Source organism: Lissotriton vulgaris, chromosome 6 (assembly GCF_964263255.1).
Source record: "Lissotriton vulgaris chromosome 6, aLisVul1.2, whole genome shotgun sequence".
NCBI classification, from domain to species: Eukaryota; Metazoa; Chordata; class Amphibia; order Caudata; family Salamandridae; genus Lissotriton; species Lissotriton vulgaris.
Window position 1 is genome coordinate 1,789,369,946 of NC_141694.1, and position 72,089 is coordinate 1,789,442,034.

Below are 72,089 nucleotides of genomic sequence, written 5' to 3' on the forward strand. Positions count from 1 at the left end.
TTTTCAGCTTTCGGGGTCACTCCTCCCACCCCTATTTCGTGGCCCAGGTATGTCACCGATTCCATTCCTATGCAGCACTTGGACCATTCCGCCGTGAGGCCTTTCCCTTCCAAGATCCGTAACACTTTCTCCAGTTTTGTGTCGTGGTCCAGCTTATCTCGGCCCATCACCAGGATGTCGTCCTGGAAGTATTGGACTCCGGTGGTTTTCTGGAAGAGCTGGTGCATTAACTTCTGGAACACCTCTGCCGCTGAGGCCAACCCAAATGGCATGCGGCGGAATTGATAGCATCCAAATGGGGTGATAAACGATGTGAGATGGCGGCTCTCCGGATGCAGGGCAATCTGGTGGTAGGCGGAAGTCAAATCGATGGTGGAGTACCATTTGATGCCCCGGGTGCTGGCCAGCATCTCCTCAATTCTCGGTAAGGGGAACTTTTCCACCACGATGTTCTTATTGAGCTCTCTAAGGTCAACGCATAGCCTGACCTTGCCACTGGGTTTCTTACCTACCACCAAGGGCGCCAGCCATTCCGCGCACGTGATGGGCTCGATGATCCCTTTCCTTTCCAGGTCCTGGAGTTCTTCCCGGACCGCCTCCCGTACCGCAATGGGGATATTCCTGGCCTTTTGTGCCACTGGTACTGCCTTGTCTTTCAGGATTATTTTGTGCGAGAATTTTTCCAGCCTCCCCACCGTGCCGCCAAACACCTTGGGGAATGCGTTTCTCCATTTGTTCAGGTCAGGCCATGTTCCTTGTTCCGTCAACAAGATCTGTTCCTTGCCTCCAGGGTCCAGCTTGATGCCTAGGTCGCCCTGGTCCAGCCAACCCAGCACCGAGGGACCTTTCTCCGACACATAGAGTTTGCAGTAGGCGGATCGGCCCCGGAACTCGAATCTCAACGGTCGAAACCCCGCCATTGGAATGCGGTCCCCCTTGTATGTGACCAGGCGGATGTCCAGTCTTTCCAGTTCCGGGCCTAAACTCGGTGCGAACTTCTCCTCCCATACTGCCCTCTGGACGATGGTGTACGGTGAGCCGGTATCGGCCACCACGCTGATCGTGATTCCTCCTATGGCCATCTCCAAGACGGGTTTCATCGTTCTTTTGCCGTCGATGCTCATGATTTGTCCATCCACTCCCAGTACCTGGTCATAGATGCACAATACCGTGACGACATCTTCCTCCGTTGCCTCCTCCTGGGCGTCGCTGTCGTGGCCAACTAATCTCACAGTGCCTTTGTAGGCCTTTTTCCTGCACACCTTCTCATAGTGTCCGATTATTCCACAGTACATGCATTTGGCGCGAAACGCCGGACATTTTCTATCGTGCGCTTCGTGTGCCCAGTTTCCGCACCTGTAACATGGCTTTCAGTTGGTTCCCGCTTGTTTTCCTTGTGGCCCTCCATTGCTATCCCACCTGGTGTTTCCTCTGTCCATTGTCTTCTTGTTCTGGTGGTCCTTGCGAGGCTCCTCATCGTCCACTTTGTTTATAATGGCGCTGGACGCTGTCTCTTTCTTTGTTGCATCATTTACGCAGCACGCGCAGCCTTACGCGGGCGTGCTTTACAAAAAGAGAAAGAACCACACTTCACAATATTTCAAAAGTTCTTATTCTAATTGAAATGATAAACAAAACCTAATATGTTTATCCCGGCAATTAATTGCGCCTTTTATTCATTTTTTTAGAAAAAGAAGTACTATTTTTAGCAAGAGAAGAAAATTGTTCTTCACATATATGGCCAACCAATCTTGTTGTCTTTGTTATAAAACAACATAAATCAAACATACATATAATGTAAAAACATACAATTAATCCAAACAATTATTACAAATTATTACATTCAAAAAGAAGAAAAGGTGAAAGATGTCCAACCATTTCAAATAACATCCTAAAAATATTCAAAGATCAGTACATTTTGTTCCTGAATGCTAGAATGTCACTAATACATATGAATACTTAAATTGGGAATAAATATCAACAAGCGTTTTCAAACAATAGGACTTAATCCCCTTTATCAAAAAAGCGTTTTCAAAGAATAGGATTTAATCCTCTTTGCCGACGCGTTTCGAGTGTGGATTCCGTGTTGCTACACTCTCATCAGGGCCAAATAAATCCTTTTCCCAACCTTTATCCTAATGGTAGAAAACAAAACAAAGTGTACAAGCTTATTAAAATCACTTCCCTCAACTTTCTCAGACTCGTTGTTTTCCAAACTCAGCATAAAAGTGCCACCTGGACCTGCTTCCGGACGGTCGCTCCACCAAGCTCCTCCTGTGCCTCAGCTGCTATCGTTTTCTGTGCCTCCCTGGTATCGTTCTGCCGCTGCCTATTATTCTAGCGCCTCACTCGCATAGCGCTTTAATTAATCACCTGCCTCTCGCAGCGCGACCTCGCTCAGGCTATTGGGTTCACTGTTGGCTTGTCTGTGCATGTATTATCCTGACTACTGCTCAATTTATCATCAGTGTTTGGGTTTGTTTCACCAGCGCTTGTGCTCTGATTGCGCTTGCTGTTAACTCGCTGCATTTTCATTGTCTGTGTTGCCCCTGCCTGCCTTCCCTCGGACCCTCCATTTTGTTGTTGTTGTTCTCCCCTGACCCGCCCCTCAGCCACACTACCGCCTCCCTGCTGCCCCTCCCACGCTCCACCCCCTCCACACTTCATTTATGCCTGATGCCCCCACGCGCAGCGTCCACGCGCTTCGGCCACGCCGAAGGTGCGCCAAAGGTAAGCCCGTCTACGCCTGGACCGCGCCCAGCGCCAGACCCCCTGCCCCTCGCGCTGCCCAGCCCTCCCGCATTACCTACAATGCCGCCTCCCTCCTAGCCCTTAACCCCGGTCGCGCCCCCAACTGCGTCCAAGCCGCCCCTGGACAAACCCACGGACCTTTCTCCTGCTACTCCTGCAAATTCAGCGGTACCGACAACATCTCCGCTACGACCACACCACTGACTCCCGACCCCAACCACCTACAATGCATCCTTCTCAACACCCGTTCAGTCCACAGGCACGCCATTGACCTATGGAATCTACTAGACACCACCTCCCCGGACGTCGCCTTCCTAACGGAAACATGGATGAACGCCTCCTCCGCCCCAGACATCACCATTGCCATCCCTGAAGACTATAAGATCACTCGCAAAGACCGTACCAGCCACACAGGAGGAGGAATCGCTATCGTCCATAAGAAATCAATCCGCATCTCAACCAGCTCTGACGCCAACCTCGCCAACTCCGAACACCTTCACTTCCAGATCCACATCGACCCCAAAACCACACTCAGAGGCACCCTCCTCTACAGACCACCAGGACCCCGCGCAAAATTCAGTGAAGACATCACGGACTTCATCACTCCACACGCGCTCCCCTCCAAAGAATACATCCTCCTGGGAGACCTCAACTTTCACCTTGAAAAGATCAACGACCGCAACACCACCACCCTCCTGGACAACCTCGCCAACCTCGGACTTAAACAACTGGTCACTTCCCCCACCCACATCGCAGGTCACACACTCGACCCCATCTTCACCTCCAGCAATCATGTCTCCGTCAGCCACACTACGGATCTCCTCTGGACTGACCACAGCTGCGTTCACTTCACCTATAACAAGCCCAAACCCACCAACCACCTCCAACCGACTCTGCAAAGAAACTGGAACAAAATCACCACCGACCAGATCTCCTCATCGCTCCTTCTAAACACCCCAGCCCACTCCTCGGACCCAAACCTAGCCGCCGCCAACTTCACCCTATGGTTATCCAACACCGCCGACACCTTAGCACCACTGAAAAAACGTCAAAGCAAACCTGGCAACAAGAAGGCCTCATGGTTCAACGATGATCTTAACAAGTCCAAGAAACTCTGCCGCACCCTTGAAAAAGCGTGGAAAAAAGACCCATCCACCAGCACCAAGGACGCCTTCAAAAACGCCACCCACACTCACCACCAACTAATCCGAAAGGCCAAGAAAACAGCATTCAAGGATCGACTTGACAACAACGCCCACAACAGCAAGGAACTTTTCAACATCGTCAAGGAGTTTTCCAATCCCTCGGCCAACTCCAACGACATCACCCCCTCTCAAGCCCTCTGCGACTCCCTAGCCTCATTCTTCCACAACAAGATTGCAGACATCCACAACAGCTTCGACAACCAACCACATGCTGAACACTCTCCCCCCGCGAACACCCTTAACGACTGGAACCCAATCTCCACTGAGGACACCATCCGCCTAATGAACTCCATCCACTCAGGATCCCCCACAGACCCATGCCCTCACCACATCTTCAACAAAGCAGACTCCGTCATAGCACCGCACCTCCGAGACGTCATCAACTGCTCCTTCAACTCCGCCACCTTTCCGGAAAACTGGAAACACGCTGAACTCACCGCCCTTCTGAAAAAACCCACAGCGGACCCCACCGAACTCAAAAATTACCGCCCCATCTCGCTCCTTCCATTCCCGGCCAAAGTAATCGAGAAAGCTGTCAACAACCAGCTCGCCGCTTTCCTCGAAGCCAACAAATCCCTCGACTCCTCACAATCTGGCTTCCGAGCAAAACACAGCACTGAGACCGCCCTCATCGCAGCAACAGACGACATTCGAACTCTACTGGACAATGGAGACACAGTCGCCCTCATCCTCCTCGACCTCTCTGCAGCATTCGACACAGTCTGCCACAGCACCCTTTTACAACGCCTCACCAACATCGGAATACATGGAAAAGCACTTGAATGGATAACTTCGTTCCTCACCGGAAGAACCCAGAGAGTCCGCCTTCCACCATTCAAGTCCGAGGCCACCGAAGTCATCTGTGGCGTACCACAAGGATCCTCTCTCAGCCCCACCCTCTTCAACGTATACATGAGCCCCCTCGCGACCATCGCCCGCCAACACAACCTCAACATCATCTCTTACGCGGATGACACTCAACTGATCCTTTCTCTCACCAAGGACCCCAGCACCGCCAAAACTAACCTACACGAAGGAATGAAAGAAGTTGCTGAATGGATGAAACACAGCCGTTTGAAACTGAACTCAGATAAAACAGAAGTCCTCATCCTAGGTACATCCCCCTCTGCATGGGACGACTCTTGGTGGCCGGAAGCCCTTGGAAAATGTAATGATTGAAAGCAGCGCAAGAATACGCACGCGCCACTAACCTGAATCCGAGGCCCAGCAGGGACGACTGGAAGACTGTCCTCGCAACCTCCCACTGCACTTCTCCCAACAATGGGAACAACCACCACTCTTAGAACGAGTACAGCGGAGGCTGTAAGGGATAAATCGGGTGGAGGGATGTGAGGGTCTTCTATACTTTGCAGGATGAGTTCGGGGGTCACTGGCTGTACTGGGAAGACCTCCCTGAAAGTGGGCGAGAAGACATACAGAGGATAATGTACTTCCGAACTGCCGCGAAAATCCCCACCTTCCCAGTGTTCTGGAACTTACCACAATAGTGAAAGGATACTCCGTGGAAGAAGTCGGGGTTCCAAGGTTACAGGTAAGTCTGTTTTCATCAGTGTTGAAAGGTTACTTCACCTTCCAACCAAGCTCTTGCAAGGTAAGACTGAGGATAGGTATTCTCCTCGTGAATGAGTCAGCAAGGTAATGCTCATAGAAAAACCCAAAATACTCCTTTTGGGGTGAAATAGGTTTGCAGATTCTCCACAGGTGCAAACACGCCAGTATAGCAGGATTCAAAGGGATAAACAACAAAAGAAACGTGCGATCCGCACTCGTATCAATTCCAGGTTTGGAAGCAAGAAAATCAAGATAGGAGAAGAGAGCGAGCCCGCTCTCCTCAATGTATTCCCACAAACAAACGCGGCTCTGTTGTACTCACAGGACACGCTGGGAAACAGGTAAACTGACCTCGCAGGCACTTCGTCGTCGCGGCGGGTGTCTGCTCAACTGACCTCGCAGGCACTTCGTCGACGCGGCGGGTGTCTGCTCAACTGACCTCGCAGGCACTTCGTCGACGCGGCGGGTGTCGGCTCAACAGGACGAACAGGCTAGTCACAAGGATCCAAGGCAAGTCTTCAGATGCTCCAACGATGAGAAACTGACCAGGAACAGGATTGACAAGCCCCGTTTTGTTCCAGGGGAGGAGCTTAAGTAAGTTCTGCCCATTGTGCATTCTTTCTATACCGCTTGGCATTCTGGGACTTGTAGTTTTTCCAATTACGGCTGAAAACGTGCTGTCTGCGGCAACTTGCCGCTCTGCCTAGGGCGATCGCTACAGAACCCCCCCTCGAGGACTGCCGTCCCGGCGGTCGTCCTGGCTTGCCGGGGTAGCGTTCATGGAAAAGGGCAACCAAATCAGGGCAGTGCAGGTTGTCCACAGGTTCCCAAGAGCGGTCTTCGGGACCGTAGCCTTTCCACTCGACCAAATATTGGACCCGACCTCGCACCATACGGGAATCCAGGACAGACTCCACCTCGTACTCCTCCTCCCCTTCCACCTCCACAGGACCAGGGCGTTCAGGCACCCGGACGCCAGGGAGGCAAGGCCGTAGAAGCGAGACGTGAAAAACTGGATGTATGGACCAGGACACAGGCAAAGATAGTTTCATGGCCACGGTATTGATCACCTCACAGATCCCATACGGACCTATGTATTTGGGTTTCAGTTTGCTCACACCTTTCAAGTGTAAGTTACAGGTAGAAAGCCAGACTTTATCGCCCACTTTGTACTCGGGTTCCTGAGTACGTCGTTTATCAGCAAACGTCTTCTGGGCGTCCTGAGCCTTTTTCAGATTGTTTCGAGCCTCAATCAGTACTGCTCGGAGATGCGCATGGTGTTCCTGGATGGTAGGTACTAGGGAAGTAACAGGCCACTCAAAGGGAAGCATGTTCGGGTGGAATCCGTTCAGACAATAAAAAGGGGAACATCCCAGAGTAGAATGTGTTGCATTATTGTATGCAAATTCCGCCAACCACAACAGGGTGGTCCAGTTGGTAGAGTTTTGCAAAGTGAAACAGCGTAGGTATTGTTCCAGGGTTTGGTTCAACCGTTCGGTCTTACCATCCGTTTGGGGATGGTAACTGGATGATAGACGGGCGTCAATCTGCAGGATGGTACACAGCGCTTTCCAGAAATGTGAGGTGAACTGCGTACCCCTATCTGTTATTACCACACTCGGTAGTCCGTGCAGACGGACGATGTTTTGCAAGAACACTTTTGCTAATTCTCCGGAGGTAGGCAAACCCGGTAGGGAGATAAAGTGTCCCATCTTGGTGAGATGATCTACCACCACCAAGATGACTGTTTGTTTCTCACAGGGAGGCATTTCTACTATAAAATCCATGGACAAGGTATGCCAGGGTTTGGACGGAATAGGTAGAGGGTGCAACAATCCTGTGGGTTTAGTATGGGAGGATTTCCCTTGCGCACAAATTGCACAGTTCTTGACGTATTCCTTCACATCAGTCCGGACGCTGGGCCACCAGAAATATCTTTCCACGGTAGAGAGTGTCTTGTATACACCCATGTGTCCTCCCAATACTGAGTCATGAGCCCATTGCATTACTTTGGTTTGCAGTTCACTGATGGGAACGTATAAAGCATGGTGATGATAAGCTAGGTGATCCTTCTCACAGCGGTGATCTGGCTCTGCTAGGACCCATGCGGGTATGTCGATGTCAGTGAGGGCAATTTTGACATCTTCAAGAAAGTCATCTGAGGAGATCAAGGCGATGGAGGCCTCGATGTTCTCGATGCCCTGCAGTATAGAAGGAGTTTCCACAGATCTCCAGGTGTCATCCTCACCCAATCGAGAAAGAGCATCCGCCTTCCCGTTCCGAGTTCCAGGTCTATATCGGATAACGAAGTCAAAGTCGGAAAAGAAAAGGGTCCATCTCAATTGATGGGGCGTCAAAGCTTTTGCTGTTTTCAAAAACAGGAGATTGCGATGATCCGTAATGATCTCCACGGTATGAACAGCCCCAAGGAGGTAATGCCTCCACTCCTCACATGCTCTTTTAATAGCCAGGAGCTCCTTGTCTGTGATGGTGTAGTTTATCTCACAAGGAGTGAGCTTCTTTGAAAAATACGCCACTGGATGTAGCTGTCCAGTGGTGGGGTGTCGTTGCGATAGTATCCCGCCAAGAGCATATTGGGAGGCATCCGTTTCGAGAATGAAAGGTATCTGGGGTCTGGATGTCGAAGGACAGGTGCTTGCGTAAACCTCTCCTTGAGGGTTTGAAAGGCCTTTTCTGCTTCTGCTCCCCACTTGAACAAAGCATTTTTTCGCAAGAGGGACGTGATGGGATGAATGATTTTGGAAAAGTCTTGCACAAAGCGCCTATAATAATTGGCAAAACCAAGAAAACTCTGAACGGATTTGATAGTCTGCGGTGTTTTCCAAGTGAGTATGGCCTCAACCTTTCTCATGTCCATTCTAAATCCTTGGGCATCGATCACATACCCCAAGAACGCCACTTCTTGGACGTGGAAAAGGCATTTTTCAAGCTTTGCGTACAAAGAGTTTCGTTGTAGCCTCTCCAACACTTCCTTGACATGTGTGATGTGCTCCGGGAGAGAGGCAGAGTACACCAGAATGTCGTCGATGTAGACGATACAAAAAGACTCCAAACACCCCCGCAACACCTCATCCATAAAAAACTGGAAGGCGGCAGGGGCGTTGCATAGACCAAACGGCATTACTCGATATTCATAGAGACCGAATTTGGTCCTGAATGCCGTTTTCCACTCATCCCCGGTTTTTACCCTCACGAGATGGTAGGCCCCTCGAAGGTCGAGTTTGGTAAAGTACCTTGGCCCTTTGAGTTGGTCCATTAAAACGGGAATCAAGGGCAATGGGTACCGGTTTTTGATTGTCACCCGGTTGATGGCTCGGTAGTCGATACATGGACGCAACTCCTCACAATCCTTCTTAGGAATAAAAAACATAGGCGAAGAGACAGGGGAAGTGGAGTGTCTGATGAACCCGGTGGCCAAATTGTCTTCGATATAGGTTTTCAGATATTGTGTCTCTTTTTCGGTTAAAGCATACACTCTGCTACAGGGAAGATCCGCACCTGGAACAAGGTCCACACGGCAATCGTATGCCCTATGTGGAGGCAGGTGAGTGGCCTTTTTCTTATCGAACAAGGAGGCGTATTCATGGTACTCTGCTGGTAAAACCGTGGCACAGCAGAACCTGTCTACTGAGCAGGCCCCAGCTAAGCAAGAGGCAGGCGAGGGTTCTGGGACGTTGTGGAGAAGGTCCCTGTTCCGGCAATGTTCATGGCAGTATTTGGATGTCATCCGTACTGTGCGAGTGGACCAGCAAACAGAGGGGTCATGCAAGGTAAGCCAGGGCATGCCTAGAATGAGCCGGAATTGTGGGGCGTCGATTAGGTCGAATTGGATATATTCATAATGATTGGCTCCGTATTCCATCAACAAGGCCAGGGTATGTTGAGTCACCGGCCCTGACGACAAGTCGGTGCCATCTACTGCCTTGACCATCTCGGGCGTTGTTTTCTTGTCACAGGGGATACCCATTTTCTTTGCATAAGCTTGATCAATATAATTCCCTGTGGCCCCCGAATCCAACAGGGCGTCAACAGGGAAGGGTTGTTGATTTCCCACCTGTAGAGATACATGTATATTCATATGTGCAACTGCGGGGTGAAGGGTGTTTGCTACGTAAGGGGAGACCGGAGGGGAATGGAGTCTTGAATCAGTGGTCTCCTTCTGATCCAAGACCGTTAGTTTTCCGACGGCTCCTCCATTCTCAAGGTGGCCTGTGATCTGGGAAAGGCGCTCCTTCCGGACGTAGAAGTCCGAGCTCTACACTCGTTAACAAAATGCCCGCTTTTTCCGCAGTACATGCAGAGTTTGAGCCTTCTTCTCCTGTCCCTTTCTTCTTTGGTAAGGGGGCCCCGGATACCTCCGATTTGCATGGGTTCTGGCCCCTCTTGGGGCTTGGCTTTTTCCTCGCCCGTTTGTCGGGATCTGACCATGGGATAGGAGAACCTGGAGTCTCCTCGGCTCCGATCGCCTCTCCGCTCCAACAATCGATGATCCAGTTGGACTGTTAAGTCGATAAGTTCTTCGCATGTGGAGGGCAATTGCACCACCTGTGCCAAGACGTCCTTCAATTCCCCCCGAAGACCCTGATAGAAAAGTGAGATCCTTTTCTGAGCCGGCCAGTCTGTCTCTACAATGAGACGGTTGAAAGTCGTAATATAAGATAATAGATCCTGTGATCCTTGGCGTAAGGTCATCAGCTCCCGATCTAACGACAACATGTGTGATTTTCTGTCGAACAGTTTACGTAGTTCAAGACAGAAATCGGCGAAATTATGTAGTATGGGATCATTCCGTTCCAATAAAGGAATAGTCCAACCTGATGCGTTCCCTCCCATGTATGACATGACGAATGCTGTTTTAGATGATTCATCCTGAAAGACTTGAGGCTTGCAGAGGAAATGAAGGCGACATTGATTTAGAAAGGTCTCAAACTTTTTGGGATCTCCGTAAAACCGTTCGGGAGGAGCTAGAGGTATGCCATGGGTCTGTAGTATATGAACCGTGGGGGCGGCATCTGTGGACGTAGAAGGAGCTGCAAACGCTCCTCCTGGTTGGAACGATGGAGGAGGGGGCAAGGTAGCAGGCCGTATCAAAGGTTTGACACTCGGCTCCTTCTGGGCAAGATCAGACATTTCTCTGCGCAAGTCCGACACTTCTTTGTATAAAGCTTGGTTCTCAGCGCGAGAGGTTTGGACCTCACTTTGTAATTCCGAGAAGCTTTCCAACAAGGAGGTTAGTATGGTGTTTGTATCCATCGTCCAGGCTGGTTAGCGTTCTTGGGCTTGTCAATCTGTAATGATTGAAAGCAGCGCAAGAATACGCACGCGCCACTAACCTGAATCCGAGGCCCAGCAGGGACGACTGGAAGACTGTCCTCGCAACCTCCCACTGCACTTCTCCCAACAATGGGAACAACCACCACTCTTAGAACGAGTACAGCGGAGGCTGTAAGGGATAAATCGGGTGGAGGGATGTGAGGGTCTTCTATGCTTTGCAGGATGAGTTCGGGGGTCACTGGCTGTACTGGGAAGACCTCCCTGAAGGTGGGCGAGAAGACATACAGAGGATAATGTACTTCCGAACTGCCGCGAAAATCCCCACCTTCCCAGTGTTCTGGAACTTACCACAATAGTGAAAGGATACTCCGTGGAAGAAGTCGGGGTTCCAAGGTTACAGGTAAGTCTGTTTTCATCAGTGTTGAAAGGTTACTTCACCTTCCAACCAAGCTCTTGCAAGGTAAGACTGAGGATAGGTATTCTCCTCGTGAATGAGTCAGCAAGGTAATGCTCATAGAAAAACCCAAAATACTCCTTTTGGGGTGAAATAGGTTTGCAGATTCTCCACAGGTGCAAACACGCCAGTATAGCAGGATTCAAAGGGATAAACAACAAAAGAAACGTGCGATGCGCACTCGTATCAATTCCAGGTTTGGAAGCAAGAAAATCAAGATAGGAGAAGAGAGCGAGCCCGCTCTCCTCAATGTATTCCCACAAACAAACGCGGCTCTGTTGTACTCACAGGACACGCTGGGAAACAGGTAAACTGACCTCGCAGGCACTTCGTCGTCGCGGCGGGTGTCTGCTCAACTGACCTCGCAGGCACTTCGTCGACGCGGCGGGTGTCTGCTCAACTGACCTCGCAGGCACTTCGTCGACGCGGCGGGTGTCGGCTCAACAGGACGAACAGGCTAGTCACAAGGATCCAAGGCAAGTCTTCAGATGCTCCAACGATGAGAAACTGACCAGGAACAGGATTGACAAGCCCCGTTTTGTTCCAGGGGAGGAGCTTAAGTAAGTTCTGCCCATTGTGCATTCTTTCTATACCGCTTGGCATTCTGGGACTTGTAGTTTTTCCAATTACGGCTGAAAACGTGCTGTCTGCGGCAACTTGCCGCTCTGCCGAGGGCGATCGCTACAGAAAAGCACCCATCCCGACAGACCACGCACGGAACCTAGGCGTTATCCTGGATTCTTCACTTTCAATGAACAGACAAGTCAGCGCCGTATCCTCATCTTGCTTCAACATTCTTCGCATGCTCAAAAAAACATTTCGATGGATCCCAACCGAAACCAGGAAAACAGTCACCCATGCTCTAGTCACGAGCCGACTGGACTACGGAAACACCCTCTACGCAGGCACTATCGCAAAACTCCAAAAGAAACTCCAACGAATCCAAAACGCCTCAGCCAGAATCATATTAGACATCCCACGCAACGAACACATCTCTGGTCACCTGAAAGACCTCCACTGGCTACCCGTCAATAAGAGAATCACTTTCCGACTGCTAACCCACGCACACAAATCACTCTACGACATTGGACCAGAATGCCTCAACTCAAGACTGTCCTTCTACACCCCCTCCCGCCAACTACGTTCCTCCAGCCAAGCCCTCGCCACTGTACCTCGCATCAACAAGACCACCATGGGAGGCAGATCCTTCTCTTACCTGGCTGCTAAAACATGGAACTCACTCCCCACTCACCTTCGCCTTACCCAGAACCACCTAGCTTTTAGAAAACAACTTAAAACGTGGATATTTGACAAGTAATCCTCCCCCCCCTCCTTAGCGCCTTGAGACCCTCTGGGTATGTAGTGCGCTATATAAATTCTCTGACTTGACTACCTCAAAAACTTGTTGAGGTGAAGGTCACTCTCCCAACTTGTAAATGAAGCCGTGTGTACGCTTCTGAAACAAGAAGTATTTTACGATTGTTAAGTACCGGAATGTTTAAACCAGATATATTTGAATATCGGTGAATAACAAGATCTTCTATACCTACAGCTGAGTCTCACAAAATTCGGGTGCGTAGGCTGTTTCTCGCATTTATTTGAAAACGGGAGCACTCGTGTTTTCAAGTCTCCTTCATTCTGCGAAAAGAGTAACCAAGCTACCTTGTTAAAGCTGTTTACCCATGTGTCCTGGACAAACAACATGTTGGTTTCAAAGGTAAACAGCCGCACTACTTACTTTGAACTTCTTTACGTTAGTTACGGTGTCTCGCACCAGTCGGGGCTCTCGCTGTTTGATGACTTTCACTATGGATCTGAAATGTGAAATAACCCAGTTAGGGCCACTCTGCTCGTAGCAAGGATTCCAGGCATTCGAGTCCAAAACAAGGGATAGACGCTTACCTCTGTCTCTTTACGGAAGTTCATCTCAACGCACTCCTTGGCTCAACAGTCTTGGTCACACAGGCAGCCGCCTGCTGGTTGCTTCAGGTTTTCATGACCAATCAGAATAGACTGTTTTACTAAAATCGGGTAGTGCATGCTGGGATTTGTAGTGAAATGACCTTAAATTTTATTCAATTCACTCATAGAGTTAAGTCCTTTATTGATGCTGTCGAATCTCATTATAAGATACGCTTCCTTGCGTAGCAGAGCTTGTTCAACATTAGGTGATCTGTGCTTAGGGTCTATACTCGCCAGCGCAGTCCATGTAAAGTCAGTTTCATTATGATTGGAAGCCACAAAGTGGTCAACCATTGTTGCATTGGGTACTCTTTTCTTTAATCTCGACCGATGTTGTGAAATTCGCATGTTTACCTGCTGGCATGTTTTGCCGATGTATATTTTATTGCATGCACACAGTACTGCATAAATGACATTCTTGCTTTTGCAATTGGTATGCATCTCGTGTCTCCATTTAATGCCATTGTGGCTGAATTCATTTCCCTCTACAGCACTGTCGCAGGCTACACACATACCACATTTGTGGTGTCCAGTGATGGGTTTGAGTTTCCACTTCGCTATGAGGTCACTCTTGGGTTTTTGAACATAACTGTCTGCACGAATGATTTGCTGACCAATACTAGGATTTTTCTTCATTGCGAAAATTGGTCTTTGAAGAGGGTGTTCGAGTCCCTCTAACAAATGCCAATTTCGCAAGATGATCTGCCTGAACTTGTTCGTGTGAGCCCCATAGGTGGTCACACAGACAAGTTTGTTAAGTTCTTTTTTAGATTTGATTTTTAGCAATTCCTCTCTCGGAGTGAATCTTGCTCTTTTCTTTGAGTGCTGCAAAAGCTTTTTGGGATACCCCCTCATACCCATTTCCTCACAAAATGAGTCTGCATGTGTGTCAAAATCCTGTATTTCTGAGCAGTTTCTTCTTATTCTCAGTAGCTGACCATAAGGGAGATTTTGTTTCAAACACTGGGGGTGCGCACTTTTATAATGTAGTATGGTATTTTTATCAGTATCCTTTTTGAATAAGGATGTTGTGAACCTTTCTCCTTCGATGCCAACTGCCACATCCAAGAAAGTCATTCTGTTTTTGCTTGAATCAATTGAAAATTTAATGTCTGGATGTCTTGTGTTTACCCAACCAAAAAAATCAGTGAGTTCCAACGGGCTCCCCTGCCACTTGAGCCAGATGTCATCTATGTATCGTAGCCATTGTTTGATATTCTCACTGTAGGGGTTATTTCTGTAAATGAATTTTTCCTCGTACTGGGCCATATACAGTACCGCCATCTCCGGCGCATACGGACAGCCCATGGCCGTACCTTTGATTTGGATGTAAAAATCGTTTTCAAATTTGAAATAATTGCATCTCAAAGAGATTTCTGCCAATGAGATGATGAAAGACGTGGGGACCCTGTGGGGTCTCTCCCGTTGCTCAAGGTATATTTCCATGACTTGCAAGGCTTCATCCTGAGGGATCTGCGTATATAACGAGTTGACATCCAACGTGGCCATCAGTTGAGTTTCCACGTCAAATGTCATCTCCTGCACCTTGTTAATAAAATCAATTGTGTCTCGCAAATATGACTTCACTTGCAACAGAAAAGGTTTCAAGAAGAAATCAATATATTTGGAAACTGGTTCCAACGCAGAGTCACATCCAGAGACGATAGGTCTTCCAGGTGGTGTTTTATCGTTTTTGTGAATTTTTGGCAAAAAGTACAGGACTGGCGTTCTTGGTAATTTTTTGTTCAGAAACTCAAACTCTTTAGGACCTAGAAATCCTTCCTCTAGTCCTTCTTTGGTAATTTTGGCGATCTTATCTTGAATTTCAAAAACTGGGTCCTCTTTAACTGGTCTGTACCAATCTCTGTTATTCACATGTACCCTCCCTTCTGATATGTACATGGGTCGTGGCCAAATTACCACAGCACCCCCTTTATCCGCCTGTTTAATTATGATTGAGGTGTCTGCTTTGAGATCCCGGATGGCCGTCAATTGACCTTTACTGATGTTATGATGAATGAAGCTTTTATTCTTTTCTAGTTTTGTCAATGACGATAGCACCGCCTGTTCAAAGGCAAAAATCTGTTTAGGTATATTCATTGTGGGCAAAAATTTAGATTTAACTCTTAATCCAGTGGTTTCACTACTTAGAGTAGGTTCGGCACTGGCGAAGAAGGTTTTTAATCTAATTTTACAGCAAAACTCAAGTGCTTCCAGCTTGAGTTTAGTGAAGTCAGTTTTTCTATTCGGGACAAATTTTAATCCCAAACTTAAAATCATTTCTTCATCTGTAGTTAATTTTTTATTTGAAAGATTTACAATTGTAGAAGTGTCTAATTTTTGTAATATCTGTTTCTCGTGCGCATCTCCCATGGCTGTTTGAAACGGACCGTTTGCTGACCGCCCTTCCCTAAAAAAGGCTGGTTGGAACCCTTTTTATTTTGGCCACCCTGTCTAGACTCTGGTGAAGACCCCGAAGACGAGGTAGATGAAAAGGTAGTGAACCTTGTTCTTGAACTACCCTGGTAAGAATTTAAGGCCCTTCTGGAGTCAGCCGTTGTGTAGTAGTCCTCTTTCAAGAACGGATACACTTGGTCTAATTTAAATGACTTCGAATCTTTTTCAAACTGGGAAGTTTTTGTGTTAATGGTGATGTCCTTAAAGGTTTGTATTTCTTTTTCGATTTTCTCTAGTAGGGTTTTGGCCTCTATTTCTGTCTTATTGTCCGCTATTCCCTTTATTAAATCTGCAATCTCTTGTTCTTCCTGGCTGCATATGCGTTGGGCTGTCTCTATGGTATGAACCATAAGGTCCCTACAGCATATAGCTGTAGCCTTTTTTATATTCAGGGTCCTCAACAAAAATTACAGGGATATTCTTAACCTGTAAACCCCATGGTATGGTGCCTGCCTGAAGGTGCTGTATAAGGAAATATCTGTGTAATTCGGTTCTTATATGTTTCTTTTGGAGGCGAGTTAATTTCTCTGCCTCATTTTGGTGTTTTGCTGAGGTGCTAAGTGAAAGACCTCAGAAGGGATTGGAAGCAATCAAGTTCTGTATGTGGCTTTCTGTGAAGGACAACGTTTCTTTCTCTGACATGCTTTGACAGGAGGAGCCTCTCCGGAGCCTGAAACAATCTTCTTAATCAAAAACAACAAGACCGACAGGTCTCAGTCCAAACTCACTCGGGTAACAACCCGCTCTAAACTTTCTCAAAAACAGAGGAGTATGGCCCTGTGGACAGAAGTGGGGGTAGGGCCCGGAAATGCTTTACAAAAGGAGAAAGACCCACACTTCACAATATTTCAAAAGTTCTTATTCTAATTGAAATGATAAACAAAACCTAATATGTTTATCCCGGCAATTAATTGCGCCTTTTATTCATTTTTTTCGAAAAAGAAGTACTATTTTTAGCAAGAGAAGAAAATTGTTCTTCACATATATGGCCAAACAATCTTGTTGCCTTTGTTATAAAACAACATAAATCAAACATACATACAATGTGACCCTCTCACACCCTCACCAAGACCCCTCCGACCTTCACAGCTGTCTCACCGAAATCCACAGCTGGATGAACACCTCAGCGCTGAAACTGAATGGGTCCAAGACCGATATCCTGCTGCTCGGACATAAAGGGCCCTCCTTGCCGCCTAACATCTGGCCTGACTGTTTAGGTGACCCCCCTGCCCCCAAGGAGGAGTTTAAGAGCCTGGGCGTATGGCTCGAAAAGGATCTGAGCTTCAGAACTCAGGCCAAAAAGACGCAGGAATATGCTTTGGACTCCTCAGGGCATGCAGGAAGGTCTTCCCCCTGCTCCCTGCCACTTCCCGGAAACTGTTGATCCAGGGCCTCATCTTGGCGAGGCTAGATTACAGCAATGCAATCTACCTGGGTGCCCCGGAAGCAACATTCAATACTCTGCAGAGAATCCAAAACGCCGCGGCCCGACTACTCACTCACACCCCAGCCAGATCTTCAGCAAAGCCAGCTCTGAAGCTTCTTCACTGGCTCCCAGTCAGAGAAAGGGTTGCTTTCAAAGCCCTCTGTCTGGCCCACAAACTTCTCCATAACAAAGGCCCACCCATCCTCAATGAATTTATCGTTCCCTACAAAGCGACAAGAGCTCTTCGATCAAGCGGAGAGAACCTCATCACTGTCCCCAGAGTAAAAAAAGCTTGGTCTGGAGAACGCCGCTTCTCGGTACACAAGGCCAAACATTGGAACAGTCTCCCCCGGAGACTAAGAACCGAACCAAACCTCCTTCAGTTCAGGAAGGCACTGAAAACTCTTCTTTTCCCCTGATTCCTCGTCCCTTCCGCTGCTGTTCCCTCCTGAATTCAGGTTCAAGCGCTGGGATGCTCAAGGGTTACTACGCGCTCTACAAAAACCTTAAATAATAAATAAATAAATGTGAAAACATACAATTAATCCAAACAATTATTACAAATTATTACATTCAAAAAGAAGAAAAGGTGAAAGATGTCCAACCATTTCAAATAACATCCTAAAAATATTCAAAGATCAGTACATTTTGTTCCTGAATGCTAGAATGTCACTAATACATATGAATACTTAAATTGGGAATAAATATCAACAAGCGTTTTCAAACAATAGGACTTAATCCCCTTTATCAAAAAAGCGTTTTCAAAGAATAGGATTTAATCCTCTTTGCCGACGCGTTTCGAGTGTGGATTCCGTGTTGCTACACTCTCATCAGGGCCAAATAAATCCTTTTCCCAACCTTTATCCTAATGGTAGAAAACAAAACAAAGTGTACAAGCTTATTAAAATCACTTCCCTCAACTTTCTCAGACTCGTTGTTTTCCAAACTCAGCATAAAAGTGCCCTACCTCAAAAACTTGTTGAGGTGAAGGTCACTCTCCCAACTTGTAAATGAAGCCGTGTGTACGCTTCTGAAACAAGAAGTATTTTACGATTGTTAACTACCGGAATGTCAAAACCAGATATATTTGAATATCGGTGAATAACAAGATCTTCTATACCTACAGCTGAGTCTCACAAAATTCGGGTGCATAGGCTGTTTCTCGCATCTATTTGAAAATGGGAGCACTCGTGTTTTCAGGTCTCCTTCATTCTGCGAAAAGAGTAACCAAGCTACCTTGTTAAAGCTGTTTACCCATGTGTCCTGGACAACAAACATGTTTGTTTCAAAGGTAAACAGTCGTACTACTTACTTTGAACTTCTTTACGTTAGTTACGGTGTCTCGCACCAGTCGGGGCTCTCGCTGTTTGATGACTTTCACTATGGATCTGAAATGTGAAATAACCCAGTTAGGGCCACTCTGCTCGTAGCAAGGATTCCAGGCGTTCGAGTCCAAAACAAGGGATCGACGCTTACCTCTGTCTCTTTACGGAAGTTAATCTCAGCGCACAGGCGTGGCACGTCACGTGGCTTACGTGACGTGCATACACTAGAGCGCGCTACTACAGGATGGCGCTTATCCGCCTGCCGGACTGTGATCTTTACACCGCTCACACTTAGAAGGGAAACCCCCCTTTGAAATGCAGCGCATCTTCAAACAGGCTGAGCGCACCTTGAATCAACGCTTCGGGAAAGGGTGGGCTGGAAATCACCAACTGGAGGAGCAACTAGCGTTAGAAAGAAACGTAAAGTTTGAGGAGGTGCCGTATGAATAAAGTAAAATCTGTGTGCGGTGTAAACAGTCCGATTGAAAAATGGTGCTGTGATGAAAATTGAAAAGTAGCAGGACTTTTTACACTTAACGTCTGAAATGTTTAAGTGTATTTAGTGTAATTTTTTGGAGCATAGCTCCCTCCACCCCCCGTTATTGGATGCATCATCGTAGCGCGATAGCAAGCACTGTAAATACCAAGTATGTAAATATTTAAAATGTATTTCACTATCTGTTGAAGATCGCACTCTCGCTCTGGCCAAGGGTTTGACTATTTCCCTATATGTTTAAGTATATTTACTTGCGACTCCCAACACGATGGCAAGAAGCGGCGGTAGGCTCTAAAGTGAACAAGCACAGCAAATGTAGTAGCCTTGCACTCGTTCACCCAAGAGTGCTTTGGGGCCCCGTCACTGATAGTACAATAGAATTCAGTCTGCATTCTGTTAGACACTGCCTTGTTGGACGTTGTCAAGTCTACACTTAACAGTACCCTGCTTCCATTGCCATCTACCTGAAGTTGGATGTCTGAAGAAAACACACCCTTAACTCTAGCTGCATTTTATTTTAAAACTAAGCATCTTACAGTGGAAAAGATACAATTCAAACAGCTATAGATAAGGCAAATCGAGAAAAATTTGAAGACGACATTTGAAACGAAAAGCATAGAAGGATATTATTGTGCGTTTTTCTTTACAGAATTTAATGTTGGCACTAAAAATGTCAGACCTTTGCTGGAGAAATGCGCTAAAAGGTAGGAAAGCAGGTGAAATAGTGTCGGAGGCAAAGTGGAAAGTGATGAGGGGGTATCGCTGGAAGCTTAACAAAGTAAACAAAACAGGGTGAGAGAAGAGGAGGAGCAGAGAGAAGAGGAGGAGCAGAGAGAAGAAAAGGAGCACTTGAGCGCAAACTGAAAGCTCAGCTGGAAAAGGTGTCAAAAGAAAACTTCAATGCAAGAAGTAAATTCAACGGTTATACAGTGTTACTCTACACAGAAACAAAAAAGCCTAGCTTCCTTCCCCAAAAATAAGAAGTTACACTGTAAAATTCACTGTTAATACATCTATAGTGTGGCATTTGGAAGTTGTTGCTCTTTGAATTTTCTAGCAGATTCATGTACAGGATTTTTATGACTTCCACTCAACAAAAAAAAATCAAATTTCTGTGGAAAGCTGGTGGGGACAGCATAAACGGAATTTACTGTTGTGCTAATCCCAAGTAACTATGATACACTTCAACCAACCAACAGAAACCATGAATAAGAGGGCACAAGAGCTATGGGTGTGGCGGGGGCTGCAGCACCCTCGATTTGGAGGTAGATCGGAAAGTAACAGAAAAAAAACGCAGCCTTTACTTCATTTTCCTTTTGATGCAGCATCAGCCGCGTGTTCAAATGCAGGGAAAGAATAGTGGTGTTTAAATGTAGCCAAAGGACAGCGTTTAACAAACCACCACACATGCGTTTGTCGGGTATGTTTAAGTTTACATTAAGAGCCTTCAAAGAGATGGCCTTTGCTAACAAACATGTGTCACTCTCCTGGTCGGGTTCTGTGAAGGATGAAAGAACGAACCACATGAAACAAACCAGTGTGAAACTAGCTTATTTATAACATTTGCAAATATAAAAACGAGAGGCCCGTTTGGGCCTTTAATTTTGGAAGGTATTGGGAGGCAAGCTTCAAAGTAGGGCGAGAAAACAAGCATTTATTTTACTCTTGTGTGCATGTGCATGGCTAAAAACACCAAGATATGATATTAGTTTAATGTACATAACTCCTTTGTTGAGTAACAAATGGCATAATGCACCCGTATTTTTAAGAATGCATCACAATCCACGTTCGAGACACATTTTCACAAAGGCCACACCTCACCTAATGCTCTTCCCTCCCACAAACGCAGGTACTTCATTGTATTTTGGGGGGTATTGTGCTGCACTCGCTGGTTAGGTAACACTAGGATTTGTTTAAAAACCCCTATAATTTTAAAGCGCTAATGTCTCTGCGAGCACTCCCCTCGTCAAAAACGTGTTCCGGCACCAATGTCATAAATTGGTGTTATTGTGCATTCCTTTCAGAGTCACACCCGACAGTCTTTCAGAAAAGGGCAACCTTTTCGACCCAGTGCAGTGATCCGCACACGAGACACTACAACGATCACATCTACAGCAAACTGCTTTTACTTCAACAAAACAAACTATTATTACACTAGCCCCCTAAAAAAAAATCTCACAAATCACAAGCAAACCAACTTGCACAACCGATCGGGGTGACCTGAGGAGCCATACGAACGTTCACGTAGATCAAAAGGCGGCACTAATTTGCATTTATTATTTTATTTGGGGTTTTTTGTATAGCGCTACTGACCGCAACGCTGTAGTGTCTGAGGGCTGTGGGCGGGGTGTTTTTTTTTAAAGGGGAGAATGTATCCCAATCTTGGCTTCGTTCAGGGATGGGAAAGAAGAAAGAGCCAGTCTGGGTACTTGTCTTGTCCGATCGCCGCGCTGGGGTGAGAAAGCCGTACCCCGGTTCAGCCGACTCCATCTGGCCTGAAGACAAATCACAAGCAAACCAACTTGCACAACCGATCGGGGTGACCTGAGGAGCCATACGAACGTTCACGTAGATCAAAAGGCAACACTAATTTGCTTTTATTATTTTATTTTGGGTTTTTTGTATAGCGCTACTGACCACAACACTGTAGTGTCTGAGGGCTGTGGGCGGGGTGTTTTTTTTTTTTTAAAGGGGAGAATGTATCCCAATCTTGGCTTCGTTCAGGGATGGGAAAAAAGAAAGAGCCAGTCTGGGTACTTGTCTTGTCCGATCACCGCGCTGGGGTGAGAAAGCCGTACCCCGGTTCAGCCGACTCCATCTGGCCTGAAGACAGTAGCAACGACCGGCGCTAGTCGCCTGTCAGAAAGCGCTATATGAATACAGTGAGTATAGCATGGCAAGAAAAGCCGTACCACGAGGAGGGAAGCCGGATGGGGGCGGGAGAGCCTGGGGCGGGAATGCGAGCGAGTATAGCATAGCAAGACAAGCCGTACCACGAGGAGGGAAGCCGGATGGGGGCGGGAGAGCCTGGGGTGGGAATGCGAGCGAGTATAGCATAGCAAGACAAGCCGTACCACGAGGAGGGAAGCCGGATGGGGGCGGGAGAGCCTGGGGCGGGAATGCGAGCGAGGGGAGGCAGGCGGATTAGGAGGGAAGCCTGATGGGGGCGGGAGAGCCTGGTGGGGGGGGGGCGTGAATGCGAACGAGGGGAGGCAGGCGGATAAGGAGGGAAGCCTGATGGGGGCGGGAGAGCCTGGTGGGGGGGGGGGGCATGAATGCGAGCGAGGGGAGGCAGGCGGATTAGGGAGATGCGCGTGCTTGTGAGGTCACGTGACCCGCTTTTGTGGTCACGTGACCTCACATGCACTGTGAAGAAACCGCAGTGGTTTCACTAGTCAATCAAGCCCTTGAATTTTCGCCTATTACATTCGCAAGCGAATGGTAATAGGCGAAACCTAAAAACTAAAATAAGTGATGCAACTAATCTGGAGTTATTACCATTTAGTTGGCTATGTGTGGCAGTCTACATGTTTCAGCCCATGAAAGTTATTTAAAAGGGCTTTCTTCAGGACCAGGTGAGTGCAAAGTGAGGGGCAAAGGTGAAGGATGCCACGTGAAACCTGTGTTGTACCTACACACACGCTAAGGTGTGTGGTAAACAGTCAGGGTACTCACTGACACTTGAAAAACAAAAATATTCTATGATGTCAGAATGTACATCTTTGAATTTTTTCGTTTTTCAAGTGTCAGTGAGTAGGCTGACATTTTTTACCACACACCTTAGCGCGTGTGTAGGTACAACACAGGTTTCACGTGGCACCCTTCACTTTTGCCACTCACTTTGCACTCACCTGGTCCTGAAGAAAGCCCTTTAATATCTTTCGCTGGTTGCAATATTTATTTTAGTTTTTAATATATCCTGAGTCGCCAACATTAAAATTAAAGAAAAGGATTCTCAGAGATATTTTTAACTGTAAAATATCACCACGCATCACACTTACGCACCACACCGGCTCCACTGTAATCAGGTGTCGTAGCACAACCAGGGGGCACTCGGTCGCCCGGTTTGGACCCCAATGATGAAGCATGACACAAACCAGGTTGGTGTGTGAGGGGTCTTTTAAAAGCACCTAATGGGCCCACGTATTACTACATACAGTGATTAATTTACAAGACACATAGTGGGTCCGTCCACATTGTTTAAGTCTAATATCTATTTGGGGAACAGGACGCACTCCTTACTCTATCCCTCGCTCTCCCCTTGATTTCTTCCCCCCCAAAAAAATTACACCCGATTTTAAATTTACATTGTCAATCAATAGAAGTCAATTACTGTGTGACTGTGAATGATATTTTAATTGCAATGATTTTTATTAATCAAGTAATAAAGATATTATTAAAATAGAAGTCAATGGGGAAAATACATTCCCTCAATTTTTCCCCAAATCTTTCTTTTTTTAAAATGTTATGCATAACTCACCCCTTGGCGCGCATGTATAATGTACAATTGCATTGCTCTTAAAAAATGTTAAATTTCCTGTTTCCTACCATTTCCTCGTTCGTGCATATCCCAATCTATACGAGTCAACACAAGGAAACTCTTGCAGAGATCCAAAACATCAGGAGAATACATTTAAGTGTAAGAAAGAAAAGAAATGGTTACTTTTGTAGAAAAAATTGCAATTTCAAAACTAAATCTAAGCGCTGGTTTTAAATATTATTTTCTGTTACTCTAAATGTTATGCAGCTGCATTGTGTCCACGCACTTTTATCTCCGCTGCAACTGCTGGGGAGTGGGTGTAGCCTTGGGGTTTAGAGCTACCGACTTTGGAGCTGAGGAACCGGATTCGAGCCCCGGTGTCAGCTCAGCGTCATGTATAAATAACGAATGTGTCCTTGTATAACGTAAATGCTGTTCATGTGAAACACTCCAATATCTTCGTGCAGATTTCGGTATATAAATCTGCAAAAAAATAAATACAGCTGAACAAGTGGCCTCAAAGACTCTTGCGTTTCAATCCCGTTTTTAAAGCTTCGGGGCGGACATCCGGTAGCGCCGGAAGCGACGTCACCCAGGAAGTAACGTCACCTGCCTGTGCCGACATTTTTAGGAACACCCAAGGATCGAAAAGGTACACGAAATAGGAGAATGGATGCTCTTCTTTGCCCGTTTCAAATGCATTATTCAGCAACTCTCAACGTAAAGATCTCGCATTCAGACCCTGTTTCCGAATTGCTTTGAGGTAAAATCGTGGTCAGCGAAATCAGATTGTTTTCAGAAATGGCGGGCACCCGGTAACTAATTGAGGGAATATTGGGTATTTTTCACTCTGCCATTACATCGCGTGTATACTGTTATTTCAGTCTGCAGCAGTCTCCTTCATCGTTTAATTGTGGCCTGACTCTGAGTATGCATTTGGAGAAAAGCACAATTACGTTGTATGTTACCTAACTAGTCTGCTCTGTCATTTTTATTATGATGGCTGTCATTGTCTTCAGCCTGCAGAGTCCGCCTTTTTTTTGGTCGTGTTTATAAGATGACGCGCCTTGAGGCAGACAGGTGTACAGTAAATGAATACTTCGTGTTATTTATTGTTTATTAGGATTACAGCTGGCTTTGTCCTGGACTCTTTACTACGGTATGCAGTGAGCAATGTATGCAGTGAGTCATTGTCTTTAGTATTCTGTATATCATGTACTGCATTTAATATTTACAGTATGAACGGAAGGGCATATATACTGTTTGATGCAGTATAAATTCAGTCATTATTTAGTATAATACGCAGTACAATATACGTAGGCGATATTTACTGTAGAATGCCTGGTGGGTAATATTTTTTGCAGCATGCACTGGAGTATATTTTCTCCAATATACCCTGCAGCCAGTATTTACTAAATTATACATTCGATTACATTTACGCCATGTAGTACAATATGCAGTGCAGTCAATATTTTCCACAGCACACATTGCAGAATCTTTACAGTATTTACTACATTATGCACTACAGTCCATATTTACCACCCTTTGCAATGAGGTCCATGGTGGCTCGAGGACTTTAAAAAAAGATGGGGTATAACGGTTCTGGAATTGGACTTCGAGAACCTATAATTGGAGGCCAAGATGTGCAAATGAATGGGGGTGGTTTCACAAAGTGCGTAGTCTTGAAAATCGGCGTCTGACAGTTAACTTACAGTTAATTAAAAAAAAAATTCTTCCAGGATGGCATTGGTAACAAGGACAAAATGTGATAACAAGTTTGTTCTAGCTTACTTAATTGGTCACAAACAGTTGGCATTCTAAAACACCTCAAAGGGTCAAGACGCCTGCTGCAAAGATATTTGTGTGACCAGCAATTATAAGGGGATTTTAATAACAGTAAAATAAATCTGTTGGTTAATGCAGCTCCGGGAGAGTTTAGTGTTTTTTCCAGTCGCTTATTTGACTCCTGAGGTTGCATAAAGGATTAATGCCTGCTGCAAAGCACAATGTGTAACATGCAGAACACAAATTTGTATTTTACCTAGATAGGTAAGTGGGGTACCGCTTTGACACAGATCTTTGTGTCATTTCCAGTTTTTAAGTTGCAGTCCTTCTAATGTAACACAGTGTGCTATGAACCGGCATCAAGGAGCTGTATGCAAACTACAAATAATTGGTTTGGGTCCTTATTTTTTTTGTCTCAAGCTGTTGTTCTTTGAAGATTGCAAAGAAGGGTTGCTTTGTTTTGTAATAAACTCTTGTTAGTACAGACCACCCCTAACATTGCGTTGCATTTTTTGTCCTAACTTTGTGTTTCTCCTGACCATGCCCTTTTAACGTATTAGACCCTCCAGGATATTGCAACATAGACCAGGAAAATCTGCAGCACAATATCTGAAAATTTGCAGCACAATATTGAGCTTTTATTAGCATTTTTGCACCACCTTATTTATTTACCTCAGTAATGGTGGGATTCCAGTTAGATTGTTATGCGGATGGTAGAGGTGATGCACTGCTACCGAAACTGACAGGTTGATGTTACCGGTTTTGTTTCCCTTAAACAATATGGATGTCTCTATTATACTTACTAGATGATAGAAGGACCAGTTAGCTGTGCAACAACTAGGATGGTGATTTGTAGGTAGAATATAACTCTTATAGCGCTTTAGTAATGGCTGTAACTTCTACTTGGTTGTTGACGGCTTACCCACAGATCTGCAGTGGCTCTTCCAAGGTGCATTTAGGGTCTGTTTGATAACCAGATGGTTTGTAGCATCGGCGGCTCCCTCATCTGCTAGAATACGCCTGTGCAAGGTGTTAGCTATTATTGGTGTGGATGGGATGGTTTGGAAGGCAGCTAGTGGTGGTGTCTGTACGGTTGCTGTGTGAAGATTCTGTTGCATATGCATGGAGCTTATTCCTGGTTTTCTTACTAGGCCTTCACCAAGTTGTCGTTGCTACTTGGTGGCCTGCCTGATGTGAGTTAATCGATGCACTGACGTTTAGTGGTACATGTCTCTTAAAATAGTGGTCTTTAGGTTTCATCAAACCTGATTAGAAGATATGACAAGAGTCTTCTCTTTTTTCTTCGTTGGAGTGGTCTTCATGTTCGCCAGTGTGGACTAGGGGATCACTCCCTTTTCTTCCTGGTACTTGGGATACTTAAATAGGCCATCTCGGCCTTAATATGGTTGAATGTCTTTGCTGTAGTGGATGGAGCACACTGTGAGCTAGTGCTCCTCCTCTCCCCCTATATGGATGACAACTGTCTGATGTGATCTCATGCCATGTGCTTTCCTTCATCAGGGAGACAGTGAGTTGGAGCTATGCAGCAGCGAGGAGTGCTTGGAGAGGCAGGCAGGTCTCTGCAGCAGTGAGGAAATGCTTCGAGGGGCTTGGTTATGAGGTGTGGTGTGTTAGACCTCTTCTCTAGCACTTCACCTTCAATGACTTATTTTTCATAAACATTTTCTGCGTGCCAATGAACACCTTACTGGAGGCACTGAAAGCAGGCCCTTTGTGTGGCTAACTCTGTAAATGCTTTACATTTTTCCCAGTTCATTGCTGGGGCCCTAAAAGCACAGAAAATACCTATACAGGCACTGTATGCCAACGGATCCAGAGGCTGGGGGCACTGTGTGTCTTGACACAGCAGCTTTAGGTCTTAAAAGTGTGGGTCTCACCATGTGTTTTTATATCTAGCTAAGCCTTTCTTAAACTGGCGTGTCCCTCTGGACTTGTCTCCTTAAAGGCTTGGAGAGCAGGGCCTGAAGCTCCTGATGTGTCACCCTGCTTCAGTGAAGAGTTGAAGTTGTCTGCCACCAGTGAAGCATGGTCCGGTCTGATGGTTGTGCAGTTATTATTTAGTCTGGGAGACCTTAAGCAAGGTCCATGAGCTGGGACGGGTGAGGAAGAAGTGCAGGCTCAACTGATGATTCTTTTCAGTTCAGGCAAGGCAGGAAGATCATCATGCGCTGGCTGGTGTTGTCTTTTGTGTCCCGTGCTGAGGTCTCTTTGCAATGGATCTGTGTTCTGGGGCCAGATGTATGACATTACCACGCAGGGTAAGAAAAAAGTTACTTACTAGTAAGTGAAGTTCTCCAGTACTGGTCTCTTACATGGATTGAAATGCTTGAATCATCACCTTTGTCGAGCTGGGAGGCCCACTGTATACATAGTGAGCAGTAAAATGTTAAATATACATGTAATAGTTTTACCATAGTCACAGCAATAGCCTGTCCACCTCTTTATAAAATACCTAAACACCGCCAATCATAGCTGAGCACAGCATTCGCCTCTCCTCAGCCAGGCTAGCGAGGTCAGATTTCTTTTTTCTTTTTGGCCATTTTTTATTAGCATTTGATCTTAAGGACAGTTTCGCACATACATGTACGGTATGTCCCCCTGGCCGTACACAGGCAAAGATAGTACATTCGTGGCACATGTCATCACTTCCTGAGCAATTGCATAAGTATTGCAATTACAATGCGTTAGTTTATCAGTTACAATACATATCACAAATCCCATATTAAAATGAAAAGTCTTACCCATGAACAACCGAGAACATGCCATTAGTTACTATCAAAGTAGACATTACTGTAGCTCAGACGTACTGCATGGTCTTATGGCTCAATAAATTATATTAACGTAAACAAAGTAATGAAGAAACTCTGGCAGTCATTGGCGGTACAATACAATATCTCTTCAGCATTTAGAGAGACTCATAGTATGATAGTATCTGTCCCCCATCCCTTTCCAGAGAGGTGTGGCACCACTAGTTCCTGAGTGGGGGGGCAATGTCATGGGCCTCTAGTGAATATCCATTACCCAGTTACATAGATCTGATAAGTCACATATGATTAGTCACCGAGAACTCACTAGAAGGGAATGTAGTTGGAGAAAAGGGCTCTACTCCTGGGGCCCCGCACCCTACTTTGATATTCGATTCGGTCATCTGTTATCAACGGTCATCACTCAGACAATGGGGGTTTCTCCAGCGCAGTGCCCACTGGGAAGGAGTCCCAAACCGGGGCAGGTCTACTGTGGCTCCACTTGACTGGTCGGTTGCCTGCAGCCTCTCTAGCATATTACCCCACCTCTCCAAGTCTTGCTCAGCATGTTAGTCTGTGCAAACAGAGCAAAGACACCGTTCCTCTGCTACCACCCCCCTGCCCCCGCCATTAACACATGTCCGATTTCCATTTAACGAAACCAGAATCCACAGACGGTGTCCAGGTTATAGCGATACGTCACCTCGCCAACACCTACCCCAGTAAAACAAATTTACACTGCCTACAGGTCTTTGATGTGGAGGGCGGTAAAACTCTTAAAAGGCAGTGCTTTATCGACATTCTGACTGGGATCTGGGATTCTTGCTCGTCTAGCAACAATTCTGGGATCTCTGTCCAGTAGGGTTGGAGGTGAGGACAGTCCCAGGTCATATGCGTGAAATGGACCAGCTCTGCTCTGCATCGGGAGCAAGTCGATGCGCACGCTGGGTCAAATCGCAATAATCAGAGAGGGTCTGGTAGGTACGGTGCGGGCAATGAAATTGGGTACATTTAAAATGTGTGTTGCTGGCCTTTTCCACTCTCTCGTTAGAAGTATCGGCAGGTCCTCCAGCCATCTACTCTGGACCCTCAATACATCTACCCTATAGTCTGCCTTCAGGGCTTTATACAGCTGAGAAATAAATCCCATGAAGAAACCCAGGTCCATAATCGTCATCAGGGTGTGGGATTCCGCGGGTTCCTCAGGGAATGCAGTCCGTGTTTCACCCCCAGTGCGTGATAGTTTTGCCTACTGTAGAAAATGGCCCTCCGGGACATAACATTCTCTTGCGTCTGCAAAGGAGAGAAAAGTTCCATTAAAGTATAGGTCGCCTGCCATTACACAGCCACCATCCGGTAATGTCCATAACCGTCTGTATGTGACTGAAGCTGTGAAGCCATTTTAGGGGGAGAGACCGAGCATATAGGGCCCTTCGCATTACAAGGGTGACCGCGCGTTCCCATCCCCAGGCAACCAGGGGCACCACAAATGGACAATTCTGGGGGTCCCCGATCCAATCATAATATACCTTGGAAGGTCTGCCTCTGTGCTACAGCCTGCCACTAGTTTCTTCTCTGTATTTGGTGCCTCAGCTCACCACTGCCAGAGTAGTCCGGCAAGGTAAGGTCTGAAAGGCCTGAACCCCTTCTGATCCATATCCAACTTTAACATTTCTAGCTTCACCCTACTGCTTTTCCCAGCCCACAGTAGGGAGACGAGAAGACTGTTTAGGGTGGTAAAGGTGGCATTGGAGGTTCAGCAGAAGGAGTCTTGCAGCACATATAAGTAGCGCAGCAGTAGGACTATTTTCGCCAGGGCTACACATCCCATAATAGATAATGGGAGGCGATTCCATAAGTGTATCATGCCTCCAGGCTTGTGAGGACTGCTCCCGCATTCAAGGCGTACTGCACTTTGGCTGTATGGGCAACCTGGATACCTAAATAATGAAAATGATTGCGCTCCGATGTAGTGCCACCAGGGGGAACTTAACCAATTTGTTGCTATTAATAACCACCCGACACTGTCCCAAACTAGGACAGCTCATTCCTGACAGCAGGCACAGCCACTGTTGGGTGACAAATATAAAGTAGTGTGTCACCCCCATACAATGATATGATATGGGTACGACCATCTACAATTATGCCCTAACAGGCCATGTCCCTCCCCAGCCGGATCGCCAGTGCGAAAAAAGAGCGGGGACAATGGGCATCCCTGTTTCGTCCCCCGCTCTATAGAGATGAGTGCAGAGACCACTCCACCACTGCGCACTCTAGCCATTGGGTGACAATACAGTAGACCATGGGTACTCGCAAATGTTCTCTCGGGGCGACATTTATAGTGTGGTTTGTGGCAGAGGGCCGCACCGGTGGGGGCGCGGTCAGTGTGGGATGGAAGCGGACCTAGAGCAAAAAAACTGACCGTGAGGTTGAACACCGGCCCCTGCAGCGGATGCATTCGTCCACTGAGCCACCAGATCCGGCATACACACCTCTCTCCCTCCCTGCCTCTCTCTGTCTCCCTCCTCTCTCTCTCTCTCTCTCCCTCTCTCTCTCTCTCTCCCTCCCTCCCTCTCTGTCTCCCTCTCTGTCTCCGCCCCTCTGTCTCCTTCCCTCTCTGTCTCCCCCTCTCCCTCTGTCTCCCCCCTCCCTCTGTCTCCCCCCTCCATCTGTCTCCCTCTCTTTCCCTCCATCTCCCCCTGTCTCCCTCTCTCTCCCTCCATCTCCCCCTGTCTCCCTCTCTCTCCCTCAGTCTCCCTCCATCTCCCCCGTCTCTATCTGTCTCTGTCTCCGCCTCTGTCTGTCTCCGTCTGTCCCTGTGTCGCTCTCCCTCTATCTGTCTCTTTCCAAACAGGAAGCTTTCCAAAATGCCCTTTTGAAAGTAGTCTGTAAAAGGGCCTTTTGGGAAGCTTTCCGAAGGTGCCCTAACGTCTCAGAAGCCGACAGTAAACACAGAAGATGGCTGCTGGAGCATACTAGTGAATATCTAGTTAATACGTATTCACTACGTATATTCATGCGGTCATCTTCTGTGTTTACTGCCGGCTGTGGAAACTGCAAGGCAAGGTCCATGAGCCGCCAGTGAAGGCCTGCCGGGCCTTGGCTGCCCGCAGGCCGTACTATGAGTACCACGGCAGTAGACAAACCCAGGTGATAACATACGGACCTAGAACAACTTTAGCCAAAAACCTCCCATATATAGTCTCACCGCCGGGTATCGAAGGTGACTGCAGCCGCCTGCACATCCATGTCTGCTGTGGAGTGCAATATCCGAGAGAGTGCTCAAGTTAATATGAGTTCCCTGGCCTGGCATAAACCCACATTGATCTTCGTAAACCAGTTGTGTTACCAACCTACCTAGGTGCATTGCTAGTACTTAAGCCAATATTTTGGTATCAACCCTAACATGGACAGCAGTCGGTATGAGCCGGGCAGATTTGGATCCTTGCTTGGCTTGGGGATCATGACTATCTGTGCGTCCCTCACGGAAGAAGGGAGAATCCCTACTTGCTTGGCCCTATGTAGGGTCTCTAACAACCTAGGGAGTAATAGGTCTGCAAACGTCTGAAAGTACATCGGGAGGCCATCTAGACCTGGGGCCTTGCTGCGCGCCATACTCTGCACTGCCCGAAGAAGTCTACATGTCGAATCCCCCCCACCACCCCCCAGCTCATAACGTGGGCCACCTGCGAGGCGTGGACGTGCTATATCGTCTAGGAAGCATCCTACTTCAGATTTGTCAACCACCTTGTCCTCTCTATACACCAAGTGCACAGTAAGGAGTTAATGGCCGTCTGCGTGGGGACGAGGACACCTTCAGCCCGCTTTAATGTCAATATAATCAAAGGAGTGGTGCGGGGGGGTCTTTCTTGAGGAGCCATGCTAATAGTTTTCCCGATTTATCACCTTCTCGCTGCAGGAGCTGGCGTTATTGTCAGCGGACCAGGCAATCTAATCTGTCCCATATGTCTCCTACTCTGGGCATGTGGCAAAGCCTGAATGAGTGACTCCATGACAGGACTTTTATTTTGTAGTGTTGCCAATGTGCTCTTCGCTTCTGTTTCCGCATGCCCCCCATCTTAGACAGGCATTCTCCACGCATCACCACCACCTTCAATGCATTCCACTCTGTCCCCCTGGCTGCAGTGGACAGTAAGTTGGTGCGAAAATTGCAGTTCGTCACCTCTGAGTTTCTCTCGAAAGATGTTCTCTTTCTGGGCCCCAGGTTGCAGGCACCAAAGAGGGACCTTCGGTCGGCCTCCCCTCGTCCCCCATTCCAACAACACAGGAGAGTGGTTTGAAAGAAACCTCTTTAATACCCGTATAGTCACCAGCGCTCTTCTTCCCATGACCTCTTCACATGTACCCAGTAGAGGGGCAACCACAGGACCCCAGCAACCGACAGGATCCGCAGCACGAGTGCCGTGCAGGTAGGCCCAAAGGCCTCAAGGTGAAGAATGGGCGAGTCCCATTTGGTGCATCAGCGGGTTAGTTCAGGTCAGCCGGCCCCACTGTCTTGCAGCATCTCTCCTCGGCTCCGTGGGGCCCGCGGGGACAGTGCCGTCCCGTTACAGCCAGGCCGCTTCCCTTCCGCCGACAACCGCGGATCGTCGGGTGGGTTAGATCCCGGCACTGTGCGGCCGGATGGGCAGGGTACTTGTAGGAGAATACGAGGTCCGTTGAGGGTGCCATCTTGGCCATACCCCCAGCAAGGTCAGATTTCTAAGCACAGGAGTAAAGCAGTTGTATTTTAACTATATGTTTAAAAAAAAATCTGAGTTTGGGAGGAGGGTGGGTTGCATGCGTTTCTATGAAAGATACAAATACTGGAGAACTTAAGTTACAGGTAATCAACTTTAATCTTTTGCGGTATAGGATCTTTTTTATAGATGCACATGCTTAAATCAGAATAGGAAGCTGTTAGCAGATTATAATTATTACAAGCGGTGGGAGGGAGATGAAGGCTAAATAGTAATTGAAATAATTGACGCAGGACTGCTTGGCCTACTGCCGCATCTTTCTTTAATGCGGACTCTAGGCAGCAGTGTTGCATAAATGTATGCCCATTTTTCCATGTCGCTGCTCTGCCTGTGTATCCAGGAATAGGTACACCGGCTAAGAGTGCTGTAGATGTAATTCTTGTACAGTGAGGTTTAACGCTTCTTTATAATGGGTGACATGCTTCTTTATGCCAGGAAAGTATTTCTGAAGATATCCAGCGATCTATACCTTATTTTTGTTAGTGGGTAACCTTTACAAGGGTGATCATATGCTATGAGTAATCAGATTTTCTGATTTATTTGGTTTTCTCAAGTTAACACATTTTAAACATCTTCCAGTGTCTTCCTTCCTGTGAGATTCTCCCTCAGATCTTTCTCTAGCAGAATGCCCAGAGTGGGAAGAGCTCTCTTAAATTCCGAAGAAGTTGTTTTATTTCCAGAATGAGATTCCTCAGATTTGGATTTTTGTAGATATAGCAATACCAGGCCTCGAAAAAACTACTCTTCCACTCGCCATGGCAAGTAAAATTTTATCAGGTCCGGTCGAGCGATTTATAGGACCTGCTTGTCTGTTCTGGTGATTGAACTTAAACTGAAAAGGAACAGGTGTTCTATTGTTTTTATTTGAACACATTTGCTGTCTGTTCAAGGACAGAGGTCCAATGTCAGTTTGTCTTTTAACTAATTTCTGCTTATATTGTACTTGAAAATGTGTTTACTTTTCTTTCTCTTATTACAGTTAGAGGTTTTTGTCAAGTGATCCATCTTCACAACCATTAAACTAAGGGCTGTAAGATGTCATTTTTTTCTAACACAGAACATTTAAACAGCTTGTAAATGAATAGTACAAATATTTAAAAATAAATCCTGAAAAACACATTTTTTTTGTAATTCAGAAGTGTGATGCAAACAAAGATTTAAATAGGAGCAAAACAAATAGGAACACTTTACTTGGTGATGAGCAAATTACAAATATCTGCAGAAACTCGATTTCTAAACATAGTTTGTACACTATATAGTTTTATCAGCAGGTAAGATGTCAACTGGAAATTTTGTGGCCATTTCAATGGAAATTCTACTGATTGCAAATTAGTGTGCTACCACTTTATGTTGTCGGTATAATGTCTAGAAATGGCCACTTATCTGTAGGAGTAAGCAGAACTCACAGGGATCCCCTTCACACATGACGTGCAGTAGAAATCCAACCATGCTAGCCTTTGGTGAGGAGGTGAATGCTGTGTTTTGATTGACTGAGTTTGGGTGTTTTATGAAGTGGTGGATAGGCAACTGTACTGACTATGTTAAAGCTACTATTAGTATGTTTAACATTGTACTTCTCACTATGTATACCATGGGGCTCCCAGCTCGAAGACTGGGATGATTCAAGCATGTGGATCTATATACCATCCAATACTGCAGAAGTATAATTAATATGAGTAAAACCTGTGGGTGTATGTGTCGATTTCAACTCGGTAGTTATAGTTGTTCTGTGTTTCCATAGGAAATTCCTTTTTTGGTTTAGTAATAACTTTGGCGCTATTGGAAGAATCCTCCCAAATCTTTCCAAAAAAGTGCTCTTTGTTAATTAACTTCTTCCTGAAAAGTTTCAGTATGCTCCATCAAATGGGGCCCCAGAAAAACAGGGGTCACAAAAAGGCAAATCTCCATGCATTTTCCATAGACTTGTTTGGAACATGATACTGCAAAAACTGCTGAACGGAATTATACCAAATCTGGCAGAAAGCTAGATCTTGGTCAGAAAAGTGTGAATTTTTGTGATTTGGTGTAAATCTGTTGTATAGTTTTTAAGAAATTGCACTCCAAATGTGTTTGTGTATCTGGATGGTTTGGTTTGATGGACTCTTGCGAGAGTTTTGACGAGCACAACATAAAAAAGTAAAAGTACAGAGTTCTGTTTGCCAGAGGGGGCTTTTTTCCTTTGGGCCGTCTCTCTCCTGCAGAAGTGAGTGCTGTGACTGACAGGCTGCAACTTGAACAAACGTGTTGCAGCAGCCATTACAGAACTTTGGAACTGAATCTCCTGTCTTTGAAAATATTTAAAAAACAAGATATAAGGGGGAGGGTAGTGATACCCTAGCCTTTGTTGGGGGAAAATACATTTGTTTTCCTTTGCAGCAATCCCACGGGATCGTGGCAAAAAAGGTTTCCACCATGCACCTCTAATTACCCCACATATTACATCACTCATAACATGATCTACAACATCACTGATAACACGACTGCAACAACTGAAATTATATAATTGACTATGCATGGCGGGGGTGTGAGTTATTGTTCCTTTAGAGCAGAGGTCTTCAAACTTTTTGATGCCGAGACCCCCTTGTAAAACCTTTTTAGGGGTAAGGACCCCCTACCGACAAAAGTTTCTAGAAACTGGTACTCCTCATCATCATCTTTTGACAACCAGAAATGCGCCTGTTAGACCTCATCACATCCATCCATCATTCATCCACCCACACTTTCACACATACATTCATCCTTCCATCCATCCACCCTTTCATCTTTCCATCCACCCTTTCATCCATCCACCCTTTCATCCATCCTTCCATCCATCCATCCATCCACCATCCATCCATCATTCATCCCCCCACCTTTTCACACATCCATCCATCCACCCTTCATCCTTACATCCATCCATCCACTCATCATTCATCCACCCACCTTTTCTGTGCCTCTCTCATGGAGAGGGGTCAGTATCTCTCTGTCTTCTTCCTTCTGGCGGACGTGTCACGGGACCCACAGCTCCAGGCGTGCAATATCCATTGACCTCAAAGGGCTACACTACAGCCTGCTCCCCCAGCCCCCCCCCGCCCCCCCCCCCCCCCCCCCACTTCCCCTCCTCCCCCAGCTCGAAACGGCTTCAGGGACACATACACACACAGCCACACCCGAGTACATGACAGGTCTTTAAAAGACCTTTTACTTGTTAATGAGGCTTTGATGTTTTTCACACCTCGGTGTGAATTAGGCCTCCACCATGAGCACCCTCGACCAGCCCAAGCCAGGAACTGCACTCTGACAGAATCTGCGACCCCCTTGCAAGGACTCCACGACCCCCCTGGGGGTCGCGCCCCACAGATTGAAGACCTCTGCTTTAGAGCATGAGTTACAGTTACTAGAGAGGACTATAACTGGAGACTTTGTGTTTTTTATATATATATATCTTTTTAAATATTACATTTGCTTTCTTTTTTTAGGGGAACCCCAAAACTCACTTAAAAAAATTACATTTACCACTACCCACTCCTAAACCCCAAAATAACCCTTACTACCCTATACCACTACCCACCCTAAACCCTAAAATTACCCTAACGACCCTATACCACTCCCCACCCTAAAATTACCCTAACCACACTAGCACCAGCCACCCCATACACCATACAATTACTCTTACCACCCATTACTCTTACCCCCCTTTACCACTACCCAGCCTAAAACCCCTAAATGTAGCCCACACATACTTATACCTTGTATACTTAACATGAAATGTGAAAACACTTACTTGTTATAGGCATTGGTGGTAAAGGCTCAGAGCCCAGCTGTGATCTCTTAAGCTACATCTAGGGAGGGGGTGAGGCTGTCTGGCTCAGGGCGAACTGTAGCACTGATGCAGAGGTAGCTGTTGAGCTTTTGTGCATAGGCTACAAATGGGTACAAAGAGTAACATTCTGGATGCTTGGGCAGAGTCTGTAGTGTCATTAAAGTGGGCCGGTTGTATGTTTTGGTTGGGAGTCCCATAACAGAATCTGGTACTTCTGGTTCAGCACCAAGAAGAGAGGGCAGATGGAGACTGCCATCTGGTACTTTGGAGCCAGTCCCTGGAGATATCACCTACTCTATCTTAGATGAACTGTAGGTCAATCAAAAGACAGTATGTCTAACATTGAAAGTACACTGTCTGGGACTCAGTAGTGCAGGTTTTGGGCCTGGCAGATTTCCTTCATTCTGGGTCTTTGTTGCAACCTTCTTGGCCGAGTGGTGAAAACTGGGCTGTGAAAATGGCACCTCATCTGCCTTCCTGCCATCTGGGCTAACGGATGCACAATGGCATGCAGACCTTTCATTTTGGGAGCAAGTGAGCTGCTTCGGTATAAGGCAGCCCTGGTCTTGGGTACTTGGGACTAACTGAGCACCCTTTCTCCTTGGGCAGGATGTGCCGTGGCAGGTGTAACGATTGTAGCAGGCCTTATGATGGTGCCGGTTTTTAGGTCTCGTGACCTACAATGCGCGCATGCGCATTGAGGGAGCGAGAATTCAAGTCAGCAAAATCCTCGTCAAACCAAGGGCTTTCAGCCGCGTTTTTCTTAAAGTTCACGTGAATCACGTGAGCAAACAAGCACGCGCATTCACACCCAGCACAGCACATCAAAGGGCTTCTCCTCCCCTAATTATTCATGGCCTGCCGCAGGCCGGCCGTACTTTCAGTTCACACAGCACATCAAAGGGCTTCTCCTCCCCTAATTATTCATGGCCGGCCTGCGGCCGGCCGTATTTTCAGTTTACCTGCCTGTAATCAGCCTCAATTTCTCCCGTTCCTTGGTTTAACTCTCACCCGACAAGACATTTCTTGCGGAATATTTTGCCCTGCACGTTCCAAAAGTGCCACTATGTATTTCTTCTTTCGTAAGACATTTCTTGAGGAATATTCAACAACTGGCGACGAGGCATTTAATAGAGATGAACTGCTCATTAGCATTCGATTAGGACTGGGAGTGGTGGGTTCCTGAGTGCAGCTGCAGCATACAGTTGGTCACCGTGAGTATTTGGTACAGGTGTGCCCGTGCCCGGAGGGTTACAATTATTTTCATTTCATTGTCAGCAATGTAACGCCTTGCTGCGTGTGGGTGCAGCATTCCCACAGCTCTAAAGGTAATCAGAGTGCGCATCCAGTAATGTGTTTCTCACGCTCACTTTTTCCGATGATGACGTACGAAGATCTAAACCCTTTTTGTCTCTCTGGGACAGCAAAGAAAGGAGGTTTTGTACAGAGCGGGAGCCTTTCTATTTACCGACTTGTTTTCTGCCTTTGTTGATCAGAAACGCTTACAACGTTTCGTTGCCAAGGGTTTCTTGGCACAATTACAGTCCTTTTCTCATATAATTATTGCATGAATCAACATGATATAGGTATTCCAGTTGCCCTATGCAATTAAGGTACAGACTTACAGAGCAGCAGGGTATGCTTCGATGCTTCGAATTCTTGGTGTGCTGAACATGCTGTGAAATTGTATTTCAAACCATACGTACATGCGTTCCCTGGTCAATACACGATGTGCTGCTCCAGTCCAGGTTTTTCCTTTGAATTCTGGTACTTCTAGTCCTGTTTTAGAATGTAATACAGAGGAATATAAGTTCCAGAATGTAGCAGAAAAAAACATGGACTGGCTCAGCACATCACTCATGGGTATAGGAAACTCGGCAGGGCTGCACTTGCCTAATCTCCCTCACTAACCGGACTGGAGGTTTGAGTGTGTGAGAACCCCTTTTTTTTGAGTGATCGCCCCCATTTTCATCTGACTGTTTTTGCTATTTCTTTAACAATGCACATTGGGGCGCTGTGGCCCGTCCCCAGTGTGTTTGCTTTGACCTCTAGAACATGGAAAACTTGGCTATTCCCTAAGTAGCATGTTTAACTTTCCAGTAAAGCCATGGAATATGGTACTGCAAAATATAACAAGCACTGGCGTTGCCAATAGGTCTCGCAGTAGGAAAGTTGGAGTTATTGGTTTTGTAAATGACAAAGCCCTTTATGTTTTTAAAATGAAAACAAAAATAAAAGGCATTGTTATTTTCAATTGTAATAGCTCCAACTTTCCTACTGCGAGACCTTTTGGCAACGCCAGTGCTTGTTTGTTTTGCTTCTCAGGCAAGAGTCTCTCCTTCCCCTTTGCTAGTGCAGAAGCGGCTGAATATGTATCTTCTGTGAAGGATGCAGAGCAGATTCCTCAGGCCTCTGACATGCCCAGTAGTACAGCGCCATTCATGCCCAAAGTATGTAAAGTATGTATGTGGTAGGAGGCTGACTTCTCTTCTGTGGGGCTGATAATTAGCCTGTTCACAGCTGCATCGCTCGATTCGGGCATTTCTCTGTGGCACAGGCTGACATGTGGCACTCCTCATCCACGAACCCAAGAAAGATGGGTATAACACCGCTCCCAATGTGGGCGCTGGTGACCCCAAACTTTTGACACTCCAAAAAAGTATCTCAACAGAATTCCATGATTGGATGAGTCAGAGACGTTATTAAAACTCAATTTCTTGGGACAATATGTCATGGGTTAATTGGGCATTACGGAGAAATGGAGAAGTCTGAATTATTTTAAGTGCCAATTGGGCAGCAGAATCAAAAGGGAATCGGACAGCAATAGAATAGGAACGATGTCTCTCTGGCTCCCCCACCCCCCAAAATCAAGGGGTTTTTATACACTATTTCCGCATATGAAATTAACTGCAGAATCATGGTGTTGTGATGGAAAAGGTTATTTTCCTTGCAACTCGGAACACAGTTTTCTAAAACTTCATATTGCCTTAGCATGACCATAATTTTGCATGCAGCATGGAGTAAAAAAGAGGGAGGCCAGGTGGAGAGAAGCAACAAAAGAGGAGAGGTAGCCTTACGAATGACAAGTGGTGGACAAGCAACATGGAGAGTAGGCGGAAGCAACACAGGGGCGGGGCACAGGTGGGGGACTCAACATGTAGGGCACAGGTGGGTGAAGTAATGCGAAGTGTGAGGGGGGAAAGAAGATGCAGGGCGAAATTGGGTTGAAGAGCAACATGACAGGATGACAGTGTACAACATGAACGTGGAGCGGAGAACCACAAGGAAAAGCATCGTGGGGTCAGAACCACACAAGAGCGGTGGAGAAGCACACCGGCAGGGCAACAGCAACATGAGCACAGGGAAGGACAAAGAGGACAGAAGGGAGACTGTTGGCAAATACATTCACTCTAGTGGTAAGCAGTGGATTGGCTCTGAGCCAACTGTAAGCTAAAGAAAAATATCCTAAAAGCAACATCACATGAGCTGTTTCAGGAGAGAATTAATAATTAATTTGCGTAGTAAATTGCACCTATAGTAAGAGCTTTCCAAAATGATTTCCTGCCTCTCAGTGTAGACTGATTTTCTCAATAGTTTGGACTTGAAATCAACTTTCTTGAACTTTCAAGCCTAGAATATGGAACCCTGGATCACATGTTGGGCACCGGCAAATGGAGCACGATTGCAACCCTGTTCCAATAACCTAAAAATGCATACCTACGCATTGAACCCTTCCCTAAGGTGTGGTACCAGATTATCATGCCTATATAAAACTTTATGAATAAATACAACAATATCCTAGCACAATTATCGACTACCAGAATATAAAGAGAAGTATCCATTTGTAATTATAGATTTACGGGACTTAAATGCAGATGTATGCACATTAGCAATATGTCTACCTTCAAAGCACATTGATGTGATGTTAAGAAAAGTAAATCAATACTTGGCTCTTTATACCTGCTGTCATGAGGTTGTACTATGATCGTTTAGAAGCATGATATTTATATCCACGGTAATCTGCAGACCTCGAAAATGTATAAAAATGTACCAGACTGGACAGTCTATTGACCTGAATAATCTACTCAACGTAACGGTAATACGCTTGACCCCTAATCTGGTCTCAAATTATGTCATTTTAGTCAAATATTTTAATTCAGAGTCTCCTTTTTCTTCATTATCACATATGAGCGTGTCCCAGCGTTTTTCAGGGGGCGACAGGGCACACAGGGGCTACATGGCCCAACCATGATGGTTGAGGCCTTTTACCACTGATGTCCCGGGTCCTAGCCTACTAAGGGTACTGAGCAAATGGGCCAAGTGACCCTTCTGCACTTGACTCTCATTGGTAGCTGTGAACGAACAGTCAATGGCTACCTCGGGCAGGGTGGGGTGAGGGGGCGGGGGGGTGTAGAGACAGGTAAGTGAACACAAATTATAAATCAGAGTGCACACCTTACAAACAATAAATCAATGTCCCGTCAAATACTTACTATTATAAGAAATCACAGTTTTTTATTTCTAATTCTACACATGCAAATTAATAACGACATTCACATGCAATAATACAATCCACTTGATGTTGGGGCTCTAATAGTTGTCGAGCACCTCCCTGTCCCTCCCTCTTGCTTATAACCTGGTCAGGGATTATTCCTAATGCACTGGTGGCCATATCCAGGGAATGCTCACTAATAGGCTGTACTCAAGAGTTCCCCTTTGACTGATAGTAATCCGTGAAAAGTGGCTAGGGTGTTGCATGGTGCCCTGTTTCCTTATTTTTCCCTTATCAGCCCCACTTCCTTTCCTGAGATCTATCACTGAATCAAATAATACCTTTTTGAAGTGTAAAGAGAGGGTACCTTCCTCCAGTGTGCCCCTCCCAGCACACATGAATGCAGCAATAAACCAATCTGTCTGGGGGGGGATTCTCCCACTCCTCATGTCTTCACCAAGCCTGGGCTTCCCAAAGTGGAACCCAGGTTTCTCTATATAAAGTGCCAGTGCAGGCACACTCACTCAGTGTACATTCACAGCACACTTACTGTCCAGCACTGTTACCTCCATGCATTGTACCATTACTAGCACACATACATTCAGCACACACATTAAATCTGTACGTGCTGTTCAGCACCAAAGCTTTCTTATACTGTACTAGGGTGTGCTGTCTGCAAACACACACACTGCCATCACACACTACCCTCATGTGTGCTGCACAACATTTCACCCTTCATGTATTGTACGTCATGTAAGCACACCTACAACCAGCTCCTATTTCCATGCACTTACTGCACAGCACTGCATCTCTCATATAATGTATTCCTCGCAGGCAGCCATACACCCAGTACATCCCACATGTACTATACAGCACTGCTCTATTCCCTGTTCTGTACCCTTCCCAGGCCCACTTACATCCAGCGCCACTACTCCTGTGCTGCGCAGCACTTCACACCTACCTGATGTAGGTCAAGTGTGTGTTAAGCACACAGCAGCAGAACCTTTAAAAAGGTATGTGAGCCGATAGGCCTCACTCTAGTGACACTGGGTTGTCCGATAGGCCTCACTCTAGTGACACTGGGTTGTCACATTTTCATGCCCACCCTAGAGGTGTGGCCATGAAAATGAGAAAAACATACCCTGTGGGTACTCACAATCTATTCTGGGGGCAGCTCCTCTCCCACTAGGATTGGTGCCTGGCTGACTTGAAGGACAAATAATGAGGCAGGCCCATGTGTGAGCTTAATTTTCCTGTGGTAAGGCAGGCCTCTTTGAAGATAATTAAGTTACTGAGCAATACAGATACTGTTCAGTCAGAACAGGACTCCTCCCCACACCCCTTTGTCATCCTCTTCGGGAGTCAATTCACACCTAATCAAGGCTCCTGTGTGACAAGCTCAGACAAATAGGCTTCTAGAGGCTTTAGCCAGGCTAAAGGTAACATTTTAAATATTTGTTGCAAATCTGACTTTATCAATGAATTTGACTTGTAATAAATATTTTAACAAGTCCATGAAGTGAACTTTAATAAAGTATCCTAACACTTTCCTATGGAACAGCTAACTCTCCTACAGTGAAACTAGTTTTAAGGGCATTGACACTGAGGACATGTTTAACATTCAATGTTTACTTGCCCTTTTATATATCATGCACTCTGCCTTATGGGCACTTAACACTGACTTGGGGTTGGCTAATTCATATTTTAGGAGGAGTTAGGCATGTTAAAAGGGTTATTTTGACAGGCGATCTGGCATTTTTTAAACTGAATAGCCAGGCTACAGTAGTAGGCCTGCAGTCATGGTTTCCACTGTCACTTAGTGGTGTCAAAATGAGTGCTGCAGCCCACTACTTTGGGAGGGGGTGGGGGGCCTGGGTACACTTCGTAACGTATACTATTGGCTTGTAAGCACGTCCAACATGCTAAATAGGTGTTTACCAAGTTGCCATGTTTTCAGGGGTCCAAACACTTTCTCTAGGCACTGTTTGCAGAGTCCAACAAACCTGCCGAAAAATCGAACAAAAAGTGGGAGTCCCCATGGGAAAAAGGCATTTTTCTGCACCAATGCTTCATGAGACTAAGCAAATCACAGCGTCGTATAACGGCATAAACATTTGAGGAGGTCGAGACCATAAGAAAAGCAAAGTGTGTAGTAATACAGTGCTTTCTACCTCAAGTGGCCCTAATGTGAATTAGTCTAAAAGAGAAGTATCTTTGTGCAGATGTAATCATGAACACTTGAGATCCAGTTGTCGCTAATATGCTACATTGATCGGCATTGTAGTAGGCTGATCGATCCAAATACCGCCTGTACCCCTCCCCAACTCCGCGCCCAACACCACGCTGGACATGATTATGTCCACCCTCCTCCAATTGAAAGAAGAACTACATTCCATCAAAGAGTTGCTCATCACACACCCCAGACACCCCCCTCCCACCACCACCTTTACACCTAATAACACTTCCCCCGCGCCTCCTACTCGCCTTACCACACAACACTTCCCACACCGGACCTCTATCCCCTCTCGCAATACCAACAATCACAATACCAATCTCAATCGCATTACCACCAATCGTAATACTCCCTCTACACCTAACAACACTTCCTCCTCACCTCCTACTCGCCTTATCACACAACTCTCCCCACACCAGACCTCTATCTCCTTTCGCAATACCACCAATCGCCCCAGACGCACTACCAATACGATCTCAGACCATGACACACACGCCCTTCTCCAATCTTACGTCCCGGCTCCCCAAAATCGCCTAGCCACCAACCACCTGTCCATCCCAACGATTATCTCTAACCCCCTCAGGCCCCAAAAGGATAACAACAGAGGCGCCGTCCCCAACAACCTCACTAATGTGCCCATCACTATAGAACCTTCCTCCACCCTCTGCGCCCCTAGCCTCAAATGCATACTTCTCAATTGCAGATCGGCCCAAAGACATTCCGCGGGGGTCGCCGACCTCATCATGTCTCAGGAACCGGATCTAGCCAATCTGACTGAAACGTGGTTGTCTGATTCTTCTACACCTATCTTGGATATCCTAGTCCCCCCCCCAACTACTGTATCATTAGACTTGACAGGACCAAAAAGACAGGCGGTGGAATTGCCTGTATTTACAGAAGCAACCTCTCAGTTACTAAAGCGTCCGCCCCCTCTCTCTTACTTCCTGTGAATACCTCTGCCTTGATGTCATCAGCGAAAGCAAACCGGTCTGCTCACTACACATCATATACCACCCACCTGGGGACAAGCTCTCCTTCTGCCAACAACTCATGGACACAATATCAACCAATTCAGGACGGCAAAACACCCAAATTTTCCTTGGCGACTACAATCTCCATTGGAATGACAGCAGTGGCACAGTGGTAAATAGCCTCAAAAGCTTCCTCAACGTTCTTGATCTCACCCAAATATGCAATAGCCCGACCCATGAGAAAGGTTCTATCCTCGACCTTATCATCTCCAAAGAGGACGCTATTAAACTTGAGTCAATCCAACCTTGTGACTGGTCAGATCATCATATTGTCTCCTTCCTTATCAATGAAAAAATTAAATTTAACCCAGTTCAACCCTCTAAGCCCAAAGTCTGGAAAAGGGACATGAAGAAACTCAACCCAAACTCCTTACCGCCTAACAGCTGCAATCTCCTACTTCCCCCGTCCGGCGCTACGGACGTTCAACTCCTGACTGACCACTATCTAAATGCTATGTCCACAATAATCAATGAGGCTGCACCCATGCAACTGAAAAGAGTCTCGTCCAAGATCTCCAACCCATGGTATGACGGGAGCCTCAATGAGGATAGACGGGCCATGCGAATGGCAGAGCGCACTTGGAGGTCAGCCCCCTCTGCACTGCACCTAAAAAGCCTGAAGAAACAGAGAAACGCCTACTTCAGGAAAATAAAACGCTCAAAAAGAGATTTCTTCATCCTCCAGCTCGCCCAAGCAAAAAACCGCCCTAGGAAATTGTTTGAGTTAATCAGAACACAATCCAAAGAACAACCCCAGACACTCAGCACCATGGGCGTTACCCCTTCCTGTGAAGACTTCTCTGCTTTCTTTAACCAAAAAAACCGACCACATAAGAAGCGATCTCCTCAATGACGCAATCCTTTACTCCAACCCCCAACACACAGCAGCGCCTGAACCAAAGAACAATGCTACATGGTCATCCTTTGGCACCTACTCCGAAGAAGAAATTGGTAGATTGCTCAGCACCCTGAAACCATCCAATCACCTCACTGACCCCCTTCCTGCAAACGCTGTAAAAGACTTTACCCCTTTGCTCCTCCCACTCTGGATGGACTAAAATTATCAATAGCTCTCTTCAACAAGGATCCATCCCTGACGCCCTCAAAGTCGGACAAGTCACACCTCTACTAAAAAAACCAACAGCAGACCCCACTGATCTAAACAATTACCGCCCTGTTACAAATATTCCCACCCTCGCTAAACTGTTGGAAAAATGCGTACAGCTACAACTGACTAAACACATAGACAAGTTTGATCTCCACAACGCTCATCAATCAGGCTTCCGTGCAGGGCACAGTACCGAAACTGCCATGACTCACATAGTGGACGACGCCCTCCAAATCCTAGACCAAAACAATACCTGCCTCCTCATCCTTCTGGATCTCTCCTCAGCATTCGACACAGTTAAACATGAGAACTTACTCGAACTGTTAAACACCAGAATGGGCATATCAGGGACTGTTCTCAAGTGGTTCACCTCTTTTCTACACAACCGGTTACAAAGATTCAAAAGGAACAACCTGATGTCCTCTCTGGTATCTGTATCGCTAGGCGTCCCTCAAGGATCCTCCCTCTCCCCAACACTGTTTAACCTAGTTATGGAACCTCTCACTACTTTGCTACAGACATCCAATGTTCACTTTCACATGTATGCCGACGACACCCAACTTTATCTCAAAATACAATCCCCCAAGGACATCATGCTTCTGAACAGCACGATCAGAAACACCCAATCCTGGCTTGCCGAGAATCACCTCAAACTCAATGCCCTAAAGACTGAGTTCCTCCTGATCTCACCTCCCGCAAAAATCTCTACGGCTCAAACATGCCTTAAGCACTTAACGGCTCTAAATGTACAACCTACCGTCGTAGACTCAGCAAAATCTTTAGACATAACACTTGACGCCAATCTCGCCATGCAGCAGCACATCAGCAAGGCAACCAAAGGAGCGAACTTCCAAATCAATACCTTGAGAAAACTTAAACCCTTCCTTCCTGCCAAAGACTTCCAAACTGCAGTACAATCTATAGTCATCCCACACATAGAATACGGAAGCACCGCCCTCTGCGGGCTCCCCCTAACTACAACGGCACCCCTAAGAGCGTCCCTTAACGCTGCAGCGAGACTCATCACTGGCTCAAAAAAACACTCATATTTCCCCTGACTTTAAATCCCTGAACTGGCTACCTTTTGAAGCCAGAATACATCTGAAAATCGCCTGCATGACTCACAAGGCCTACATGAACTCACCCGCCTACCTCACTCAAAAGCTGACAATCTCGGGTGGCTCTAGAACTACTAGAAGCACAAACCATCTTCTGCTGAAGCCTCGAAGATTCCAGAAGGAAAAAACCTATAAACGCTCCTTTTCAGGAATGGCACCCAGGATCTGGAACTCACTCCCTCCTGAAACCAGGCTCATCTCCTCCAACAAACTGTTTAAGAAAGAAGTAAAAGCGATCCTCATGGCTAAATACACATGATCTATTATTCTGTATTTCTCATGAATCCGCTCCGTAATACCTGCCTGACCCCTTGGTCTACTTGTAATTCTTGTATTATGACTTATTTGATTGTATTTCCCTCTTTGTATATTGATATATTGTTGACGCACCTGTCTGACTTTGCACACTGTACCTACACCACCTCAACTATCCCTACTTTTGTACTACTGATGCACCTGTGTGACTATACATCCTGCACTCACCTACCTCAACTGTGCCCACCTTTATGTTATCTCCAAAAACACTTTAAGCACGCTTAAACAAGTATATGCTTACTTTTGTACTTTTATATTATTGGCGCAACTGTTTGACTATGCACCTTGTACAGACACTACCTCACCTGTGACCTACCTCCTGTTTTTTGACCTACCTATGTAACTATGCCCCTTGTACCTAACTACCTCAACTATTACATTCTATTACTTTATCACCCCCGTGCCCTTATAAAGCGCTCTGATATCTGCAAAGATCTTGTTCGCGCTATATAAAACTTTCAAAATAAATAAATAAAATAAATAAAAGGATCTCTTCACTACTACTGATGACTACACTGTTTGTTTCCACCATCATATATGTGCTGCTTAACTCCTGATGAAGGCGGTAGTCCACCACCACTATGAGGGTAGCACTTTGGGTGCCCTTGCCAACTAGACCGCAATCAGCTAGACCGGCCTATATCGTGGTGCACACGCATGATCCGTGTTTACCTATGATAAAAAAAATCAGCATTAGGGATCCAGACAGTAGTATAGTTGGACACTCAAGGCTGGGGCACACGTCTTTAACCAGGCAGAGAACTCCTTCAGATATCTTCATGTTTGCTGTACAAAAACGTTTCCCACGCCCATGTCACAGTTCACTGTACAAAATCCTCAAACTTTGCAGTCGGAGAAAGAAAATAAACATGAATTTCTAGGATACAATAAGCAGCAATTTGTAGGAAGACATAAGCTGACATATGACCTCTGTCTTTGAATGTGCAGCAAATGTGACAAAATATAAACAAGATTTAACCCCTTCCATGCGGCCGCGATTCCCCTGGTGTGCTGTAAACAACACGAACAGGGGCGGGCCGTGACGAACCCCAGCCGTCATCAGCACACGAGCACCGTAGTGCATGACGGCTGGGGTTCGTCATCAGCATGGAAGGGGTTAAAGACCTCTTTATTGTTCATTCACTTTCTAAATGAAAAGAAAAAGCACCTGTCCTTTGCTAGCCCAAGCTCTCTTGCCAGAAAGGACCAGTACACCCTAAAAATAGCTTGCTATGCTAAAATCTGACTCGCCTTATTGAGTAGATTTTTCGAATCCTTATCTGACACAGCCATGCCTTGAGAGACGCAAGTCCCTACCACTATTTGTCCACACAAGGACAGGGAAGGGGTTAGTGGTGAGATCGATCAGTGGTCTGTGAATATCTGTTATTGGGCATGAGAAAACGGAAATGCAAAAATATCTGTTATTGAGGGCCCAGAACCGACCTTCTTGAGCTGTGGAGTGGAATGGCTGCATCCACAAGGGACATGCTTATGGGCTACCCCTGGCCACAGTGGTGAACTATTGACGACTGAGAAGATGCGGCAAAAGTCCGGAGTCCCGGTCTGCTATGATACGAAATGTGCGTGGGGACGGCCGCCGCAGACCATCACTCCTAGAAGTCTCTGCAAGCAGACGGACCCATAGGCGCCACGGCGGCTGGGGAGAAGTGGTTTCTGGTGGAGGACCCCTTGCGATGCCCTTGTGCCTGTGGTGTGGTCACCAGCTCTGCATTTTTCCAGGGAGCAGAGAACACTTGAAGGTAATTGGCAACCGAAAACCACAACAGCATTGACCCGAGGGTGAAGTACTCATTGGGGGAAGGGGATATTCCTGCTTGCAGAGTCGGCCTGGCTGGGTCCCGATGCGGCTTGTGGGTGTTGGGTCCCCCATCCGACCTTACTCTCTACAGATGGCCTCGGCGGCCGTTCGCTTCGAGTACGACTGGGCCCTACCGGACGCTGACCTCATAGAAGGGGGAAGATCTATTCACTGGCCAACGCACAGACTATCCCCCAGACATCCATACTCCCCCACAGCACAGGATACAGACAGTGGACTCAGATAAACCCTTCAGAACTCAAGATATACCAGTAGGTAGGGCCTCAAAGCAGAGCACCATTTGTGCCAGCCGTCAATCCAGGGATATGTTGGATGTCAAGATAGGCTCTTTGGGGTCAGATGTCATGCTCCTGTGACAGGATCTCAGAAACTCAGTGCCTAGACTGCCTGAAACTGAAAAGAGTCTCTAGCATCGAAGACACAGTGACCACTATCCAAAAAAAAAGTCTCTACCAATGAGTCTTTGACAAAAGGCCTTGCAACATGAGTCGAAGACGCTGAAGGAAGAACACACCGCAAAAACCTCTGCTTCGTGGTGCTGCAAGGGAGAAGACGCTGTGAAATTTCTCATTGCCTGGCTGCAGAGCTGGCAGCCGGCGGACTCCCTCTCCCCCTGCTTCATTATTAAAAGGGCACACAGGGCCCTCATTCGAAAACCTCCTCCCGGTGCCAAACCCAGACCAATAATCGCTAGAATACATTTTCAGGCCAGGTTGCAGGACTCTCAGGTTTGAAGAGCAACACACAATGATCTTTCCTGATTATACCAAATTAGTCCAGCAAAAACGTCAGTCGTTCATGGAGGCCAAGGAGCGGCTCCGATGCTTCAAAATTGCGTACACCCTGCTCTTCCAGGCCCTCCTATGGGCGATTTACATATCGTTCTTCGATACTCTTGAGGAGGTATTCGCCCGGCCAGATGAAGAAATTCACGTAAAGTCCTGCACCCCACCACTGCCCAAGTTTCATGCCTCCACAAGAGACCGCACACGCCAACAACCCAAACCAAAGGAAAACAGTGCCACAAGTCCTGATCCTCTTGGTGGTCATGGGAAAACAGAGAAGATCAGTCTGTACCTCCTTGAGCAAGCTGTATGAATTCTGCAAGTCGGACACGTGTTGGTGGTTCCGTGGGCGATGGAACTCGATATCCTGGACATGTACCTTATTTGGTTTTATTCACGCGCAGGTTGTGATTGGGTATTTATGTCGGGGTATGCTCCCTGGTGGGACATCACCTGAACATCAGTTAAACGTTATGTTAGTGGGTTGGTTCCTGGGGATCCACGGTCACCAACCCCTATTCGAGTAGGCCAGACTTGTCCCAAGCGACACAGGTTCTTCAATGTTCCTGAAGTATTGGTGTTGGGGGGACGTCATGGGGAATGTTTATTAGTTTGACGTGCTATGCTCCACATAACCATCATGGTGGCCCATTGAGGGAAGAATATACACCTCCTCCAACATCACACACACATGACAACTCGATCATGGAAGATAAGTCTACTACCTCACAGGGCAAGCTCTATAGCCTCAGCTGGAACATTAGAGATATTCCAGATAAAGTGAAAAGGGGGGCAGTGCTACGACAGGCCAAGAGTCATGGTGATGACGTCCTAATGCTCAAGGAAACGCACCTTATCGGACTCCATGCATGTCCAGATTCGGCTATGAGTTAGTCTATCACTTTGGGTTCTTTAGAGGCTCTAAGGGCACAGGGCTCCTTATACACCTTAGAGTTCCCTTCCAATCTGCACACTCAGGATAGATAAACAAGGCAGATATATCATTGAAGCAGGCACCATATATGGTGAGAAGGTGGTCCTGGGTAGTGTACATGCTTCCCCCACCCTTGGCTCAGAAACTCATCGAACGACTAATGACTATTTGGCTAGATATACCAGAAGGCTTAATGGCCATGGGGGGTATTGGAATTATGTACTGCACACAGAGAATAAAAGTGCTTTTATTTGATTTCACAAAATCAGAAAAGGGTGGAACATACCACCATGGGCTATACAACATAACACAGTAAACAAGATAAAAAATTGTAGCAAACAAATTTATATAAATAGTAAAGTAATTAATCTCAAGGTCCAAAATCTTTTTAAAAAAGATACCTCGACCAGAGGTCTCAAAAATAGAGTTGTAAACATGTCTATGCCTCCTGCTTCAGGTAAAGTTCTTGTGCAGAAGAGGGGAAAACGAGAGAATGAAGCTGTTGAAAAGGTCCTTGGAGGACTCAGCCCGACTGCGTGATGGAATACTGGTCATCTGTCCTTCTGCACACATAGATAGACAGATGGTGACCCCAGGGGGGCTTAGCGGACACACGAGAATCACACCTGTTGCGCTTGTATAAAAGCATGGAATACACAGATACATGGCATATGCTTCATCCACCGGAAAAAAGGGCTACACATATTACTCACAGGTTCACCAGACGTTTCCCACATTGATTATCTATTCGTTCCCACCAGCTAAGCCTATAGGGACTCCGGTGTGGAGATACTGCCCAGGGACCTCGCGGATCATGCTCCGATATCACTCAGCCTTCGGATAGGACCCAATCTGCACCCCTTCACTGGCGTATGTCCTTGTGGCATCTGCATGGCCAACATAATCGAACACACACATATTGTGCCATACACGACTACATTGACTCGAATACAGGGACGGTGGCTTCAGCAAAGACCCTGTGGGAGGTCATGAAACCGGCCCTCCCCGGAGTCGACCTCTCTATTTGTGCACACAAATGCACATACCACTGAGAAAAACTGATACAAATCCAAGCCCAGCTGTTGACTCTGGAGAGGCAGGGGTGAGTTGAGAAGGGGGCACTCGCGTGTTGGCAAATAGTCTAAATGCAACAAATATGCTGGGGAGAGTTAATGGAAAAAGCAAAGACAATATGGTTAGCATCCAGAAGCCACATTTACCAATAAGGTGACAAATCTAGCAAACTACTGCATAGGTTATGTCAACAAGCCACATTGCCAGCACATATACAATGCTTAAGGAGCTCAGACGGGGCTGTCCTGACAGATCCATCATTGATTGCAGACAGCTTCCCTGACTATTACCATCAGCTTTACCAAGAACGAGATACCCTGCCAGCAGCCACTGTTAAAACATTTATTGATGACCTCCCCCCGAGAGACCTCATAGACACTGCCGGGGCACAGCCCGACACTCCACTCATGGTCGAAGAACTCTCGGTGGCCTCAGCCGAGTTGCGACTGGGTAAGTCCCCTGCTCCAATGGATTCCCTTGTGAATTCATTAAAATATACGTCACAATTGGGTGCCCTCTAGTTGGCGGTTCTGCAGGTCGCAGTGCAGGAGAGTAGACTCCCACTTGACTGGAGGCATGCCGAGGTTATGGTGTTCCTGAAGCCAGGCCGTCCCCTGGAGCTCCACTCCTCATATCGCCCGATCTCTCTCCTCAACACAGAGGCTAGTTGCTCGCCAAAATGCTAGACGATAGGCTCATGCCCTGCGTAACGGACCTGGTCCTTATAGCTTTATGTTTCGACATGCTACACATCACAACATCAGACGTGCCCACATTGCCATAGCTGCCATGGATCACTTGGGAGTCCGTGCTGCTTTACTCTTGGCAGATAGATAAAGCCTTCGACTCCGTCAGTTGGTCGTATCTTTTCACGCTCCTGAAATGCCTACATTTTGGGCCGCGGTTCCTAACCTATATAACCCTGCTATATACCGCTCTTACAGCTGCGGTGCGAGTAGCGGGCTCAGTCTCTTCATGATTCCCTATCTATAGAGCCACCCGTCATGGCTGCCCGCTAGTGCCATATCTTGTTGCATTGGCAGTGAAGCAGCTTGCGGCATGGATGAGGATAGACGCGCAGCTACGAGAGTTAAGAGTGGTCACTAGAGGTATCAGACCGCATTGCATTATACGCAATGTTTTATTCTTCATAACCGATCCCCACAGATCCGGCCCCCAGCTCCTCTGTATAATGGAGGTGTTTGGAGAGACTTCTGGGCTTTATATGAACACAACCAAGTCAGTCCTCTGGCCGCTTTCGGTTGCGCAGGTAGTGGGTGCTTGGGTGAAGGGACTTGCAATAGCCACAGATGGCATGCGAAATATGGGTATCTTTCTGACAGCCTCACTGCCCATGGCATGGCAGCACAATTTGGCTCTACTGACAGAACAAGTGCAGGCAGAAATGAAATCCTGGTCCCATGTACCCCTTAACCGCTTCGGCGATCTGCCATCTTTAAGATGGTGCCTTTGCCTTGTCTGCTATACCAGCTGCAAAATCATCCATACCCGATCTCTGCCACATGGCTTCGACAAATTAATGGTATATTGTGTCATTTCTTATGGGGAGAAGGCACTAGCTGAGTAGCGCTACACACGTTAACAGTCTACATACTGCTGCAGCATTGTAGCAGCGGACCTACAGTCGTACATGCAGCAGCGCACCTGCACATACTAAATGAATGTTAGTAGAGCAATAGAGGAGATCCTGCGTATGCAGCCGAACGCCTAGTAATGGGACACACCCCTGTTCATACATACCAATACAGAGAGCCTGGGATCCGGGCTCTGCCTCCCGCAATGGGAGTCGTTTTTCGCGTAAGGAAACAATCACTGAGACATATGGGATGGTTGGGCAGATTAACACAGGAAACCCAACTGTGGTGTGGCGGTCTTCTCCCTCAGGTGGCCACTTTAAAGGGTATATCCACTTTAGGGACAGTCATATGCGGGATGACTCTTAAATCCTTTCAAGAACTGCAAACCGAATTTCATATGCCACATACGTAATTTTACAAGTACTTGCAGTTCAGACACGGCACATGGACATTGGGCCACTTGAAGACCGTGACTGGAATGAGGCACCAGAGTCCCCTTGCAGCGCAGCCATCTCATCCCGCCTACGACTTATCCAATTTAATTACTTACATAGGGCATACTTCACACGATATGAATTATAGCGGTCCGGCCTGGTGCCCTCCCCTACCTGCCTGTGCTGCAATGCTGCAGACGATATGCTCCTACATACAGTTTGGTCATATGATGTGTTAGCCAGGTTTTAGCAGAGGGTACTTGCATGTCTATCCGAGGTTCTAAGTGGGATCTTCCCATATCCCCCAAATTAGCCATTCTACATATAGCCGATGAAATCGGGGGTAATACATATAAACGCCACCTTCTGTTTCTAGGCCTCACCATAGCTTGACTTGACTTTGGAAAGCACCTACCTCTCCGAAGATGGGATTATGGAAGTGAGGACTAGATTTCTGTATGGGTCTGGAATGCCCAGTATTCATTGCCTGAGGGTGTACGCAAAAACACGCAAAGCTATGGTAGCGCTGGGCAGATTACAGCGGTATTCTGCTACCCCCTACCACTGGATACACATGCTATGCCCTAAACAGAGCTATAACTATCCACCACTAATTATATTGTGTATACAAGATGATAATCAGATGTCACTGGGAACTTGCAAGGAGATACGAAGGCGTTATGGAATGCGTTAATATTAAGGTTTAATACTCTTTAGTTACTGATGCATATGCTACAGAAACTAAGCCATGTTTGTGTATTCTACCTAAATATTCACGTATAACGGGCCCTGTGTGTCAAATGCGGCTACGAATACCAATGAAATATGTTGTGAAAAAAAGATTTGTCTAAATGTACTTGGCAGATTTCTTTAAAATGCACCACTTGCTACTTTCATTTATATAGATGGAACTATATATTTTAGCAACACAGTTGCCCAATTGGGAGTGGCAGAATTGTGTGGTGCAGCTGGCATATTTAAGTAGTGACACTAGCAAACCATATCACGCTATCGGCATAATTGAGCACTGCCCTGAGGTTGTTAGCCGCGTTAGTAAATTCGAGTTGCTCATCGTTGTATATGGATAATAGTATGAGTTGTAGGATAAAACCGATGTAAAATGTCCTAGCACGTGATTCACAGAGGGCTTTTTATTTTGGTGGACTATATATTGATCTACATTTTACCTGCAAGGTAAGCACTTCTCTAATATTTCCTAATATCCCCTTCAGTACTTCTTCTACAAACGTTGATATTTTAGTCATGTATTAAGAAAAATGTGTTTCAAAAGTACGGTTTGGCCTCATTTTGTGAAAGAGTTCTTGGCAGAGAGTAACTCCAATAAGCAGTCTCTGTTCTCAGTTGTTCCACGACTTTATTCACCATTGTGCAGTTATTCAATTTTATTCATTGTACTAATTTCACAAACATTGATGTTTTTCTCTTCTTCTGCTTTTATTTTGACAAAGGATTTCGTCAGCGGTGGTACCATCGTGACAGACAAAACCAGTGTCAATGTCGGCCTTTCAAAGGTATATGAGCCATAAGGTCCTCTTGGGGCAACGAGCATTAAGATGAACCTTACAGAATCAATGACAGACTCGGCAGACCAGGGCCATCATGATTATCTCAACAGCTCATCTACACTGCAGAATGGCAATGGAACCTTCAGGGAATTCCAGGAGATTATCCACACTGCAACCCTAGTTACTTGCACCTTTTTACTGGTTATCATATTCTGTTTGGGGTCTTATGGGAACTTAATCGTCTTCTTGTCCTTCTTCGATCCTGCCTTCAGGAAATTCAGAACCAACTTTGATTTCATGATCCTTAACCTTTCCTTTTGCGACCTTTTCATTTGCTGTGTGACTGCACCCATGTTTGCCTTTGTCTTGTTCTTTGACACTACTGCAAACGTTCCAGAAGCTTTCTGTTTCACTTTTCACTTAACAAGCTCTGGATTTATAATTATGTCTCTCAAAACCGTGGCTGTCATTGCACTCCACAGACTGCGGATGGTTCTTGGTCAGCAGCCCAACAGGACTGCTTCCTTCCCTTGTACCCTGCTGCTCACTGTTCTGTTGTGGACTACAAGTTTTACTTTGGCCACCTTGGCTACTCTACGGACCCGAAAATCCAAGATATGCCTGCCGATGTACAGCCTCAATAGGGGAGAAGGGAAAATTATCCTTTACTTGTATGTAATTGACTTCACCTTTTGTGTTGCTGTTGTATCCATCTCCTACATAATGATAGCCCAAGCATTGAGGAAAAACACCCAAGTGAGAAAATGCCCCATCATAACAGTGGACACCAACCGACCACAACCTTTCATCGGCCCAGTCGTCGATGGTGTACAGTGCACTGTCCCTGCCTTGTACAGGAACCAAAACTACAACAAGCTGCAGCACATCCAGACCCATGCCTATACGAAAAAACTAAGTCAGCTGCCATTACCAGCCAACAAGCTGCAGCTGGTATCGGCTGTCAATCTGTCGACAGCAAAGGATTCCAAAGCTGTTGTGACCTGTGTTGTGATTGTTCTTTCAGTTCTGGTGTGCTGTCTCCCGCTGGGCATTTCTCTCATCCAGGATGTCCTTACCAATAGCAGCAGCTTCATTCTGTACCAGTTTGAGTTATGTGGATTTACACTCATATTTTTCAAATCGGGATTAAACCCATTCATCTACTCGCGCAACAGTGCTGGCCTCAGGAGGAGGGTTCTTTGGTGCATCCAGTATGTGGCTCTGGGCTTCCTTTGCTGTAAGCAGAAGACAAGGCTCCGTGCCATGGGCAAGGGAAGCCTGGAGGTGAATCGAAATAAATCATCGCACCACGAAACTAACTCTGCCTACATGCTTTCCCCAAAACCTCAGAAAAAGTTTGTGGACCAAGCATGCGGCCCAAGCCATTCTAAAGAAAGCATACTGAGTCCAAAGGTTTCTGCTGGGCACCAACATTACGGGCAGAGCAGTTCAACTCCCATCAATACTCGTATAGAACCTTACTACAGTATCTATAACAGCAGTCCGTCTGAAGAAGTAAGCACTCCCAATAGCTTGCAGCCAGTAACTTCCACGTTTGGATTTGCCAAATCCTACATCGCCATGCACTATAACACCACAAATGACTTGATGCAAGAATATGACAGCACTTCTGCAAAGCAGATACCCATTCCATCTGTTTAACAGACGGGTGCAAGGCAATTGAGTTTATTTTGTCAAAATATTTCCTAACATGCTAATTTATTTTTGTTGATGAGTTGGGTATTTTTCATACCTATGAAGGAATAGTGTTTGGTTTAAATTTTTTTGCACAAGAGTTCTTACTTGGTTGCCAAATTCGTTTTAGGTAGCTGGTCCTCTTAATGTATAAAATAACGTCACTGTCTGACCATGTTTACGCTAGGGAATTTGTAAAAATTAGGAAAGACTGTACATTAAAAAGGGCCAGTGTGTTTTTGCATTCTTGTAATGTGTTTTTTGCAGTATTATTACGTTTCTTTTACCAACAGTACATTAAAAGTTTGGAGCAGGTGGTGAAACATGTTGTTTCATATTGTTGCAATTCACTACATTCCTATCACTTAGGATTCCAATTTTTTTGACTTACGTTGGGTTGGGTAGTGGCGATCTCATGGGGTCTACTCACCACTAGATTGCTATCTTGCAAGTGTGGCAGGCCAATAATTAAGCAAGTTGGTGGTGTGTGAGGCCATGCCATATATATTTTTTTAATACATAGGGCCATATGAATATGGAGATATTCAGGATATTGGGTTTCCACAAATTGAGGCTTAAATTTCTTCCAGTGGATACTGTAATCCCAGTGTTCTAGTCTAGTTAGCTATTTTGGTGCTTTAGCAATTCACTAGGTAACTGATTTCAGCTGAGGAAGTCATAGATTTCAGACAGTTTTCTTTTTAATCACTTCTGCTAATGATATTCCTATAGAGTACTATTACAAGTGAAGTACCATGTGCCCTTGCCCCAAAGCCGGGGTCCAACCCATTTATACAACCTGCGAACACCAGTATTCCACAGATTTCAAACCAGTCCAGTATATACGGAAGTGTAAAAAAGACTGGAGGGATGTATTGGTTGGGCTCACTGCTTCTGAACTTTTTTGCAAGTTTGCCAGTAATAATGACTGATATCCAGTATTTTGGGATTCTCCACTTATAATCCTGCAATTCCATGTTGAAAAAACATATTGGGACTGAATTACTTTTGATAATGCCAATGCCTGATCATCTGTATTAATTTCAAATATTTGTGAATATTGCAGAGCTGAGAGGTGATATTCTTACAAATGCATTTTCTTTCTAAAACATGTGAAGTGTTGTTGTTAACAGTGTTGTGTGTCAATGCCTTTTCCTCATTAAGACACCATTGGTGGGTTCCTATTTACACCATCTCTTAAAGACTGAGAATGGTAATACCATGAATGCACACACCTTGTTAGGCCAAGTAACCATTTTGTTATTGATGTTTTTATGCTTTCGTTATCTATTAAAACACTGGAAAATTAGGCACTGTGTATTCATTTCTGAAGACTACCTAATTTTTGCTTGTCGCCATAAGAAACTAATTCAGAAATCATCTTTTTGTCTGTAAGAAAACCGTAAGGTAATTAGAATAAACTCCTCATTATGTGGATGGTGACAAATAAATAAAATATTTACTTTTTCAAATATTCTGAGGTTTCCCATCTTCTCTTTTGAAGTCCATCCCCATTCTGGTCCGGTTACTCTTCATCTTTTCCTGCTGTCCAGTGCTTGCTTTCAGAAACAATGTGAATTAATTTGTTTTTAAAAATGGATTGTTTAAGGCCACCGTCAGTTATTGTGTCAAAATGTCAAATGGTATTTTTCATCTATGTACTCTTCCTTAACTCATTTGCCAGAAGACTACTATATATTCCTGTTAGATCTTTTATTTTAGGGTTGTTACTGTGCTATTAACTTTCCTTCGTGCCTCTGAGCATTCAGGTGGGAGAGCAGGAGTATGTATAGAAGCAGTAAAATGTAGCATAATAGTCCAACTAGAGGGTTAACATTGAAAAATGTATGCAGAAGTCCCTCTCCCTTTTATAAAGTGCTACTCCTAGGACAATGGGATTATTGGAGTGCCACAGTGAAAATTTTTCTGAATATGATGTAGCAGGTGGCAAATAATTCCATAGGAGGAGCTCGGGTAAAGAAGAGAATGTCCACAGAATCTTTTGTATCTGAATCAATGAGGTGACAGTAGTCCTTTTTTAGCTGACCTGAGGCTTTGAGTTTGTTCATATGGAACATATAGGTTGGTGATGTGTTTCGGAATTCGGTCATGTAGTGCAGAAGGTTCTAAAGGATGTTCTTTCTTTCACACTGAGCCCATGGAGGGATGTGAGTGCAGGGATAATGTGATAATTGCACTTTATTCCCAGTACCATGGTATGCATAGTTTTGTATTTGGTGCTTCTTGGCGAGGGATGTGTTTGGGAGGCAAGCAAGGATAACGGCGATTTTTCCGAAAAGTTTAATAGTGTTCGAATCCAGTTCAGTTGGGGTTTGTTAGAGAATGCGATATACAACCCTGGTTGTTTGTCAGACCTTTTGGCATTGAAGGGGAGAAAGAAAATGGGCTTATGTGATCAAAGCCCAAAATGGCACTTTTTTCACCATTAAAGCACAGTCAGTTGTACTAAATGCAGCGGTGGATGTGTGGAAGAAAGAAGGAAAGCTTAGATAGGTTAATCTTAAATTTTTAGGTGTCATCTGCATACGTTTTGTACCCAATCTTATATGAGAGCAAGATGGTTGTCCAGGACACCATGTACACGTTAGAAAGGGTGAGAGACAAGGCGGAGTTTAGGGAAACATTACAATGGATGGTGGTTGTTTTTAACAGGAGAGGGCCCACTTTGACTTGATGGGCATATTTGTTTATGAACGGTGTGAGCAATGCCAGAATAGTGCCTTTAATGTCCATGAGGAGGACAGTCTTTGAATGAGTATTTGATGTTCAATGGTGTTGAATACGGCAGAGAAATCAAGTAGTATCTGGACACTGAGATGGCCCTGGTTTATTAAGGTTTTTTTGTGCTCCTTTGTTGCCTTAATCCAGACTGAAAGCCATTGACGTGGTCATTGATCTCCAATTCTGAGGAAAGTTTGTGAGAGACGGCGGATTCAGTTACCAGGGCAGCACTGAGGAGGTCTGAGAGTGGTTTATTATTGTCCAGGATATTGTGTTCTGCAATTGTTTTTTTTTTTAAATGGTGTCATTTCTTTTTTATAATATTTTTGGATTTTCCACATTGCAGTAAGTTACAGTTATAACAGTGCGTATGCAATATGTTTTGCAAGAGGAAAGCTCTTCCAGTTGCCTTCTGTTTACATTACCTTACAGTATCCTACTGGAGATAATGGAATTCATAAGAAAAACTTTGAAAAACAAGATCTTTCCAACATTTTGCGGTTCTTAGTAGTATTGACCCTTTCCATTCCATCCATTGTCTCGCTCATTGTCTTGCCTAATATGCTTGGTATGTATCCCTTATACTGCAGAATCTGTTCCTGACTGGCATTAACATGCTATAAGTGTCTGACATGTCATTGCAGTATGTTAAATCTCTATGGCACCATCTCATTGCTATGCGCTGTTTTACCAGCGCATTGCCATAGCAGTGAGCCTTATCACCAGTTTAGGTTCTTCCTTAACATAGCCAGCATAGGGTCAGGTGATATCTGTGTTTCTGTTATTTTACTAAGGTCATTAAATAAATCAACTCAGTATGTGCTTATTCCTGGCAAGGCCTGGTAACATGGAGGAAAATGCCACTTCTGCAGTGCATCTATAGCAATAGCTCCACCTATAGCTATGGAGTCTGGTAGGGGTATAGTAATATCTTTGTATGTACTGAGTGTATTCGCTTGTTGCGGCTAATCAATGATATCTTTTTTATCACTGAGCAACAGTATGTCTATTGTTCGTCTGTTATTGTTTTCTGCTTATTTCTTTAACAGTTGTGCCTATTTTTCAGGTTTTGTACTTGTTCAGCATTTCTAGTTACTATGTATAGTTGTGTGATAATATGCCTGGGATTCTCGTTGTGCAATATTTCCGTTAATAGGCTAAAGTGTATTTGGTTTCTTCAGTTCATCAACTAATATCTCCCTTTGGGCGTGACATATCCTATAATGCAGAAATATTTCAAGTGCAGTGAAAGCCTGTCCCTGCTCTTGTTACTGATCCAGTGTCTGCTGTTAGCCGTCGCTGAATAGGTCTCCCATTTTGTTGATGTGTAATTTCTAACCCTGGGCAGAGTTGTGTTACGCAGAACTCCGCGAAGTGGCAAAAACCTATGCTGCACTACGCCGAGCTCCGCAAGCGGCTGAGTTCCATAGAAAAATGCAGTTTGCGGTGATTGCACTGTGCGGATGCTTGTCCGCACTGTGCAATCATCGCAAACGACACCTTGCAAAGCGCAAGCGGTCCCTTCTTTCCCTTTTCTGCCACTCGAGTAGATTTGTACTTGTTCGTCAGCTTTCTCAACGCAAACAAGCAGTTTCTCACCGCGAGCATACTCGAACACTAGCAATGAGAAACCTGATCCCCCCCCCCACATTGAGGAATCTCGCAGGGATGTTTATTCTCCGCGCTCGCCAACTTGAGGTTGACTATCACGAATGAGGAAAAATCTTGGCAGGAGGTTGATTTTCCTCGTTTGCGGTCGCCAACTTGACATTGACGATCATGAGCGAGGAAAAAACCTCAGCGGAGCGGAGTTTTTTAAACTCTGGGAGCTCCCCTTAACGCGGAGTGCAGGAAAGTCCGCAAGCGGAGCGTAGGTCAGGGTTAGTAATTTTCGTAATTGCTTTGCAACTCCCTTCTCCTGACTGACCAGAGGTCAATCAATCAATCAATCAGAGTACTTGTAAAGCGCGCTACTTACCCATGAGGGTTCCAAGGGGCTGAGGGGAGGGGGTGGTGGGGTGCTGCTACTGCTCGAAGAGCCAGGTCTTGAGGAGTCTTCTGAAGGCGAGTAGGTCTTGGTTCTGCCGTATGTGGGTAGGGAGGGTGTTCCAGGTCTTGGCAGAGAGGTAGGAGAAGGATCTGCCGCCGGAGTTCGTTCGTTGGATGCGGGGGACAGCGGCGAGTGCGAGGCTGGCGGAGCGGAGCTGGCGGGTGGGAGTGTGGAAGCTGAGTCTACAGTTCAGGTAGGCTGGTCTGGTGTTGTGGAGTGCTTTGTGTGCCTGGGTGAGGAGCTTGAAGGAGATTATCTTGTCGACGGGGAGCCAGTGTAGGTCTCTCAGGTGGGGGTGATGTGGCTGCGGGGGACGTTGACAATCAGTCGGGAGAAGGCGTTTTGGATGCGTTGTAGTTGTTGTAGGTGTTTGGCTGGGATTTCTGCGTAGAGTGCGTTGCCGTAGTCCAGTTTGCTGCTGACAAGGGCCTGTGTCACCGTTCTTCTTGTTTCGGTCGGGATCCACTTGTAGATCCTCAGGATCATGCAGAGGGTGTTGTAGCAGGAGGAGAAGACGGCATTGACCTGCTTAGACCTGGAAAGGGGGGGGAGTCCAGGATGAATCCTAGTTTGCGTGCATGGTCGGTGGGTGTTGGTGCTGTTCCCAGTGTGGTCGGCCACGAGGAGTCGTCCCAGACTGAGGGGGTGGGTCCGAGGATGAGGACCTCCGTCTTGTCTGTGTTCAGCTTCAGACGGCTGCTCCTCATCCAGTTGGCGACGGCCTTCATTCCCTCGTGGAGGTTGGTTTTGGCGGTGTGTGGGTCCTTGGTGAGGGAGACGATGAGCTGGGTGTCGTCGGCGTAGGAGATGATGATGAATTCGTGATGGCAGGCCACTTGTGCGAGGGGGGCCATGTAGATATTGAACAGCGTTGGGCTGAGGGATGAGCCCTGGGGGACGCCGCAGATGATGTCGGTGGCTTTGGATCGGAAGAGTGGGAGGCGGACGCTCTGGGTTCTGCCGGAGAGGAAGGACGTGGTCCAGTCAAGAGCCTTCTCTTGGATTCTGGCTTCTAGGAGGCGTGTCTTTAGAGTGCGATGGCAGACTGTGTCAAAGGCGGCTGACCGGTCCAAGAGGATGAGGGCTGATGTTTCGCCGTTGTCTAGTTGGCGCCTGATGTCGTCTGTGGCGGCGATGAGGGTTGTCTCAGTGCTGTGGTTTCGGCTGAATCTAGGCTGAGTCGGGACCAAGATGTTGTTGTCTTCCAGGTGCCGGGCCAGTTGCATGTTGATGATTTTCTCGATGACATTTGCCGGGAACGGGAGCAGGGAGATGGGCCGGAGGTTCTTGGGGTCCGCTTTGGGCTTCTTGAGGAGGGCGTTGATTTTGGCGTGCTTCCAGCTTTCCAAGAATGTAGCTGTTTCGAAGGAGATATGGTGACCTTGCATAGTTGGGGTGCGATGGCTGCATCTGCATTGTTGAATACGTGGTGTGGGCAGACGAAGATCCTGAATGGATGAGTTCATGACTTGCGTGTCTCGTCATCGTTGACGTTGGACCAGGAGGTCAGGCGGTTGGCGCTGGTGGTGTTCACAGGGGAGGTGGAGTCTGGCGTAGTCGGGGCGTTTGTGGTGTTGAAGCTGTCGTGGATGTCAGCGATCCTGGGGTGGAAGAAGATGGCTAGTGAGTCACACAGTTCTTGTGAAGGCGGGATGTCGTTGGCGCTGGGGTTGGAGAGTTCCTTTACGATGCTGAAGAGGTCTTTGCTTTCGTGTGCGTTGTTATCCAAGCGGTCTTTAAAGGAGTATCTCTTGGCTATTCTGATGAGGTGTGTCTGCGGGTGGCGTCCTTGTGGGCTGCGCGGTTGTCCGGTGTGCGTTCGTGGAGCCATGTCTTCTCCAGTTTCCGGCATGCACGTTTAGAGGTCTAGAGCTCGCCGGTGAACCAGGTGGCTCTTTGTTGGCGTGGCTGTTGGAGGGTTTCTTGACCGTGGCGAGGATGTTGGCGCATCGATCCACTGTCTGAGGTTTCGGGCTGCGGCGTCTGGGTTGGTGGGGTCGGTGGGTGGGTTTCGGGCGAGGGAGGTGATCAGCTGGTCTTCGGTGACTTTGCTCCAGCAGCGGCGAGGCAGCTGTTGGGTGAGGTGGTGCGTGGTTGGTTTCTTGAAGGTGAAATGGATGCAGCGGTGGTCGGTCCAGTGGAGTTCGGTGGTGTGGTCGAAGGCGACGTGGGAGCCTGTGGAGAAGACAAGATCCAGCGTGTGGCTGGCAGCGTGGGTGAGTGCAGTGACGAGTTGTCTGAGGCCGAGGTTGGCGATCAGGGTGGCGAGTTGGCGTCGTTGTTGTCCTCGAGGTGGAAGTTCAGGTCCCCGAGGAGGATGTAGTCCGTGGAGGCGAGTGAGTGGGTGCTGGCGAGGTCAGCGATGGAGTCACTGAACTGAGCCCGGGGTCCGGGGGTCTGTAGATGAGTGTTCCTCTGAGGGTGGTGTTGGGTTCGGTGTGGATCCGGAAGTGCAGGTGTTTGCCGGTGTTGAGGGTGTCGTCTGCGTTGGTGGCAACCTTGAGGGTGAACTTGTGGACGATGGCTATTCCTCCTCCGATTCCGTTGGCGCGATCCCTGCAGGTGATCTTGTAGCCGTCCGGGAGTGGCTATGGCGATGTCCGGCGCCGAGGAGTCGTTCCACCAGGTCTCGGTCAGGAAGGCCACATCTGGGGCGGAGGTGTCTAGCAGATCCCAGAGCTCTACGGCGTGTTTGCGTGCGGAGCAAGTGTTGAGGAGTATGCAGCGGAGGTGGCTGGGTCCAGGCCTTGGAGGTTTGGTGGGTCTGTCGCAGGTGAAGCTGCAGGTGTGGCAGGAGAAGGGTCCGTGGGTCCGTTTCGGGGAAGCCTGGAAGCAGGTGTGGTTTCGGTTGAGTGCGTGGAGGGTGCTGGCGTCGTAGTGTATTCTGGTGTTGTGGCGTTCGCGGCATCCAGGGGTTCTGGCGCTGGGTGCGGTCCAGGCGCAGTGTGCCTAAATACCGGCATTGTGGATTATCTCCCTCTAACCATAGTTATGGTAGACATCAGGCAATGCAACCAGTACTACTCAGTGACCTTGAAGTATTCTGTAATGTATCTCCATATCTGGGTTCTTCATTCCCCTTTTCTCATATAAGGAAGTGTGAAAGTGACCATCTCTTTCCCGCCCATGCCAGTCTTACCATTCATTTTTGCAATGTGTGATAGACTATTCTGAGAAGCATACGTTTGATACGTTTAAGAATAAAAACTGGAAGATAGGGAGTACCACCATTTTCATAATTGCTGTTCAGCCTGCCATGGATAGAGGGAGTCTAATCTGTTTATCTATGATTTCCATAATACTGTCTATTGCTACTTCATAGTTGTTTAGTACGACTACATTGGGATTGTGGGTGCCCTTATTCCCAAGTATCTCACAGGATCCTCTGTCCACAGCAGCAGAAACTCTTCTTCACACTCTCTGTGCTCTTCATCAGTGGGAATATAAGTGATTTTTCCCAAATGATACATAGGTCAAAGTATCTGACAAATCATACTTTTTGCCGAAGAATAGGCCCTGAGTTGGTCCTGGTGTCTCTTATGTTCAGTACTGTGTAGTCTGCATTTGTGAAGAGTATTACATTATAATTCAGGAATCGTAGACCTCTCTCTGCAGGATACTCGCTTAATACGCATGTCCAATGATGCTGCAACCAGTGTGTACAGCAACAGAGAAATCTGACATCTCTGCTGAGTACCCCTGCTTATCTCTATAGATTCCAAGGTTAGGCCATTTTTCATATGTGCTCCTTGGGATCTGTATATGTTAGCTTGACCAACTGTAGTAATATTCCTCCAGTGCTGATCTTGGCTGGTACTGGAAACATAAACTCCAGTTCTACTGAGTCAGACACTTTCTCAGCATCTAAGATTACTGCTCCCACTTGCACTTCTGGGCCCGTACAGAAAATGGCATCAAACAGAGTTCTAAAATGAAATACCGTGGACTTGTCTGAGACAAAACCCACCCACCTATAGCCCAATCCTTTTTGTAAATATTTTTGCATCAAAGTTTAAGAGTGGTAATGGCCTCTTATGACGAACTCTGATGTGCTGGTTTGCCTGGCTTAAATATTGTGACTATTAGCACTTCTCGAAGGATAGGTGAAAGGCGGGTTTACTGTGCCATGTGTTCAAAGAGTGTATTTTAATGTAGAATTAGTTCTCTGAAAAGCTTTTTTGTAGAAAACTATGGTAAGTCTATCTGAGCCTGGCACTTTACTGCTCAACATTGCTTTAACTACATGTTCGAGGCATGTGGGCCGCTAAATTCATATCTTGTGCATAGATCGCCGCCTAGTGTTGGGTCCGGATGATTGCACCTTGTTGTCCTGGAAGAGTCTTCGAAGTATCACGAGATAGGTGGCTCCTCCCCTGGACTACAGTGCGCATGGGCATCATCTCCATCCTCAGATTGTTTTTTTCCGCCATTGGGTTCGGATGTGTTCCGTGACTCGTTCGGAACCTATTGGAAAAACTTGTTTTCTTCAGGCCTGAAGGCCTCTTTAAGCGTCGGTATTGTACTTCGTTCGGTTCTGAGTTAACTTATCCGGTTTCCCGGATACTTGAGCACGTGTGCTCCCAGCTTTTTAGGCCTGATCGAAGTTTGACATCGACGATGGAATTCCAGGCCCCGTTTAAACGTTGCCCAGTCTGTAACGCGAAGTACCCTCTCTCAGACGTGCACCCTGTGTGCAACAGATGTCTGTCTCCAGACCACGACGAGGAGAGTTGCTTGGCCTGTTCGAAATTCAGGTCAGACGAGGCGCTCGCTCTTCGACGTGAGGCGAGACTACCGGCGCGGAGAGCGTCGGATGTGGAGGATATCTTTGAGGCTGGGGAGGGCGTCCAAGAGGAGGAACCGGAGCACTATTCCGACCCGGCCTCCTGTCAAGAATCTTACTACTGAGAATAGGTAGACGATGAGAACATCGAAGTCGATGAAGCCGTCGAGGTAAGAGACAACGGTATTGCCATTGGAGCCGCAGAGGGCGGCTCCAGCGATGAGCAAGACCCAACCGAAGCTTCGGGGGTCGAAAGTGACACTGTCTTGTCAAAGGCTCAGGTCGAAGCATCGCCGGAAGGCCTTAGCCAAGATCTTTATACTCATTCTACAGCCCCGCAACCTGGCCCGGCTAAGAATATTTCAGAGCCTTCGGTGGGTACGCCTTCGAAAACGAAACCGAAACTGACTAAAGACAAATCGAAACCGAAACTGGTCAAACCAGTATTCGTTTCGCAAAGCCTTGTTCCATCGGATCCTAAGAAGGCTCGAGTGTCATTGCCCCTTCGGGGTCACAAACGGGTGCCAACCCGAAGATCGGTACATCCAAGAAGGTGCCAAAGGCCAAACGAGACGGAGCGACGTCATCTAAGGTTTCCCCCGGGGGCGTGGACACTGAAGACGGACTTGAGTCGCAGCCGCCCCTCAGTCCGAATGCATACAAGTCGCTGCTGGTGAAGGTTCTCGAAGACAAGCACAAAATGGCCACGTTGGAAAGTGACGCATCAAGGCGCGGCATTTTGGAAATCCCAGCGCAACGACTGGCTCGATGTTGGCGATGGCCGTGAAAAAAGTCAAACAGCCATCGGGGCCTCCACCTATAGTTTTTGGACTGTCTCCGACAACAAGACCCAAAACGTCTAAGCCGGCACAGGGCACCCACCCTGGGAAAATTATGTTAAAACTTAAGGGGCCGACAGCCACTCCTGAAGGCGTCGGTTCCAGTCAACCTTCTTCTGAAAGCTCAAAGAAGTTGTACATTGACTCTGCAACCGGAAGACTCACCCTTTTCAAACGGAAGATCTTGCCGGAGGAGCCAATGGAATCCTATCAAATTCCACTTAAAAGGAAAAGAGACTCTGCTTCCTCGCCAGTTCTTTTCGAGTCCGTAAGGCCTTATGGACAAGCCTTTACACATTCCCCCACAAGCACTGAAGATGGTGGGGGGGATGACCAAAATGACTAGCAGTGCAACTATCCTGATGACTCTAATCAGGATGTGCTCGCCGATCAAGGCACGGCGGACACCCAGTGTCGAGCTGAGTGGTCGCTCCCCTGCTTCGCTGGTGACTTGTGGTATCGTTGCTCCTCATTTACTTTATTCACTGCCTCATAATTGTTTCCTGCAGTCTGCCCTGCTTGCCGCTTGACTCGTTTAGCATTTTTAAAGCGCTATTGCTTATTTGACTGGTATTGCGCGTTTCTCCACAAGCGCTCCGCTGTGTGGTATCGTTGCTCCTCATTTACTTTATTCACTGCCTCATAATTGTTTCCTGCAGTCTGCCCTGCTTGCCGCTTGACTCGTTTAGCATTTTTAAAGCGCTATTGCTTATTTGACTGGTATTGCGCGTTTCTCCACAAGCGCTCCGCTCTGCTGAACCCTCCGCCTCCATTTTGATTGTTGTGGTCGCCCTCTGGAGCCCGCCCCGCCTCCCAGCTGAGACGCCCTCCCACTAAGCACAAACAGCGCTCCGTTACCTGAACGCGCTGTGACTCGCTTTGCTCTCGAGCTGAGTGGTCGCTCCCCTGCTTCGCTGGTGACTTGTGGTATCGTTGCTCCTCATTTACTTTATTCACTGCCTCATAATTGTTTCCTGCAGTCTGCCCTGCTTGCCGCTTGACTCGTTTAGCATTTTTAAAGCGCTATTGCTTATTTGACTGGTATTGCGCGTTTCTCCACAAGCGCTCCGCTCTGCTGACCCCTCCGCCTCCATTTTGATTGTTGTGGTCGCCCTCTGGAGCCCGCCCCGCCTCCCAGCTGAGACGCCCTCGCCCCTCCCCCTCCACTCTCCATATATGATAGTAGTTCCCGCGTGCAGCGTTCACGCGCAGCGACCGCGCCCAACCCGCGCCGAAGGTGCGCCAAAGGTAAGCCCGTCTATGCCCGTCCGCGCCTGGACCGCGCCCAGCGCCAGACCCCCTGCCCCTCGCGCTGCCCAGCCCTCCCGCATTATCTACGATGCCGCCACCCTCCTAGCCCTTAACCCCGGTCGCGCCCCCAACTGCGTCCAAGCCGCTCCTGGACACACCCATGGACCTTTCTCTTGCTACTCCTGCAAATTCATCGGCACCGACAACATCTCCGCTACGACCACACCACAGATTCCCGACCCCAACCACCTACAATGCATCCTTCTCAACACCCGATCGGTCCACAGGCACGCCATTGACCTATGGAATCTACTAGACACCATCTCTCCAGACGTCGCCTTCCTAACAGAAACCTGGATGAACGCTTCCTCCGCCCCAGACATCACCATTGCCATCCCAGAAGACTATAAGATCACACGCAAGGACCGTACCGGCCACACAGGAGGAGGAATCGCTATCGTCCATAAAAAAATCTATCCGCATCTCAACCAGCTCCGACGCCAACCTCGCCAACTCCGAACACCTTCACTTCCAGATTCACATCGACCCCCAAGACCACACTCAGAGGCACCCTCCTCTACAGACCACCAGGACCCCGCGCAAAATTCAGTGAAGACATCACGGACTTCATCACTCCACACGCGCTCCCCTCCAAAGAGTACATCCTTCTGGGAGACCTCAACTTTCACCTTGAAAAGAACAACGACCGCAACACCACCACCCTCTTGGACAACCTTGCCAACCTCGGACTTAAACAACTGGTCACTTCCCCCACCCACATCGCAGGCCACACACTCGACCCCATCTTCTCCTCCAGCAAACATGTCTCCTTCAGCCATACTACGGATCTCCTCTGGACTGACCACAGCTGCGTTCACTTCACCTACAACAAGCCGAAACCCATCAACCACCTCCAACCAACTCTGCAAAGAAACTGGAACAAAATCACCAGCGACCAGATCTCCTCATCGCTCCTTCTAAACACCCCTGCCCACTCTTCTAACCCAGACCAAGCCGCAGCCAACTTCACCCTATGGTTATCCAACACCGCCGACACCTTAGCACCACTGAAAAAACGTCAAAGCAAACCTGGCAGCAAGAAGGCCTCATGGTTCAACGATGATCTTAAGAAGTCCAAGAAACTCTGCCGCTCCCTTGAAAAGGCCTGGAAAAAAGACCCAACCACCAGCACCAAGGACGCTTTCAAAAACGCCACCCGCATACACCACCAACTAATCCGAAAGGCCAAGAAAACAGCATTCAAGGATCGACTAGACAACAACGCCCACAACAGCAAGGAACTTTTCAACATCGTCAAGGAATTTACCAATCCCTCAGCCAACTCCAACGACATCACCCCCTCTCAAGCCCTCTGCGACTCCCTAGCCTCATTCTTCCACAACAAAATTGCAGACATCCACAACAGCTTCGACAACCAACCCGGAGACCAACCCACCCAACCATATGATGAACATTTTCCCCCCTTGAACACCCTTAACGACTGGAACCCAATCTCCACTGAGGACACCATCCACCTGATGAACTCCATCCACTGAGGATCCCCCACAGACCCATGTCCTCACCACATCTTCAACAAAGCAGACTCCATCATAGCACCACACCTCCGAGACGTCATCAACTGCTCCTTCAACTCCGCCACCTTCCCGGAAAGCTGGAAACACGCCAAACTCACCGCCCTTCTGAAAAAACCCACAGCGGACCCCACCGAACTCAAAAATTACCGCCCCATATCACTCCTCCCTTTCCCGGCCAAAGTCATCGAGAAAGCCGTCAACAACCAGCTCGCCGCTTTCCTCGAAGCCAACAAATCCCTCGACTCCTCACAATCTGGCTTCCGAGCAAAACACAGCACTGAGACCGCCCTCATCGCAGCAACAGACGACATTCGAACTCTACTGGACAATGGAGACACAGTCACCCTCATCCTCCTCGACCTCTCCGCAGCCTTCGACACAGTCTGCCATAGCACCCTTCTACAACGCCTCAGAAACATCGGAATACAAGGAAAAGCACTTGAATGGATCACCTCGTTCCTCACCGGAAGAACCCAGAAAGTCCGCCTTCCACCATTCAAGTCCGAGGCCTCTGAAGTCATCTGTGGAGTACCACAAGGATCCTCACTCAGTCCCACCCTCTTCAACGTATACATGAGCCCCCTCGCGGCCATCGCACGCCAACACAACCTCAACATCATCTCTTACGCGGATGACACTCAACTGATCCTTTCTCTCACCAGTGACCCCAACACCGCCAAAACTAACCTACACGAAGGAATGAAAGAAGTTGCCGAATGGATGAAACACAGCCGTCTGAAACTGAATTCAGATAAAACTGAAGTCCTCATCTTAGGTACATCCCCCTCTGCATGGGACGACTCTTGGTGGCCGGAAGCCCTTGGAAAAGCACCCATCCCGACAGACCACGCACGGAACCTAGGCGTTATCCTGGATTCTTCACTTTCAATGAACAGACAAGTCAGCGCCGTATCCTCATCCTGCTTCAACATTCTTCGCATGCTCAAAAAAACATTTCGTTGGATCCCCACCGAGACCAAAAAAACAGTCACCCATGCTCTGGTCACGAGCCGACTGGACTACGGAAACACCCTCTACGCAGGAACTACCGCTAAACTCCAGAAGAAACTCCAACGAATCCAAAACGCCTCAGCCAGGATCATATTAGACATCCCGCGTAACGAACACATCTCTGGTCACCTGAGAGACCTCCACTGGCTACCCGTCAATAAGAGGATCACTTTCCGACTGCTAACCCACGCACACAAATCACTCTACGACATCGGACCAGAATGCCTCAACTCACGACTGTCCTTCTACACCCCCTCCCGCCAACTGCGCTCTTCCAACCAAGCCCTCGCCACTGTACCTCGCATCAACAAGACAACCATGGGAGGCAGATCCTTCTCATACCTGGCTGCTAAAACATGGAACTCACTCCCCACTTACCTTCGCCTCACCCAGAACCACCTAGCATTCAGAAAGCAACTTAAAACGTGGATATTTGACAAATAATCCTCTTCCCCTCCCTAAGCGCCTTGAGACCCTCTGGGTATCTAGTGCGCTATATAAATTCTCTGACTTGACTTGACTTACCAAGTAAAAACGGCCCCGCAGAGGATACTGCAGCGTTCAACGCTCTATTTGAAAGGTCAGCGTTGAACCATGATGTGGTCATGCATGCAGACCCAGTTGAGGAGGACTTTCTGTTTGATACCTTCTCTACGTCGGACGATCAGTGAAGACGCTGCCGATGCTGAAGGGTGTCCTTAAGCACGCCAATGACATTTTCAAGGACACAACCAGAGTAAGGGTGGTGAACCCACGTATTGAAAAGAAATACAGGCCTGCTCCTGTGTACCCTCTGTATATAAGGGGTCAATTGCCATTGGACTCTTTGGTGGTCTCCAATGCCTGGAAGAGGGCGAACTCACAAACAAGTGGTGATGCTCCTCCCCAGACAAAGAATCTAAAGTATTAGAAGCCTCTGGGAAAAGGGTTGCTGCGCAGGCAGCGAATATTTGGAGAATAGCCAATACACAAGCTCTACTGGCTAGATACGATAGGGCTCACTATGATACACTAGAGCATTTGTTGCAACACTTGCCTGATGCATATAGAGAGGGGGCGGAAATGTTGATTCAGGAAGGGAAACTGATATCCAACGC

The 72,089-nt window shown here is 46.9% G+C and overlaps 1 protein-coding gene across 2 annotated transcripts; it reads left to right on the forward strand.

Annotated features, from left to right (window-relative positions):
- Positions 1-23,951: 23,951 nt before the first annotated feature.
- On the forward strand, positions 23,952-58,195 carry GPR75 (G protein-coupled receptor 75). Of its 2 annotated transcripts, none has more exons than XM_086928050.1 (2): positions 23,952-24,075; positions 54,970-58,195. In XM_086928050.1, exon 2 carries the CDS (start codon positions 55,075-55,077, stop codon positions 56,686-56,688), a length of 1,614 nt encoding a protein of 537 aa, XP_086784176.1. In that variant the 5' UTR covers positions 23,952-24,075; positions 54,970-55,074; the 3' UTR covers positions 56,689-58,195. The 2 variants fall into 2 exon arrangements, with proteins under 2 accessions (XP_086784176.1, XP_086784175.1); XM_086928049.1 differs by having other exon boundaries at positions 24,014-24,186.
- The last annotated feature ends 13,894 nt before the right edge of the window (positions 58,196-72,089 follow it).

Bases quoted from the DNA above. Each gene is read 5' to 3' on its own strand.
- GPR75 (XM_086928050.1), top strand. From the start codon at position 55,075: ATGAACCTTACAGAATCAATGACAGACTCGGCAGACCAGGGCCATCAT.